Genomic DNA, 72,089 nt, shown 5'->3' with positions numbered 1-72,089 from the left:
GCTGAATCACTGTGTGGGTTGCAGTGGATTTAAGACTGGATTTCCTGCAAGGGAGGACTTGTGTGTCTCAGCTCAGTACAGACAAACCTATGTTACAGGTAATGTAAATAGAATTTTTAAGAAGTATCATTTTGTGTGGATTTTGGATGTTCAGTGATACTTGGATGCCTCTATTTGTAAGAAATAAACTTCTCAGTTGAATTTTGTTCTTCTATTTCTCTAGAAAATGGAAGAACATTTTGATAAAGCTAAGCAGACATCTTAATTCAGTTTGCTTTAAGTGTCTGCTTAATATAAGAATTTAACAAAAGCATACTTCTACTATAGAATTTTGCACATTTTATACATTCAATTAAATATCTTTATTGATAGTATTTTATTCATTATCTTTTCCTTATTAGCCAGCACCATATATCAATTTTGCCTCTACATTGGATGAACTTATTCTTTTCTCCAACCTGTTGGTAGTTTGCTTTATTCATGCTTCCAAATAATGTCTTGTGCCCTGTTCTCTGAATGTAATATTTAAGCCACAGGTACAGTAGGGTTAACTTACTGGAAAGATAGAACTGGTTAAATTACCATTGCCTACAATACATAGAAACAATCAAATTTGAAAGATCATAATAAAACCCAAATATTTTTTGTTTCTTAGTGAGCTGGGCAGTATCCTGACCCAAAGTTCGTAGTGAGATCTGTTCATGCAGTGAAACAGGACCATTGAATTGCAGAGCTGAAAAGGCCCAACTGAGTCTAATCCATCCCTTTTAGTTCAGACAGACCAAAGTAGGCTTCACTGGTGGGATGTCTTGAACAAGAGTGTACAGCATTGTTCTAAACTCTGCTTTTTACTTTGCTTTTTCCAAGCTGTGTCCCTACAAGGCAATTCAACTATTTTATTATCCAACATGCTATGTAAGATTTTTGGGACCCATATTTCTTCAGACACAGTGACAAATCATCTTTGTTCTTGAAGACATGGTCTATGTTCCTTCTTGCATTTCAGTCAGTGTATTGCTATGGGAAAACATTCCTGAAAGGTGGGAGTAAGTCCTGCCTGTTGGAGGGATGTGAAAACCCAAGCATGGCTGCACTGACAGAGAGGCAGCAAAGTCCATTAACAGCAGGTTGGGCAGTGATAGGTCCCCCACTGACAGCAACAGAGCCATGGATGGCAAATATTGTTTGGAGCTCACTACAGCAAGGCATGGGCATTCCTCTCTTCAGGTAAACCATGGATGTCAATTTTGCTCTGCAAAAGATGGATTGCCAGAACAAATTTAGAAATTATTAACAGACACCTGTCTTTTATGTTAAACCATTCCTCAGAAGACTCCAGCACACTTTGTAGAGGCATCCAATGACATTTTTAGGTTGTGCATTAGGAATCCTTTCCATGTGGAGATTTGACTTTTAACCAGGTCTAGAAAACAGAACAACAAGATGACTGTAAATATCAACACTTAAGTAACTAATATTTGGGAAATTAAATCTGTGAACCTAGTTTCTGAAATGTTGAAAATACTGCATCCCTTTTGCTAGTCAGGATTTGACCTTTCTTGTAACAGAAGCAAAATTCTGTTTTTACAACAGGAAGCAACTAATATCACTGGTACTCAAGAGAAATCAGAAATTGATGTTACACTATTAGTTTAAGAATTATATTGGTAATAAATGAATATTGTCCCTCAGATAACTATTTTCTCTCTGCTATGGTAGACAGTTCCACTTGCTCTAACTGTTTATTCCAACAAATGAGTTCTCAGGTACTTGGTAATAACCTGTTTTCTCTGGAAGATGCTTGTGGTTCTGTGGGAAGATTTGTGCATAACAAAGCGGTGATCTGCGCGTAACAAAGAATTCCCATAAAATAGCTGTATTTTAATGAGCTGTATTTGCTTTCAGTAAATGCTACTGAACAGTATGTCTCCTACTACTACAAGAGCATTAGATATGGAAAGATTCTTTAGGCTTTGGCTGATGTACCAGCGCTGTTTATCAGGAAGAAAAAATATGTAGTGACTTTTGCACATTAAAATCTGGAGTTTGTATCTAGTTATTTTCAGAAGCAAGAATATTTTTATCAAGAATATCAGGTTAGGCATGAGGATTAATTAGAGCAGAATAGGATGTGACAGGCTCAACAAGAGACCTTATGGGAGTGCAAGGTTTTACTTAGTTTAAAACCAATGGATTTCACTCCCAAAGATGTTCTGTTATGTTTCAATCAGAGAGACTCCCAAGAACCAAGACACATCTGTCCAGCTGGGCTGATCGGAACCACTTGTAAGGGACACAGACCATAAAAGACACCAGTCACCAAGTCTTCTTTACCTTCTGATCAGCAACAACAAACTGGTTTTAGATAAGGTCTCATACTCTTCAGGAGTCAACTCTTGTCATAGGGTGACCTACCACCTCTGAGTCTTTCTTACTTCACACGGACATCTTGATCTTCTACTCTTTTTGTTCCCTAGTTTTGGGTATATTTATGGCTGCCTGGGTACTTCTTGGGACAGCAGGAAGAGAAATGGCAAAGATGAAAGGCTGTAACCTCAAGTCCTCTTTTCTTGCATCCCTACATAGATTTTCTGCTGTAAACACGTGGCAAGCCCAACCTAGGCTCAAGAATCACAGATTTATGTTGATTATTTAAGTAACAAATGAAATTGCACCAGAATTTTTTTATTACATCAGTGTCTAGTAAGCTTCTGTTTTACAGGAGGAGAAAAGGGATTGAATCAATGGCCTTACTGTCTCTGTAGTGTCTGAAGCTGAAGGCACAGCCTCTGTGCTTGTACACACAAATAATATGTTCAGTACAGCAGTTATGGTGTGGGAATGTCATTTGACATTCAATTGAATACAGCAAATAAATTGTGATGGTGATATACCAAGTACAATATACCTTCATATTGGTGCAAACCCTAGTGAAATTAATTCCCCCATTTTGTTCTGTTTCATCAAATCAGTCCCAGTGAGTGGTCCCTTTGTGATCAGTGACATTGATGGAATTGGTGCTTGGAGCTGCTGCTCCTGAAAACCATCTGACTCACAGGAAAAGTGCAGAACCTGGCTCTGGGTCTTCTGCCTCAGTTTGTGTTCACAGGACTTGTCGGTTTTCTTCTATGCCTTTATTTGTCATACAGAGGAATAGACAAAAATGATTCTGAAACTATGTTTGGACACTCACAGAAAATGTTCTCCATGGCCTACCAAGCCATGTTAAAGACCTAGTGTTGCAAGTTAATCAGTGGCTTGAGGTTTCACTTCTTATTAGTGGAAAAAGTTTGTATTGACTGTGGTTCCATCACCCAAATGCATTTGAGTCTCCTAAGAAGGGAAAAATCCTTGTTCCTACAACAGAATTTGGCAAATGGAGATGGAGGGCAGGTATACAGAAAATGTGAATGAAAGTGAGACCACAAATGATGAATGAAGTCTGAAGGCTTAGACTGTCACAGGTTACATCTGAAATGAGTTCTGTTAGATCACTGCATCAGTTTACATCATATGTTATTTTCCTTTTGCTTCCCTTTGATGTGCAGCCCTTGGCTATGATGCTAATTCTACCAGCACAAAATGAAAAGAAAATTGTCCACCTGACACTGACTGGGGTATATTTCTAACTGTAAAGTGAAGTAAATCAAAGCCAAGACTCAGAAGCAGTTGCTGTCCTGAAAAGCCAAGTATTTTATTTGACATTGTGCACAGGACTATGTTCCTCTGTCACTAACTGAAAAGGAAAAGCAGTGTTTTGTAACCATGACATACCCTGTTATCTTCCTCAAGTAATGAGCTCATCCAGATTACTCCAAGGGGATGCTTACATTTTATCAGTGGCGCCTTGTTGCACAATTTCCAGTTTCTTTCTTGAAGATACAGTAAGAGATTTATGTCTGAAGGACTATGATGTGGTTTTCATCTAAGAGCAAAACAATTCTTTCTAAAAAAATACCGTATCCCCAAATGATTTCATAATTGCAAACAGCGTTGATGAGCTCTGTGGCTTAAATGAGTTTATAACATATTTGCTGTGTTTTCTAGTGAATATTTTTGGATGCACTTAGTAAAATCCCCCTGCTTTTTTAAACTGACACAAAATAAGTTCCATTAGTTGATGTCTACTGCAATAAGTAATTATTTTAATTTCATTTCTTTTTTTCCCAAATATTTCTCATTCCCTCTTTGTGTGTGTATGCAGGCGTGTGTGTTCAATAGTTTCAAATCTGAATGTCAGCCATGTTCCTCATTATCAGACATCAGAAAGGCTTTTTTCTCTTTGTGTTTTCATGCCACTGGAGGATAAGCAAGTTTCAGAATACTGCATGTTTTTGATGTATGGGTAAAATTCACATCTTCTGTTCTCAGTGCAGAAAGCTTATCTGCACTGCAGATCTCAATTGGATATTCTGTTCTCATCCCCTGCGCTGGGCTTAGGTTGTTATCACCATGATTTCCACATGCAGATAATTCACAATTCCTGCAGTGTGGACAGGAGAATTGGCCTGTATCAGTAATGTCAACATGCAGAAAAATATTTTATAATACACCTTGAATGAAAAGTATTTCTGAATCTGAGCTGCTATCAAGGAAAAAACATGAGACATTGATTTAAAAGACCAGTGACATGATTTTTGTTAACACTGTCTAGCTGGTTAGAATTCGTTTATCACACTGAATTATGAACTACTTTGGTTATTCTATTTCTATTTACACTAGCAGCATTTGATGTTAGAAATGTGTTGTGTTTTAGTCTGTGGTAAAGTCTGTTGATTTTACTTGAAAGACTTTCTGAGTGCTTTTTGGAAATAATTTAGAGTGTATTAATTCTGATTTGAGTTATGGACTTCCCTTATTCTTACTGCTATGTCCGGTAGAAATAATGTCTTTATTTTTAGATGCATCTCAGCTGTCTTGGATCAAATTGGTGTTCCTCTTTATTCAGGGTATCTATCATCTAAGAGTGGGTATTCTGAGGACTAAACGAAGGCAAAGCATGTACATTGATGTTCTCAATATTGCCATGAAGTGGGGAATTCTGTAGCCTAGTAAGAAAGGGCATTTCATCTGCAAATGTTGTGTCACAACATTAATATTCTCAGGATTAGTTTCAACCTTTGCATCCCCATGTTACACACAAGAGATACAAATTATTCTAGATCTGGATTGGAGTCTAGGTTTTGCAGAAGTTTATGAACTTTTTCATTTTTCATTTTTCATTTTTCATTTTTCATTTTTCATTTTTCATTTTTCATTTTTCATNTTTTTCATTTTTCATTTTTCATTTTTCATTTTTCATTTTTCATTTTTCATTTTTCATTTTTCATCAAGGACTTGTCCAAGTTGCCTTTATTTCCCCATTGTTAAATTTGTGTTGGCATTAAGTCCTAGATATTAAATCAGAATATCACCATTATGACAAAATGGGTAAAAAAGCATGGTTCTAATTTCGAAAGGGAAGAATTTAACAGATAAGGCATGGACTCTGTCCATTCAAGTGATTACCTGTGAGCAGTTAGTGCAGCACCTTGTGGAGCCCAGGTTCACAAGGAAATGACCTCTCTGGGACACATCAGTTCCAGGTGAGGCCCTTAGGATGGCTGTGTGATGTTTTCATCTGGTACCATCTCTCTGACAGTTCAGATCTGAAGGGTGCTCTGTAGCTTGCACAAAGACCCAGGAAAGCTGTGGCCAAGGATAGAGTGGGAAAAGAACAGTGAATCAGGCTATAGGCTTTGGAAAGGACATCAAAGCATTTCAGCTTCTTATAAGTCCCAGAATACTGCATGCCTTTGCATTCAGATTCCTCATTCATTTAACCAGGATTGCAATGGGAATGGAAACAACAGAACATGAATCCATGGAAACAAAGGCGTTTGTATTATTCTGTGTGGCCCTCAGAAGCTGCAGTTTGGATGTAATTATGACTCAAATGAAAGGACATTAACAAAGCAAATGAAATATTTTGTCTCTAATCTCTTCCAAAGAAAGCTTTTATGACTGCAGATTTCATAGATAGTTTTGGCTACTCTTGTTCAGAGCACTATTTAAAACAGGTTATTTACCCTTTCAAATGTATCTGTCTTTATTGGCATCTGAAAAATTTGCTTAAATATATTTGTTATACAGACAATCTGTCAAATTCAAGCAGAAGAAAACCAAATTAACATTAGTTCTTTAAGGATAAAGCTGTGGTGTGGGGAAAATCAGGAAAATGTACCATGAAGAGTTGCTTTATGGATTTATTTTGCTCTTTCAAAAATTTTTGAGGACAATAAGGCAGAAGAACTTGTAAGCAAGACTTTTAAGGGAATCTCTGCTTTTAGGAGTTCATATAAGCATCTTTGACTCATTCAGCTTAGTCTTAGGTATTTAACTAGCCTATTTGCTTACTACCTACTCACTTCTGCTTCCTGTGACTCTCATTGCCATCATGTCCCACGGTAGCACATGGAGAGAGACCCAGGTACCTGAACAATGTTATTCAGAGCTCAGAAGTGAATGTGTGGTCAAGAAACTGATTCTAGGTTAAGTAATCTTTACGAGGGAATACATTTTACTGACTTCTTTTTTACACCTAGTGTACCTTAATTGACATTGTGGTCAATGCAGAGTAGCATCTTCAGTTCTAAGACTCCTTTCCTTGTTACAGAGCACCTATAATGTAAAGCTTGGGTGCTGAGGGATAGTTCCTCTCTGGAAGAATCTGTAAATCATCATCTAGACTGGGTGTTAAACTGAACAACCAGAAAGAAAAACTAACTTGAAAACTGAAAACTTAACTTCAAAGTATTGAAAGTATATGTCAATAAAGAGATGAACAATACAAGGAGAATCTTCCATTGTCGTAGGGCTCAGGTCCCAGCTGTAGCACATACATGCTGTAACACTTCTTAAACATGCATGACACACTTCCTAACTGGTCACAGTCTGCTTGCTCAGCTAAATCCTGTATTTGAGTAACATTTTCAGTACCAGTTTTGCCCTCCAGAATATTGAATTCTGAAATGCCCTTGCTAAATCTGCATTGAGATTGACAGACGTGTGGTGCTTAGCAAGGGACATGTCTGCTTGGTCCTTTGCAGACACATCTGTGCCCATCCCCCTCCACACACAGCAGGGTGAATGCCAGCCATCCCCTGCCTGTAAGGCAGTCACAGTAAATTCTGCAGAGAAACAGCCCAAAACTAATGAAGCTTTGCAGTTTTTGGACCCTCACTTGCAACCATCCCGCTTGAGGCAGGCATAGGTCTCAAAAAGTTGTATGATGTACCAAACCCTGCAGGCAGGCAGTTCAAAACCTTTTCCCACTCTGGTGCTAGTTTGGAGGGCAGCCTTGGAAACTTCACTGTTATTCAGGTGCTACAGTAATTTGCTGCACACAGCAAAATGTTCTGTCTAGGGATATATAGGATCTCTTATCATCCTAGCACTGATTTTCTGAGGAAATGCAAACAAGGTGTTTAACTTCCTTCTGCTGCAGTTTCTGCTCCACAATGATAGCAGGGACCTGCCCCTTATAAAACTCCCTGAGAGCAACCAGTGGGAAGGATCACAAAGGTGGATAAAGGGAAGTTTAATAAGGTTTTATCTATAAAGTGTTTTGACATCCTGTGATAAAGGATATTGACTTCAAGTTATTATTAAAATATTATTAATTTATATTTAAAATTAAATGCATTAAATATTAATTATTATTTTAATTAAAATTATAATTTTCTAGTATTTAACACTCAGTGTTAGTCTCTTTTCCAATACTCATACCAGCCAACCTCTAAAGTGTGAAAGTTTTCCTCTCCAGAAGCTGCCCCAGTGTTACTGGGTGGAGAAGTGGAGGCTCCATGGCATGCCAGATTACATAAAGCGGTGTCAGAGTTGGACTGCTGTCATCCATGCTGATTTCAAACACAGATCTGCCACTGGCACATTTGCAGTTTGTGCCAGGAGACCAGTCTGAGTTAGTAATCACTATTTGTCTTGTGCTTCAGACTAGATGTCAAAATGTTTCAGTCCATACATCATCAGGGTGACAGAGTATTTGAGGTGACTGGCCAGAGGACCTTGCTGTCCTGTAGAACCACAGTTCCCAATTCTTTATCTTACACAGGTCTGTGTAACTCCTCTAGGAGCCTTTGTCCAGTGGGACTCCAGACACTGACATTCAGCAGTGCAGAGTGCTGTCTGCTGGATAACAGCCACCTCTGGATGAGGCTTCAGAAGGAAAAGCTGCAGGAATGCCATTTCTCATCAGCTGGTGTCACTGCTTGGAGCCAGATGTTCGCAGCTGGGTGTGGTAGTACAAAATGGTCTAGGAAAGAAAGAAGAAAATGTTTAATAGGAAACATTAACATTCTGGCTAAGCTATGGGCAAATGCAGCAACCCCTTGTTTACAACAATAACTACTGGAAGCTGCAGAAATAGACCTCTGACATTTAAAATAGTATGTTGACTCTTTTTGATCAGACAGGAGATAATGTCATGTGCTTATTTTACCATAAACACTCCTAATAAAGACTCAGCATTTCAGCTATTGGCAAGAAATAGAAGAACATGAAGTATTTTTTGAATATTCAGGCACCAGGGTGTTTGGAAATATGTAGTTGCCTGTAATTGTACTTTGTATTTCTTAAACATTCTTTGCAGTTGATTTATGAATATGCAATAACCTGATTACTGGAAATCTCAGAAGTAAGACAATTTACCTGCTCAGTTTCTTTCTAAAATAACCCAGTTTCTGGGAGTGGGGAATGTTTATGGTGAACAACAAGGTTTATATTAAAATATAAAAATATAAATAAGGAAGTGCTTAATAGCTTTTGGAAGCCCAGCACATAATGCACACACAGTTCTCCCGTGTTTTAGGAGGATAGACATTCCCTTTTTCTGTGGATATCTTACCATCTTAAAGTGACTAGTGAGTCACACTATGTGTAGCAGGATAATTCTGGTAGGACCAGTTTGGAGAATGAGAAAGAAGTCACAGAGAGTTAAGCACCTAAATATGCACCAGGCCAGGAGATGAAAGCAGCCACAAGAGGAATGCAGGCTGCTGCGTTCTATCCCCTGCACCTGCTTGTTAAGTGAACATGCAGCTCCCAATTAGAGACCTAAACTGACTGTATAAATGAAAGAGAGTTGGGGCTTCAGAGCTGGATCCCAAACAGCCACAGAGCCATTTTCCTAGCTGGCACAAAAGGCTGAGGCCAGCTGAATATCGTGAGTCTTGGCTTTGGGCTAGGAACATTTTAACTCTGACACAGTCTTTAGATTTCTGGAGTGAGGAGCCTAAGAATACATATGCTTTGAAAAACAGAGCAAAGATCTTTCTCCCTTTTAGAAGAGAGTTGCTGTGGGACAGTGCTCCTTTTCATTATTATTTATTATTTAGCTCAGTGGTTAGTACACTCATTCAGGATGTGGGTGACCCAAGTTCATTCCTTCCTCTGCCTGAGGGGCTGTAAACTCACATCTCATACTTCCTTGGAGAGTGCCATAACCACCAGCCTATGGACTATTCTTAGGGTGGAGGACATTAAGTCCATGCTCTTGAAGTGGTTCATATTTGCATCTACCCTTTGTCTCAAGAAATGGGTAAATACATCATGTGAAAAGGAGCAGCTTCAGCAGGAAGGCTTCACAGAGCCCTTCTCTTGTTCATTCAAATTTAGGCCACAGCCCAGAGTTGAGACCAATTTCCTGAAAAGTGGAAGCTTTGAGTTTGATTCCTCTAGGGCTGAGGGGTAAAATATATTTTCCATGTTCTGTGCCAGTGCCCTGACACTTAGCCATAAAATGGATGTACAAACAACAACCCTCCTGGGGGATCGATCTCAAAATGACTTTCCAGTTAGGGCAATTTGTGGTCGGAGCCCCAGTGGTAAAACTGTCCAAGTATAAAGGTACAAATGTATTTCAAGTGGCAGTTGACCATCTGTAAAGGTACATATTTTAGCTTTTCCATACAGGAAGTTCTTACTTGAAGACTAGAATTTTATAGATCAAAAATCACTATAGTGGCTTAAACCAGAAACACACATTTTATTCTGCCTACTGCTCTGCTATATGGATGGCAAGTGCTGTATGGTGACTTCTTTGAAAATCATCCCCTATGTGACACTGATCCTACACTAAGGAAGGAGCATTTCTAAGTGCCAAGTATGAGACTTGAAATGTAATGGCAGACTGATTCCAAGTACAATTAAGGTAGCCTAGATAAGAGAATTTCTTTGAGGATAATCCACAATTTCTTTGTGGATTATCTGGCTAAAACAGTTAGTTTTCTCCTGTCAGACATATCTGACAGAAGAATGATTGCCTATTAGAAGAAACAAAAATCAAAAGGATTTTAAGAAAAAGTACTTACTGGCTGGGAGCAGTGCAGGGCCCACACTGGTGTTGACTCAGATTCAGCAGTGATTTGAGGAAGAGGAAACACAACTTTTCCCAGGTCTGTGATAACACTGCTGCTCCTCAGGAATCAGAGCACAGCCCATCAGGGGCAAGTGGGGACAAGAGCCAAGAGCCCCAGTCTCTTTTGGCTGCTGTGTAGAGGCCAGGAAGACACTGCCCATGGGAGCACCAGGAAGCAGCCTGCTGCAGTCCTAATGGCATCTTGCTGGAGCTTGGTCCAGAGCTTGGGAAACTGAGGACCCCAATCTGCACTTTATCTGCAGCCTGCACTCAGTGTGAATGAATCCTGTGCCCAGGGAGTGCTGTGCTGCTGCATGAAAGCGTCACTGTGTCTGGGAAGCCATGCGTGGATCAGACACAGTCCACTTGAAAGTCAGATAACTTTTATTACAACCCTGAGCAATTACATTGAATTACTCTATCTCAAGCATATCTGCTGCTCTTAAACTACCCAGTGACAAGGCTTGGAGGAGATGGACTTTTAATCATGTAAACAAGTGGAGCAGACAGCATTATGTGTCAGAGAGACCAGGCTGCTTCATTGTTTTTAAATACTATTTTCTTAGACGGCTTGCAGAGTTATCTGCAGACTTTCCCTAAAATAAGGGACACATCTAATTGATAGCTGATGCCCAGCATAGTTAGTGTTGGTTGAACTGATGTTCTAATGAACAGGTGTGCAGCTGATAAGCTACTGGACAACTTCCCTAGCTTGTTAAAACAGTGTAATAAACAGTGTATCACTTGTCGAAGCCAGAGAGAGTGACTTAGGGTAGCTGAGACAAAGCCAAATGCAATTTAATCCATGCCCTTATCTATATCTTATTTGAAGATCTCTGATTGTCATTGTTTGATAAGGGTACACATACATAACAGAATTTATAGGTCTGTTTTTCCCACCATATTTATAACCTCATCAAGGTAGGGTTATTTTTTTACTTTTTCTCGCTTCATGAAGAAGTCTCTGGGGGATCATTTCCAAGCAATTGAATTTAGTTACTTCATACAATGGCAGGTGAAATTAGTGCAAAGTAACAGGAGCTAGATTAATGTGATTTCAGGAAATAATCCATAAAAATCTTATGAGGCCTTTAGCAGGTTGTAAATTGGATTTTAGGCAGAGAAAGAGAGAAAAAGAAAACTTAAAATCCTGAGGAAAATAATCAGTCAGTAATGAGAAGTGCTAACATTTTAACACTTTATGCTGAAATAAAATGCTGGAGAAAAAACCATAAAAATGACTAATAGTGACTTTTTAAATGAGATGAATTATTAAAATTGTGATTATAAATGTAAATACATGCCTCCTGCTTTTCTTACCAAACAATTGATTCATTTATCATCAAAGAGCTGAAAATCAATAAGAAAAAATTGAGATGGAAAGAAAAGAAAAATGTGTATCAAATAGTTGCCCATCCCATACCTGCAATGGGGAACTGATTTTTTCTTAGCCTAGTCATTAATTAATTTTCATCATGTATTAATAAAGGTTTGTGAGTGGGGAGCAACAGGTCTGATGTTTGAGGACTGACCAGCTTGTCTTCTTTAAAAGGATTTATTTTCAAGCATTTTCCACATTCTCTGTAAACCCGTTAGTCCTTCTTTCACTGGAAATGGGAAATAAAGTTTTGAAAAATTGTGTGCAATCCTGTTTTAGTTGCTTTAAATCTAGGCCGTGACAGAATAAGAAATGTCTGGATAAGCTTGGGATTTTGATCAAGACACAGTTTTTGTGATATACTCCAGACAGCTTTCTTATCTACAAAAATCCTCAGTATTGAAGTGAAAGTATCTCACCAGAGAAGTTAGAGAATGGATAGCTGAATTTCTCCCTCTCAGTACAGGCATTTAGGAAAGGAAGGGTCCTGCTTTAAAATGTGTGTTGGTTCTCCAAGCAGGGGCAGGGCAGATCCCTGTCCCACAGCCACAGCACACACAGGAAAACGGCCAAGGAGCTCTTCATTAGCAAATTAGATGGGCTGCTGGCCAGTTTTTGTGTCATGCGTGCAACCATATGCCTAAATTATCTTTCTTCTTCTCCCTAAAAAGCCTGACCTTATCCCTATTGTTTTTTGGGGTTGATGACTGACCTGTGCTCTCTCCTAGCAATGTGCTGGTGTTGATGGTGTAGTGGTAGCTGGTACAGGTCAGAACTGTGCCAGGGTACACGTGGACAGTGGTGGTGGCCTTGAACCAGAGCTCTGGGGTCTTTTATTTTGCTGCCATACACAGCTGATGTAACTACTCTGTCCTGATTGTAGAATGTGAGCTGCCTAAGGCTTAGCACTTCACTGTAGAGCCCTTTTTATACAAAACTGCCTATTTGCAGATGGTGATGAATTTCTTCCATAGATGGGTAAGTGAAGAAGATGAAAAGGACTATCCTTTCTCTCCTTTCACTATACAGAAGTTTAATATGCCTGACTTCATTTAGACATCTAACTTTATCTGCCTTGCAATGCAGGAGACGAACCCCACTATATCTATCCTGGAACGTAATTTCTTGGAATTTCATGGGCCATGAAAATGAGCTGAAACACAAGGTTCTTTGTGATTTGTGAAAATCAAAGGTTTTGTCATTGTCCTTGATCCAAGAAGGTTGGTCATTAGAAGGGATAGTCTCTCACAGGGGCCCTGAGGTGCTTTTTTTCAGCCATGTAGGATTAGAGCTGGAACACAGAGAATAAGCTTTTATTTGATGTAGAAGTCACACCAAGCAAAATCAGGGAAGAAGAGCTGGTGGCATAGACCTCAGGGCTCAGGGAAGCCTGCTGAGCCCCTGCCCAGGGGAGGTTCACTGCAGGGCTGTGCTTAGAATGAGGACCAGAATGCACATGAATCCCACCCACTCCTGAGAGCAGATCCACCTGCAGCAAACAGCAAACATCTGGGCTCAGTGGTGACACAGACTGTCAGGGAGACTTACTTATTTCTCATTTGGCCTCTTTTTCCCACCAGGGCTTTACTGGTACATGTTTTGTCTGGGAAGGATGATTTTATTATATGGAGAGTCATACTGTAAACACCTTGGGGAGAATTAGATTGTAAGAGTATAAAATTGATTTCCCTTCCCACAGAGAAATAACTTCATGAGTATAAAAAGATATTAGAGGTACACTTTTTGTCAAAATAAGTATAGCCATGCCAGCGGAGGGAGGAAGAGGTTAAGCAGTTCATTTTCTAGGTTAGTATATCCTAAACTAAATTTCCCTTAATCTCCAGGTGTTTATGGATTTACCATTTACAAAGAATGATATTAATATTTGAATGTCTTTTGGAGATGAAAGAGGATGAGCAGAGCAGGTGTGAAAGGGAAGGGCTGAGCCCTTGTGGGACCTGCATAATGCAGGAGTGACATTCTGCTTGTCATGGGGTAGCTTTACCTTTAAGGCAGCTGAGGAAAGAGGGGAAGTTGAAGGTAGTGATGGCTGATGGGAGTTCTTTCTTCTGACCAATGAGGGAAAAGTGCTCAGTGCATCACTGAAAGTTTTTAGTAACCAAAAGCATCCCAGTACAGGAAGGTAAATAAACTAGGTGAGGATTACAGTAAGGGACATAAATGCTAGCTGGTTCGAGTTCTATGAAATTATTAGAATAATCCTTTCCTTTCTTCCCTCTGTATTGGAGGAGATCAGGATTTAGCTAAAAGCTAGGAAACTGATTTTCCAAGCCCTCTACTGCTCTCCAGATTTCTGAATAAGGAATAGGTTTTTTTGAGGCTCAAGGACACAGAAAACATCACTGGGCCAGAGCTGAGCCACAAAATCAAAGCCTTCTTGTCAAAATCCATATCCCTGCCAGCCAGGTGGAGCATTGCACTGGGGACCATCTCCTGGAGGTGAGTCCCTGATTGCAAGGGCCCTGTTGAAGACCAAAAAGGGGATTTGGATGCACGTAAGAAAGGAAGGAGAGATGAGCAGGATGTGATCTGACTAAAATGAGCCTTTGTAGGAGACACAAGTGAAGATGTCAAATAAAATGACTGCTGTGAAAAGGTAACAAAATTTCATCCCAGCAGATTAAGGAAGGAAGACTATGGCATGCTTCACTAAAAACAAGAACAGCAGACACATTTTTCTGAGTCACGAGGATCTGGGATACAAAGCTGAAAACATTAAGACTAGCACCATACCCTCAGCTGACTCTTACATTTCTGATTTTATTTCAGAGCTAACTGTTCATGTAACTTATTTTCTTGAGAGGTAGGAGTTTAGCTTTCAAAAAAGCTGTTTAACTGCAAAATGTAGGAGACCAGATAATTGAATTTTCCAGTTTAGATTTGATCTAATTGTCTCAGTTGGTTATATGTAAAATGGAAGAAATTTCCAGAAGACAAAGAGAAGTTTTTGTGCTAAAAGCAAACTCTGAAGACTTTTGTGGGCATTGTTATTCTGTGGAAAGAATAAAAAAAAATAATCTACAAGAAATGTTTTTTTAGAATAAAAAGGTAGAGACAGTTTGCAAATAAAAGAAAGTATGCAAGAACACTGGAGCCATAAGTCCATGAGTTATTGTATCTGGCATATTTTGTGATGCCCTTATTTTCCAAGGCGAGAAAGAGTAGCAGAGCTCTTCCTTTCATTTGTACCTCTCCAGTGAGGAACCTTAGGCTGTGGACATTTTCAGAGAAACACACATTTTCTATTGAGCAGACAGATTGCATGGGCAGAACACTTCTGTCCATGTAGTTTATATGAGACTGGAATTTATTAGCGCAGTGTTTTTAAAGTGCAATAAAATGCAGCACTCACATCTCTCTGGGGATCTGTATTATGTAGAGTGTTGTGACTTAAAAAGAAGAAGAGCTGTCATATTGTGCTCTACCACCCAACTTGCAGGAGCAACCATGGTTAGGTATTTAAAGGAAATACATTGGTGTTTTCAGCAGCGCTGAAAAAGAGTTCTTCCACAGCAGGGCAGTGATCCATCTGCCTGAAAAGCTTGACATTCCCCAGCCAAGTGGCAAAAGTTCTCTTCTCTAAAAGTACAGGGGAGAAGGAAATAACACAGCCAACTCCTCTCTGCTAGCAGCACTTCAGCTCCCAAAGGTAGATGTGTGCAGTGCTGAATGAGAACTGTCTCGAACTTTCCTTCCCACCTCAGGGGTTTATTATCTGGATGGCTTGCCCTGGTCAGCTGCTAGGTGTGCTGCTAGGAGCCATATCACACTCCTGGCTTCTCAGTCAATCCCTGGGGCTCTGTGACAAACATTCCTTCTCTCCCCCACATCAGAAAAAAAATCTCCTTGGATATAATCCCCATGTGCAAAAACGTAGCTGAGGTTTAGGAACCACTTTGGACTTCAGCGGTGTTGTGTGTACTGGAATGACATTCACGTGCTGGAGAATTCTTTAGGACATGCACTATTTATCTGCCCTGGATGACTCAGTATTGGACTCAGGGCTGGGCTTTCAAAGTGTTTCGGTGCCTTTGCCTTCAGTTCCACCTTTCTGGTTTTAGCTTTACCTGAATAGAAGTAAGCTATTATTAGGAAAGGGAAAATTGTGTTTAGAGAACTCTAGTCTAAAGAATTTCAACAAGTATAAAATATAGGGATGCTATTTGGAGAAAATCTATTTGTGAGCTAGTTCTTCCACTGTAATTGCCCTTAAATAAGTAGAACTTACTACTGTTGCAGGTTCTGTTTGGAAATGGAAAATTATTTTTGGTCAGAAGCAGAACAGTTTCTCCCTTCATTTTTCCTTTATAATTATTGAGATAGTTCAACTGTTTCTCTTTCTGAAGACTTAATAGTTTAATTTTTTACAGTTTTACTACTGTGACATTCTAATATAAGCGCACACACACATATATGTATAGAAATATGTATAGATATATATACACACTTATATGTATTAGTGGCTGACCTTAATGAAATAAAGTTGAAGCCATGAGATTTTTCAGGTTTTCTTTGCTTCAGCTGTGTCTACTTTGGTAGTTTTGGCTTTAGTTTTTGATGAAGATGCTAAAGAAATAAGACAATGACTTATTTTGTTATTAAAGTCGTAGTAGAAGGAATGAACTTTCTACTCATTTACCTCCTTCCTGAGAAAGTGAATAGTCCTATATAAACTTCTCAACAGGAAAGCATTTAGAAAACTCTGTCCTGGACCCTTGCTTTTATTTGTTAAGGAGCCCTGAAGATTTAATTTAATTTCATCTCTGTCTAAATTCTTAACCTTCTCTCCCTCACCTGTTTCACCAAGTTGTGCAAGTAGAGAATATCTGCCAGAATGTAGGGTATATCCAGCATATGTTTTTGTCCCAATTAGTGTATTCTTGCTTTTTCCTTCAGCAAATATCTGTCAGAAAAAAGGCACAAGTTTTCTTTCACTAGTGAATCCATGACTGTTATATCACTACAGACTGTGATTCAAGATTCCTGGCAGATTTAGCTGTGGCAATTGAAAAAAAGGTGCTCATATGTGCCTACATCAGTTTGTCCTCTCCACCTGTTGAGCTCTAACAGCTGAGGTCATGGGAGATCAAGAAATGCAATGCTTTTAATGGTGACCTAAGTTAGTGTACATCCACTGTAGGGGAATCCCAGAAATCCTTCTTTTGCAGGGATTTGTATTAGGATTCTAGTTCTGTTGCACACAATCATGATGGAGACGGTTGTTTTCCTGTGCTTACATCCCTGTGTGTCTCGGAGAGCACACAGCACCAAAGCAAACAAAGTGTTTTATATGAATTCCTTCTGTCTCTGTCAGCTCCAGAAGCTGAATGAGGACATTTTACCCACTACACTGCAAGCCCAACCATTCAGTCAAGCCATTGTCAGTTTTCAATCTCCTATGAAGTGTCAAGTGCTGGGCATCATAAGACACTGTCGAAGAGGGACAATGGCTGTATACATTTTATCTTAAATCATCTTAGTTATCCCTACTGAGGTAGAGTAGCCAAATATACAAATAACATTATAGTGTCAGCACACCAAGATTTTTGTGCTCAGTTGAACTCAGTTAGATCTTTTAATTGTCATCAACATGGTATATATATAATAACACCTGTTCAAGGTATCAATAGTTTCAATGTTCTATTAATATATTAGGCTATTAATATTATATATTCAGAACACATACACACAACACCCAAACCTATAACCTTAAAGACTATACAGTTAAGATGTAAGCATGTCAGGAAGCAAAAATAAAGATAAGAATTCAGCTGCAGTGCAAAGTTGTCCATAAGGAAGTGAAATCTTAATACATGAAGCATCAGACAACCTTAATAATATGTGGCTTCACCAGCTGTTCCTTTAATTACAACCTGGAATTTAACATACATTAATTGTAAGGTTTTAATCATCTAACCAGAGAAATAGAAAACACTATGGACATGACTATATTTATACAGAATCAAAAATGAAATTGTCTCAAACTTATTTAACCTTCCCTTCTCTGCCAACAGCAACAATAACAGAAAATCATCTGTGTCCTGAGGTTAAATACTCAGTCTTTCAGCCTGAAATGTGAATGTTTTGGCAGTGCTGAAACTCTATTAAAGGAGAAGTTTTGTTTGAGATTGTTTTGGAACCAAAGCTATTTGGAGCTCTATTAGACCCCATTATAATGAAGGAGAGCGTGGGCAGATGTTCAAAAGCAACAAGGTTGCCACATCTTACCAGGGCATTGCTCATCAGCTGAGCAATGGTAACTGGCTAGTTGCACAAACTTACCCTCCCTGGTTGTAAAGTAAAACCTAATAGCTTAACTAATGAGTCATTAAACCAATGTAACTCAGTGCTTTTTGCTTGTATGCCCACAATCAGAGACTGCATTGGAGATAAAGTTTTAGTGCCAAGCACTATGAGTAAGTTTTGAAGTGATTTTGGAGTGATTTAGCACCTGAAGTCACATCTTCAAAGGTGGCACGGGGGGTTTCACAAGCTCAGAGGCTTAGCTCCCCTGTGTCTCAGTGCCCACACCATGTCTGAAGAGAGTCTTTCTGAAGAGGGAGCTCAAGTCACTCAGGCCAGGAGGAAAGTGATGAGAAAAAGCCCCGAGGGTTCTTGCAGGGAAGGGAAGAAGTGGAGGAAATGACGCAGAGGATCCTGACCAGATTGTGTGGCTGGTGAACTTTGTGGAAAGACCTGGGGAGTCTCCAGTTTCTTATTCAAGGAAGAAATTCACCCAAAATTTTCCCTGCTTTGTTATACCACAGCTTGGTTTCTAAATCATTCAGACACTTTGGAAAATGCTGTCCTAAATGTCCACTCCTAGTCATTAAAATCAGTGGGTATCAAAGATTTTTGGTGGGAATAGCAGAGAGGGCCCTTACGAAGTTGCACTCCCCTTGCTTGTGACATGAACAGAGCCTGTTATGTGAATGTGGTGTTGTGTTCATTCCAAGGCCATCTATTATTCTCTGGGTAACAGAAAATACCATTTATTTCCATTTATGCAGACTATAAATCAACATGATATTAGCAGCATGTGATCTAATGTTGCACAGTGTGCATCAGCATGAGAAGAACAAATCTGTTCAAAGTTCTGGAACACTTAAATGTCCCTTTTTCACTCCCTTTTTCTCCTTCCCATTGTTTTAAAACCATTTAAATAAGACCTTCTACAATCATTACAGGGTGGGCTTTTTCTCTCTGGGGAAGAAGAAGCATTGCTGGAAACTGTTCTCTTCTAGTTTGCAGGGGAGGAAGCTTTTTAACATCTTTCTGGTTTTCTATTATCAGGAGAACAAGCATGTTGCAAATCAACCTCCCAGATGTGGCAAAGAAGAGGATGACATTTAATAACAAATCACTGCATCCAGATTGGGAGGTTTTCAGTTATATCCTGGTTTTAATACTGTGAATCCATCTGTTACAAAACAGGAGAGAATAATATCATTGGCGTCATTCATAGATTACTAGCTGCTGTTGCTTAAAGAGACACATATTTGGATGCCAAAGAGATAAAGGAGCTAAAATGACCTTGTGAGGTGATATTATGCCTGCTTCAGGTTGTACCTACCCAATGGCTCCTGTGAGCTAGACTGCTACTGCCATCCCAAAATTAGCAGGCTTGGTGGAGGTGCAGGATGATTTGAAAGTTCACTAACTGGAAATGGGCATGAGCTTAGATGCAGCATATCCTAGCAGACAAAGACCAGTCAATGTTCAGGACAGAGCTTCTCCTTCCCTTACTGTTCCTGGAACCACACATGCCTGCCCGGCTTCATGGCTTTCAACCTGGGTAGAGAGTTCTGAAAGGAAGAAAAACTCCCATTTTGACTTAATGCTGGAAATCTCATTAAGAGTTTTGAAGGAAACCCACTTAAAACATTAATTGAAGTATAAGGAGGTGGGGACGCCCGTAGATGGAGGATTGTACAGTAGGTGGGCAATGGGGAGGAAAGAACAATGAATCTTGTAGGTGTCTGCACAGGCAGAGTATCATAGTGCATGTAATTGTCTTTCCATGGCATGGAGAGGCAGAACAGTGCTATCAGTTTGCAAATTGCCCTACACAGTGGAAGTGTTGTGACACACTTAAGGGTTAAAAAAAAAGACTCCCTCAGAAGGACTGAACTGGAAGCTCCTCAATTCTCTCAGGACAGCTTATCACTTGATTGCTCTCCATTTCTAGATGACATGGGTAATGCTAGACTCTTTTCTTGCAGCATCCATGTACCTGACAGCATCATTTTGTCAAATGAGGTTAAAAAATGTTTGACTGCTTTCAGGTGGATGATGATATTGAAGAGGATATGGAGTCTCCCTCGCTGAGGATATTAAAAAACTGTCTGAAAGGTGTCATGGTTTAGGAATGGTATTCTCCAATTTAGTCTTCCCACTGAAACTGTGCAGAAACTGTGCACTGCTTGCTTATTCCTTCCTTTCACTTCTTCTTCCCTGCAGTGGGATGAAAAGGAGAATTGGAGGCACAGAGGGTAAAGACCATGGGCTGAAATAAGAGCAATTTATTGGAAACAGCAATGGGAAAAGAAAAACAGTAAGAGTAGCAATAATGAGAGAGGGTGCAAGAAAATAAAAGTCACTGCTCATTGTGGAAACCCCCAGCAACAGAAAATACCCGACTGCTCCCTCTGCCATGCTATCCCCCTGGTCCCAGCTCAGATGCAGCATTATCCACCCACTCCCTCTGGCTCAGAGCTGGTGTTACCGAGCAGGTCTATCCAGCTGGGAGCCAGGGCCACCTCACCACTCCCTCTGCCATGCTTACTTGACTGGAAGGAGCCCTTTCTCCTCAGAAGAGACTGCCTTCAACACATCCCTGTGAAATGACATGAGGTGGTATAGAGTAACATCTGAGTTCTGGCTGTGCCCTGTGCAGTAGCCAGGACTCAGATGAGTAACATCTGAGTCCTGGCTACTGCAAAAGTTGACCCTGTCCTTTCTGGAGTCAGGATAAATGCAAACCTGCACAGTGTGCTCCCTGGCTGAGCAGGGAGATTGGACCAGATGACTCACTATGGTCCCTTAAATATTGTGTGATTGTGTGATAGTTAAGTATTTCATCATGGATAAAAGTGGTTTTATTACTTAGGATCTTTATGTGAACTTGAGAGTGCCAGTTAATAAAAAGTCCTGATGTACCAGGAGCTGTACCCATGATGAGGTATCTTACCAAATACACAAATTCATAAATTTTCTGCAGTCCCTAAATACACTTCCTGAATCTCCCCGAAATGCAGTTTATCAAGACAAACTAAAAATAATTCTATTGTCCTCTAATTCTGTCTAATAAATCCACTTTATTTCTCTGGTAGTGCTCACTATTTCAACCCCTAGCATTCTTTAATATTCACAGCAGGATGAGGGGTTTGTATCGTTGTTTCAGCTAATTGGTACTGCAATAAAAGAATATGAAACATAAAAAGATCCTGGAGGAGAATGTTATAAAAAGCATCAGGGCAAAGTGTCTAAATGGGCATGTCTGGTATAGAACACCTGTAGCCTTTAATTTAGAACCTCTCCAGTTCCTCTGGGGTGCTCCTAGGAGAGATTTAAACATCTTCATCACACTTGGCTGTGGGCAGCTTTTCCTCCTTGTGCTTGGTGCACATCAAATGCAGCTAAACAGATATTCAATGATTTTATGAGATACTTGGTGAAGGAGGAGGTCCTTAGTTTGCACCTTGCTCTTCTTTCCTGATTAGAAAAGATTTTCTCAAACAATCTCACAGAAGAAAAAGCACTGAAAATCCTGGTTTTGAATCTGGTTGCTCTGTGTTTCTGACGGGCACTGAAGAGGCTGCAACAATAAGAGGGCTGACAAAAACCAATCAGTCCTTCATGATTCTTTATCCTTTCTGATGTTTGGCTTCCAAATAGCCATTAGCCTTTTCCTGATATTTCCAAGCCCAGAAATCTTGTCTGGAAAGAGTTTGAGATTTCTGGAAATTGATCTGTAATTTTCTTGGGTACTGTTTGTCCATGCAAGTCATGCATGGTGAGTCTGACACGCACTGATTCCATGGCACATGGTCACATACTTTTGCCTAGAAATTTTGTACCTAACAAGACCGGGGACAACACCAGATCATGACTTTTTTATCTTCTTCCAGTGATCTCCCCACAGTGACCTGAAGTACACTGGGAGCTGAGCTAATCATGGTAGGACTCTGAGCCACAGTGGCTGCATGGCGCAGTTGAGATCCACAGGCAGTCGTGAACTGTCAAAAAACATCTAATCTAGATGTTCACTATTACTGCTATAAACTGTGAAAATATTGAAAACATAGAGAGAAGAGCAGTTTCACCTTCCTCTGTTGAAAAATTAAAATCTTGTCTCTCAGTTCTGTTGGCTTTTTTGTTATTTTTCTGTGGTTTTGTTTGTTTGTTTGTTTTGATTTTCTTTAAGTAATTTGATCTTCCAGTTGGAAAAATTGGTGTTTTCTAATAGTAAACTTACTTGTTGCTTTTGAGAATTTCTAAATGAAAATGATACCAGCAAGATTAGCTACAGGTGATGCAACTGTCTTTGCCTACTCATTTGCATCATCTTCCTCTTTTACTAAAAAGCAGATATGTGTTGTCTGCACTGACAGGGAGAATAGTTAAAAAAAACCCAAAAAACAAATTTACTCTGGATTCCTGAGATCTGTTTTCAGATAAAACTTTGAGGAATACCCAACCTGAAATACATATCAGTTTGCTAATTGGTTCTCTTATAGTTTGGATATTAACATATATGTCTCATTTTCTTATCAGAAAAATGTGAATTAGAATATTTGAAGTATGTATTACACAGCTGCAGGGTGTTTTGATCTGCGTTTGTAATGGGGGAATAGGAAGAGCTAATGGCAGCTGAATAATCACCTCAGACTCTTGAACACTGCTGCTTCTCTGCAGCTCTTGCTGCTCTCCTCCCCAAAGGACAGGAATGAATCAGCTCTGGGAAGATGTGAACCATGTTTTCTGTGGCAAAGCCTGCATTTCCCATTGTGCTCCCACACTGAAGGAAAATGCCCTCTCAAAAGCTGCCTCAAACACATTCTCACTGCTGACAGGTGCCAGCATGGCGATAGGACCTTTTTAGGAAATGGTGAGGGAAATGAGGTTGCTTGGGTTGGTGGTAAGCAAGGACAAGTAGCAATACTTGTGGAGTTGAACTGTGCAAATTTCTTTCCTGGGATATTTTTCAGGCTAAAGATTGAGCAAACTCAGGAAAAACTGGAAATTTATGTGGATGAGAAGGTCATCCTGAGCTACAGTAGAACCAGCATGAAAACAACACAGGCTGGAGGTAATTCACCAGATAAAGCAATTTATAATGGTATTAAGGTTTTAAACTTTGTGGGAATTGAGTTTTCTGTGTTTGTGCCAGGGATTTTCTCACATCTTCTTGCAAAACAGAGTATTGACTTCTGTTTCGCATCATTGCACTAGTCTGACAGTTGCTTCTATGGTTTCATACCTTTAAATTTTGAGTGTTGAAGAAAGTAGTTTTACAGACATCCAAAAGAGCTCAGATACTAAAAAGCTTTTTTTTGTAGACATGGCAAATCTGTGACTTAAATCAAGTGGTTGAAATTTGCAATAGGCATCAGATATCTGTTGTGATCTGGCACACGGTTGTGGGAAAGTGGGCAGGAGGAGGTGTGGAGCAGCAGTTGTGAACAAAGAGGTTATCCCTGTGAGCAGTTTAACAGCTTTTCTGCTAAAGAAAATTGCTGATGTTAAAATCAAATGGGAAATATTACAAAATGGTAACACTATGACATTCTGTTGTCCATAAAAAATGCACACATTGCTGTTATTAGGGACTTATCCTTTGTGATTTTGAAATCTCACACAAGTGAATACTCCAATAACTTCTGATACAAGTTGCATGAAAATAGTAACATCTTTTCTTGAAATAAGCAGAACATAGGAATGAACATGGTAGCTGGAACAAAACTCTGATTTTTACAGAATGATGAAAGAAAAACACTGCTTGAATAACGCAATCATTTGTGCTCTGTGAAGGCATACCTCTCAAAATTTAGGAATTAATTTGTTAAATATTTTGCTAAACATTGCTACTCAACAGAGTTTAAACAGGCAAAGAAACTGATATAGTGTAGATTCTGAGAATATTATAATGAGTGGGGTGGAGGTCTGGGAAGGGAAGGGAGTGGAAATGAGGTGTTGGTGCTCCTTGTCTTCAGAAAAGGGATGAAGTTGAGGGTGAGGCAGCCCTTGGGCTAGAAGTGTGTCTAATGTATGTTTGTGCCTAGAGATAGAAGAGGGAGGCAGGTTTAACTCTGAAGAGCTGAAGGCTTGAACTTCAAGGAAGTGCAGTCTTAAAGGAAGTTTTAACAATCAACCAGCCCCAAGGCACTGAGTTAGGTAGAACTGGAGAGGCTTTCAGCATGTAGAAAAGAGGGACACCCACATCTTAACCTCTCATTGGGGTGTGCAAGTACCAAATGTAATGATCAGCACATGCTTCATACTGCTTGTTGCTACAGCTTCTCCAGATTCTCTGAAACTAATTTGTACACCTAAACTTCACACAATCTCCAGACTCTCAGCTTTCCATATCTGTCACACAAATTGAGCTGTATCTTTACCCCTATGGCTTGCCTTGCTGCACTGGGCCCAGCATGAAACAGCTGTACATGGTTCCTACCTGCCATGTGTTTGCCAGTAATAAACTTTCTCTTGAAGCCCAGGGTTCTCATTCATGTCCCAATAATCAGTAACTTCTGGGGAGTAGGAGGAAAAGATGTTTGGGATGGGTTAGCGACTGCCATAAAACTACCTGTGAATTGCACTGGGACCATTAAAGACCTTTTGTCCAGAATTCCTAAAGATATTCCCAGAGCTGAAGAAGTACAAATGTGTGTTAAAGCCTTTTTTGTATTCTGTGGTACAAGTTTCTCTGCATGCAAGTGAGATTCCATTTCTTAGTATAACCTATGAAAAGGTGGTTTTAAAAGGCAAGGAAATACAATAACACAGGAAACACCACAAGCTGTGATCATAATCTAGTTTCATTTTGCCTTTATGCACAACTGTTTTTCCTCCAGCTTAAAATTTTGTCATTTCCTAGTCGTGGACTTTGGAGCCAAACTTTGTTAGTGTGAACCTATCTCTAGGTTGAGATATTTATGGTGATGTTGAAATCCTACTGTACCAGTGAATGAACGGTAGCGTATTTTGCAGGAATAATGAAATCTCAGCAACATGAGACCTCAATAAAGCACATTGTTGCTAAATCTTTGCTGACTGCTGTTTTTACGTGTGAATTATAAGGTGTGCGGATAAGCAAAGTGCGAATTAATGAGGTTTTGCTGTGCTGAAATGAAACTGTGGTGGGACATGAACTAAGAAATATGGTGTTACTTAGTATTTTGCATTCATGAAATTATGTTTTTTGACCAGTTGCCAGTCAGAACATGGGTGGCTGCACTGCGCTGCATCTTTACTACCATATTGTGTATTTTTGTATGCATATTCCTGGGGGAGATTTTTATCCATCAGTTTTATTTCCATTAACCAAAGAGAAGGTTGAACAAACTAAATATCTATTAAGGCCTAAGAGGAACAGACCCATGAGCAGGAAGTTTTCAAGCAACGCTTATCTGTTTACAAGAAGCCCTTATTTGTGTACTCAACTAAAGAGATTGTAGAGAGGACCTACTCCCTTTTCCACTTTCCTCCTGTGGTTTGTCATGGAGTGTCACCTCTGTTCCTCTCATTGCTCAGCCTACTGCTGGCCAGTGGTGCTGCTGGGTGGGCAGGAACACCTCGTGTGAGACAATCTGATCTGTTCGCTCAGCACCTCCTGAGCATCACTGGGATGCACCGTGTTAGTTGGGCTCATGGGGGGTGGAAAAGCTGATGACCACAGAGGTACAGAGTTCCTGTCTCTGTGAGAGGTTGTGTGCAGGGCTCAGTCTCTGGAGGGAAAGCTCTTTTCCAGGTGAACACAGAGGTTTAGTAAGAAGTCATGGATGCTGCTGCATTCTTGTACAACTTGGAAGTGGATTTGCAGGATAGCTGTTTCCCTGTCTTCTCTTCCAGACTGTTAGTGATGCTGACTGATGTGTCTGATAGCTGCTTTGGTCACAGCTATCATCACATCAACTTGCTCCTGTGGGTAGAGAATTCAGAGGAAATTCAGGGCCAGCCAGAACAGCTTTCTCACCCTACCTCCATCCATCCTGTCCACTGTTTTGCCTGTCTCAGCCTCTCTATCTGTGGCAAAGCTACACATCATGTTACTCTGCCAATCCTCCATTGCTGTCCTTAGCACTTCAGCACCTGGAGACATCTGCCTGAGCTGGTGTGGAAGCTTGTAGATTCATTTGGCTCAGAACACTTTACATCCTACAAGCAATCTGCAGCTCCTTTCTTCCAGACTGTGTATGTGGAGTGAAACAGAGCCAGGACCAGAGCAGCTGAAGTGCATCAGTGCTTGCTTAAATATGCTGGCTTAACTTTTATTTACTTATTTGCTTCTTTACAGTGGGACAACCTACCACAGTTGGAATTTTAGGTGAAGTGGGGCTTGAAGCATGGGAGATGACATGAATGCTTCTGTAGAAGAACATGGGCTGAAGGAACATTCCTTCCCCAGGAGATATTATGGAGGAACTGCTTTCCAGTTAAAAGTTTTCTGTCACCACATTTTGCATCATTTCTCACATATAGTGAGCCCTTGTGCAGAACTGTATGGGTCAGGCTTTAAAGGAGTTGTGTGATATTTTACATATGTATTTCTTTGGTTTGGACATGAGCTGAGGGACAGTGTGGCAAATGGCTGAGGAAGTGCTGACAACACATCCATCTGTACATGCTGTACAAGCATCCCTGGGAAAATTGGTGATCATCAGCCATACAATTGCCATTTTGTGCTCTTCTTCCCTTCCCACAAAATGCACATGCATGAACATGTTCTTCCATGATAAATCCTACAAATGTCATTTGGAAAGTAATTTCTCTGAGTATTTCTTTCTGAGGGTTGTTTTCTGTGGAAACAAAAGGCTGGAGGAACCTTGGTTCTAGAGAGGGAATGGGACAGTGTGAATGCCCTGGCATCTGCATTGGTGTCGATGCGTAGCCACACAGTTCAGCTGGCATATGTCTTTGCTGGAGTAAGCTTGCAAGAAGATCAGCTTTTGCATAAGCTTTTACTGGAATAAATGCCATTTTTAAATAAATGCTTTGGTTTTTTTCTTTTTTTTTTTTCTTTCTTTTTTTTTTCCCCTTGTTTGTTTATATGATCTTTTGTTTCCTCAGCTGACAGTGGAGAACCAGTCCTTGGTTTCCTGTGCAGTTTTCTGTTCTCCTGTATAGACATGGTAATACTTTCTAGGCAAGGCTGCCTAGCCTTCAGATAAACATAGAAGACAAGAAGCTTTTAGGACTTAGCTATGTCCTATGTCCCAGTTTGTTGGTTGCGTTTGTCACAGCTTTTGAAGTTCAGCTGATTCTAGACAACATCCAAAACAATTCTTTACTTCAAAATTGAACTACATCTACTTCTATCAGAGTGTGGCCTTTTCTCACTGCTCTGCTCTGTTGCTACATTAGTGAGTCCCACTTAGTCTGCCGTTGGATTTTGGGTGAAGCAGTGTTGCTTGTAAGCAGTTTCACAGTGAGTGTGACTGGGTCAAAGTGAGCTCTGCTGAAAGCCTATTTTCCTACCCTTCTTCCACACCACATTCCCATCCCATCCCATCCTGTTTCACTATGTGAGCACTCTTTTTTCCCCAAGCTTCTTCTGTGCACTAGATACTGACAGAGCATTTCACACACGCTTTGGCTGCCATCAGTCTGTACCCTCAGAAAACTGGCCAGATGCTGTAGCAGATTGAGCCCAAGACCATTCCTATACATTTCAGATTGGAACACCAAGCTAGTGCTTGAAGTACCAGAAGCTTCTCAGGAAAGAATATTACTATTTTCCTCCTTAAAATTTCCTTCCCCAGACTATGAAGGAGTTGGTACACAGCACATCACCCTTTTTGCTATCCCTAGACAGGCCTTTTTCTTCAATGGTACAGATGCCCGTGTCACAGTTCTCATCATGGTACACTCGCCCTGTAGTAGGTAGCACCCAAACAGGCAAAGATAAATTTGACAGATGTTGCAGGATGGAACAGACGTGGTCTCACAACATCCCAAAGCAATGAAGCTGCTGCAAAGTTTGCCAGTCGGCCAGCACTAAATTACTTCAAATTAATTGCACAGAACTACAGCAGAAACAGTGAGCTCCTCATATACACTTTTCCTTCTCAAAAACCTCAGCTGATTGCCTTAGACAATGCTAATCAGGCATCAAAAGGCATGAGCTAAAGCCATAGAGCTTTACCAGGACCAATGCTTTCAAACAAGTATGAGTCACTTGTCAAGCATGGCTCTCAGCCTGTGGAAAATCCTTCTGAGGGAAGCAGAAGCAACACTGCTTAGGAGACATTTAAAGTGTTCCCCAGAGACATTTAAAACTAGACTGGACAAAGCAGTAGAAAGTGTACTGCAGAGAACAATCCTGCACTGGCATGGGGTTTTGGTCTAAATGACCTAATAGGTCTTTTCTTCCTCTAGTTTCTATGATTTTATGGCTGGAAATAACTTCTAACTTAAGAGGATTTAGATGGCAGGCATGGGTATGCATTATTTACAGCTGAACCTAAAGTAACTGCTATATTATGGAGTGTGTGAGCAGTAGTGGTGAGTGAGGGTTGAGCAGGTAAATGTTGAGAGGAATGCATGGGATTAGGTAGCAGTGGTAGAGTTGGGATAATGAGAATGGATTTCTTTGCAAAAGGGGTACTTCTAATTGGAAAATGTGTAAGAGTCCTGACTACAACAGGTACCTTTCAATATATTCTGCAGTAATATGCTAACTTGTTGGATTTTTAAATCCTCTTGCACACTGGCAGTGGTTGTTTTGAAGGCATATAGAAAAACATCTTCAATTTTACTTGATTTGAGAGAATGTTGCAGGGCTTCCTCTGATAGAGGCTGAGCTCTTATAGCTCATAAACTGATTTTGCAAATTTGGGAGGAACTTCTAGCTAAATAGAAACTGTTGTGCCGAATTGTGACCTACTGATCATGCTGTGGTCAAACCAGCTTGCAAAGGCACACAGAGAATGATTTTCTCCTCTGTGCTTGCCTTCTCAGTTATTATCAGCCATTCTTGACATTTACAAGTAATTTTCTCCCAGACACACTCATGGAGCAGGGTTATTTATGAATGTTTCTTCCCTTTGTGCTCAGGAGTTGAGGACAGGGGGACTGCCACAATGAGGAAAATCTGCATGTGGCATGGATGCACGCATGGTCTGAGCTAAAGGATGTGCCCTGACTTTGTGATTATGGGGCCATAGCAATTACCTAGCTTATTTAATCAAGTAGCATACACTCTGGTGTATTAAGTTTCTTTATTAAGAAAGAAAAAGTACATCTCTAATTATCAGTTGGACATGTGGAGCTAATTACTGTGACTTTGATGTTCTGTTTTTTACTTCCTGACTTTCATGTTATCCCTTTAAATGTTTCTGCTCAAAATGCACTTTTTATATATGTGTGGAAACTGGGAAACTTTGTAATAGTTAATTGAAAAGGGAAGTATTTTGATTTCCTGTCTATTTTGGTGCACATCCACTGAGACACTCCAGCACAAGGATCTTGAAAATGTAGCAGGATTAACTTGAAGTAATCTTCCTCAACTTCCCCCTTTTTCTTTGCAAGGGGAGGGAGTGTAGGATCAGGATTTCATGCATGGGACTAGAACTCCAGGAATGTAGAGTATAGCTTGGACTCTACCGCAATCTTGGGTAAGTCATTTAACATCTATCTGCCTTAGTTTCTCTTTTTGGAAAAAAAAATAAATTGTAATCTCTTCTTCAGGCAACTGATGTGATGCCTAATTTGTGTGTGTAGAAGTTCTTGTAAATCCTTAAATTAGGAAAGGAACAGGAGAATAACTAGCCATTAATACTAGTCTCACCTATAACTAGCCATTAATACTAGTCTCACCTGAATAGGTGTGTTAGTTTGCTCCTAGAATTCTCTGAAATGTTGGATTTTCCATATATTGCAGTTTTATTGAATGGCCAATCCTCTTCTCCTTTCCTTTAGCTTCATTAACCTGTTCTGAAAGAGAACAAAGAATCAATTGAAATCAGTAAGACTGGAAAGTTTAACATACTACAGCACTTAACTACAGTCTGCAGAATATTTAAAGTGTGGTTCCACTCTGAAGTTGGCAAGCTGAAGCAATACCTATGTGAAGCATTAAAGCCATTGGATGCTGCATTTATTCTGTAGAAACAGAATTTGCAATGCTTGATATTTATTGCCTCTCCGTGATTTTTATATGAAATTTGCTCTGCTGATAAATAAAAGGAGGTAAGTGCCCAAATGTCAGCTATGTCAGCCTGTCCTGAGATTCCAAGCATGAGCTGAGTCTATTCTGTGTGTTGACAGCAGGGGTGGAAGTTCTGATATTTGTGTTAATTCCTTTCCCAGAGATTCTCTACCTACCGTCTTCAAATGCAGTTCCTCCTCTGACTGCCTTCACTGGGTCTGTGCAAGGGTAAATGAACACAGCATAGCAAGCAGTTGTGTGGACAGACATGAGTGGAAGTTGTGCTAAAAATGCCCATTTCTGCTCAGAACAAACAGAGACCGTGCCTTACCTATTACAAGAGAATTATGTCATTCTTATTGTTACTTGCTTCACCCTGGAAGTTTAATGAAATTGTTGTGCTTCTGCTTTTTTCTACTAAGCTCAATTTTACCTGAATTTTGTCCCATTCATCTGCAGGGCTGTTGCCTTTGTTTTTTTACTGCTTGCAATTCATAATCCCTCCCAGAGGTTTTGCCTGCAAAGAAAGGACCAGACATACCTGCACTGGGGAAATACTGAATTTCAGTCAGTCTTCCAATGTGTTTTCATTGTTCAGCTACTGTTAGCTGTAGGCAACAACAGTGGAAGGGGCACATTCATAAAAGCTATTAGAATAATTCTCTCATTGCCTTTCCTTTCTTTTCTTCTTAGTTTGTACAGTTTGGAAATCATTATAAGCCACTCTACATGTTTATATACCTATGCATTCACATTTTTTATTGGATACATAAAACCTTTCTCCCCTATGTGCATAAATCCATAAAAGCAGCATAAGGAGTGGAAAACACGATGGGTCTGGAGAATTTATGCATGTAAGGATTCTGCAGCCTGAGAAAGGGAAAGAATATACAAATGGTTCTTTCTCAATACATTCCATCTATTCAGTGATCTTGATTATAGCACACACAAGAATTGTGTGACAGCTGCTTGTCCCCCATCATTCTTCAAATAGTCCACCCCATCCTCTGCCACATGGTGTGTTTATCTTGGCCACCTACCCACCTCTTCAGTATTATTAGCAGTGTGATAATTTATACAGTAATCTGAAAACACTTCAATCAAAGGCAGGATCCAGTGCTATTGAAACATGTTTCGACAACCATAGCCAGGTCAGGCCAAAAGATATATTTTATTTTTCCTTAAAAATAATCTGGAACACTTTTTTTTTTTTTTTTCTGATTGACAATAACTTACAAGACACAGTTGTCTGTGGTTTAGTAGTGTTGCATTTCACAGAAAATCTGACAATTTACTGCCAAACCTGGGATTTTCAGCAGATCGCAAATATTTTTAAATTAAAAACTCATTTCTTCAGTGATAAAAAAAAAAAAATAGAACATCTGTCTTGCTCATGATTTTTTGAACCTTAATATAGGCAGTAATGTTTCTATAGGTTACAGTAATTGAGAGAGGTACTGTTTAGTACTGAATAACTTCAAAATTATGTACTGTAGAAGACACCAATACCACTTAGGATTTTGTTTACAGTGGTGGAAGAAATTGTGTTTATAATCTCAGAAAAAGAAGGAGATGTGTTGGGAAGTTAGATGTCCATAATTTCAGGTTCCAGCTCTTGCCACTGAGGAGTTCTCTGGAAATAATTGTTCTTTGGAAATGCTGGATGAATCACTTTGCCTATCACTGGGCTGCCTCATGGCTGTTCAGCAGTATCGAAAAATGGTACTTTGTGGGCTTGAAGAAGAGGTAAATGTTAATTTTCAGAACATGACAGTAGCCTAAAACCAGGTTTGGATGTTTTACAGTTTCCTCCTGTGGTCTTATTGAGTATCCTTTAGTCTGTAGTCTTAAAAAATTAACCAGTCAGCCTTACTGCTTTGAAATTTCTTTTTCCAGTGACAAAATAAGAACAGCAACTCTTACCTAAATGTCTTTGAAATGGTCCTGCAGTCCTTTCAAGGAGATAGTCACATTCAACATTGTATTATTGCTGCTGTAAATTCTGTGCAAATATGCCTCAATGTTCAAGAATAAACATCCTTGACAGATTTACATATAGTTATCATGATTGACAAAGTGAAACAAGATCCACATAGATGTGAAAATGCTGTGACTATACTACAGGGTCCTGTGGGGTAAATCCCTTCCTTAAAATGCTAATTGTTCTTCTGGTGTGAGACTAACCAAAGAACAATAGCTTATCCTCTGATGCAAAAAGCAGCTTTTATATCAAATAACGTCCCAGAAGCTGAATACAGAACCCAGGACAAACCCTTTGGCTAGAACTCACATGTTCTTGTATTCTTCCTTAAGGAAGTCAGGTTTTCTGGTTTCAATACTTTCTGTTTCCAAATTTCCAGACTCAATACATTTATGGTTCTGAATATTCCAGATCATCTGGAATGGGTTTAATGAGCAGATTGGGGAATGGAGCAGACTAAGACAAGCAATCTTTTATCCCATAGAACAAACTCTCAGCATTCTCTGCTTCTGAACCCATTTAACACACAAAGAATTGCATCAGTTGAACTGTTTTCAGCCTAACACAGTTGAAAAAGTTGTGATGTTGTGAAGTCCTTGGCAGGCAGGTTCCAGGAGTTCCAAGAATGGTTCATATTAATATAAGTAATATGAATAAAGTCTGGTTGGTTTTGCTTACCTATTAAAAAAATAAATTAAGCACACAATGTGTGTGTGTGTGTTTTGAAATTATTAATGCTTTTGTGAAATTATCTAAAATAAAGTAGCTTGATGGGTTTAGATGCTACATAAATAAAATTTTTAGGTAGAAAAGTTTTAAAATAAGACACTTAAAGGAGTGCCCAAACGATTTAAAACTTTTTTGCTTCCTCCATGTTGCTTTTCTAGGTCTCTGCTTCTTACAGGATCTTAAATGTGAAAGGAACTTTTTTTGCAGTAATCTTTGCTGAATAAAGACATTATCTTCTTGGAAGATTTTAATTGAAAGATGGGTTAATCATAAGTTTTTCAAATGATTCATTCAAGCTTTGTTCTATTGTCAGATGTGGTTTGGAAAATTCCCACCTTTGCTTATGATATATTTCTGAACCAGAGGCAACCAACCAAACAACATAGGAAATTCAACTTAACTACGGTATTCATTTCATGCTTCTGAGAGACGGCTGGAGATTGGAAAGAAGAAAATTTTCTTTTAGTGTTGCATCTGTTATTGTTCTATCAAGTATTTTGGTTTTAAAGGGAGGAATGGAAAGAGGAACACATTTCTTTGCACTTGAGCTCCCTTAATAATATTAGTAATATTTGAGCTGCCTTTCATTACATACCAGCGAAGGTGGAATTAAAGAGACAAGTATAAACACTGTGCTGTATGTATCTGATGCAGATTTGCTGAGAGAACTGCTGAGTAGTCACTCCCTTGCTGGCATTGGCCAGGGTGGTACTGGCTGCAGGAGTGTGGAACATGATTTGAGCCATAGAAGCCCCATGTCTCCCTTCTACACCATTTCTGAGCTTCTCATTTTGTCTGGGATGGCTCTGCCTCAGCTCATCACTCATTCTGTGAGAAGCTGCCTTGCATCCCAGACCCCTACTCTGTATTTGGATTTTCATTGTGTGAGAGAACAGAGAGGAAAAAAATACATGTACATGTTCAGCCCATGTTGATTGATTGTTCCTTAGCTATGAAACAATTTTCTGTACCAATTATGTCTTTGCAGATGACAGAAGCCATTTAGTCTAATGACCATAATAATTAATTTTCATTATAAATCAGATTAGTTAATGATGCTGAAGTCTACATTCTTTGCAGAACTAAAGCACAGTATCTTACATGAGCTCTCTGGACAAAATTTTCTATATAAGGCACTACTTTAGAGATTTTTGAGTCAATAGGAGTAGCACTGACTGTATTTGACCTCCAGGATTCAGAGGGATGTCCCATTGTCCTACTGTTCCATGGTCAGGTCCTTGGTAATGGCTTTCCTTCTGCAGTCACAAAGGGCACAAAGCACCTAAGGCTGAGGATTCACTGGTTTTATAGCATGTTTGTGGGAAAAATTACTTAAGCCATTGGGTTTTTTCCTTCACCGTAAAAAGTTACGACAAAGCAAACAGTATTCTGGGAACAAGGTGGTGTTTTTTTATTTTATTTCCAGAATAATATTCTTGCTGAATTTTTCTAAACTTTTGGTCCTCTGGTCACTTTAATACACATAAAGACCACCTGTAAAATATCTAAGTGGGTAGTGAGCAAACAATCAAAACTTAGTATAAGTTATATTTGTATTTTTACCATTTAGTCTTCTGAAGTAGACAACCTGTGAAGTTTATTCAGAAAATTCACAGGCTTCTTGAATGAAAGGTGAGAAATGTTCTCTACAACAATTATGCAGAAAAGCTCTATTTATTATTTCAGGCCATAAAACTACCAAAACTAGTCAAATACCTCACCAATTTGTTTAATTTTCCCCATTCTTAAAGTCTGTGTGTTGAGTTGAATTGACTGTTTTTATTAATTGTAAGTATGCAATGAAGAATGTGGATAATCACTGTGCAGCTTGTGTCTTTTGATGATTTTAATTTAGGATATTAAACCACCCATTATTTTTGGTGTGAAATGGGCCATCATCTCATGTGGTGCTGCTCTCTAACTGAATGTTTCTAGTCATGCAAAGCACTGTCAAAGCATAGATTAACAAACTACAATTGGTGACTAATATACAGTGAATTATCTGGTTTGCACATACCAAAGCCTTGCACATGCAGCCAAAGCCAGTGTGCCAGCCTTACCTTTCAATAAACACGCTTTGGGGCGCCAATCTGTTCACTGGCTTCACCAAAAGAATTGTCTTGGGCCAAAATAAAACAAAATAAAGCAAACACAGAAGAGTCAGAAAGGAGACAGAGGAAACAGAAAGTGAAAATCTGAAAGAAAGTTAACATCACTTAAAATCAATGGATTTACTCACATTTTTGATTACATGCTACCAGAAAGGTAAAAAAAGAGGAAGATGTAGATACCCAAACTGGAAAACTAGACAAGGAAGAACCTGAAGGCAGAGTAGGGATTGCATAGCCAATATTAAGAGGAGTTAAGAATAATTTTCACTAGGGAGGATACAGCTATTCAGTGTATAGGGATTACCTGGTAAATCTGTGTCTGACCAAGGAAAGCTGGAAAGTATTATTTCATTAAATTGTGTCTCATTTATATTCTTGTCATTAGCACATAACTGATGAAAATAATGTTATATGAGCTGGCATGGCCTTGTCAGTTCCTTTGTACAATATTGTTAAATGTGGTGCTCTTCTCTAGCAATAACCTAGTCACATCCAGCTCCTAGGTTAATTTATAGACTTAATTTTTAATCCGTGTATTCCATTAAAATAGAATTTGTTAAAAGAACATCACTGTCAGGATGGTGGTATATTTCCTATGTTATAGCACTGCATTTAGACTGAAAATATTGGACTACTTTAGTGTCCTATTGCCTCAGATATCTTCAAAAAGGGAGAAGAGTTAAAGCAATACCACCCTGCCGATCTGTAAAGGTTGATGGTACTGTGTCATGAGAGCACTGCAGGGAATGCAAACATTTTCCAGCCTGGGCACAACGTGACTGCAGCACTGCTGGCTCGGTTCTGCAGAGCTCTTGTGTCTCCTGGGGCAGCAGGAGCAGGACTTGCTGCAGTGGGAAGGGAGCAGAGACTCCCGCAGGTGCAGCCAGCCCTGGGGAATGGCAGGTATGCGTCTGCTCGGGCAATCTGGAAAACCTGCTCTTACATTTTAACTAAATGCGTTTTTTATATTAAAAAAAATTGGTTTTAAGTTGTTAATTTTAACCCCTGAATGTTTTGCTGGCCTGCAGTTGGGAAGTGGTTTCTTAATTAAAATTAAAAAAAAAAAATAAAGTGAGGAATGTAAAGACATAAAGTGAACTTGATTGATTTTACCAGTGTTTAGTTTCTAATATAATAAAGGCCCTGCCATAACTACAAAAGAAGATACAGCTTTTGAGAGATCTACTTTTAAATTTGTGTCTGAAGGAACTTTAAGTTTATTTGATAATATCTCTCTATGTTCTAAATAAAAGACTTCTGGAGGCGATGGGGCTGAATAGCTGAATGCAGAGTGCACATTTTCACTGTAGGGGACAAGAAAAAACAGTAAAGCCCACTTTAATTTCTACCATTTCAAAACTTTGGATCTCATTTCTGTGCCTATTTGCTTCAAATACAAACTAAGGATTTTTCGGTTTCCTTTCCCTTTCTTCAGTAAGAAGTCAAATGTATTTTTTCTTTTTATTTTAAGAGAAAATTGCAGTTGTTCATAAAGAAAATCTACACGGTGTTTGCAAACAGGAAGAAGGTTCTTAATTCTGAGCACCATAAAATCAAAGGGAGGCTGAAGCTCATGTCAGTGCATTCAGTATTTTGGGTTTATTTCAACAGTGGCCATCGAAGGAGTGGAATACTCCCTTTTCCCCTAGGATCTCCCCCTCTCTGCTGCACTCCTTGAGGAATGCTGTAGCCACTCAAACATCCTTTGCTGTGTTCTGGAAATGAGGCATACAGAAAAAGGATGTTTTAGCTGAGAAGATTCTACAGGACCAAGTGACAGCTTGATCTGTCTGTAGCTTAGTTACCTCATCTGTAACTTTTATATTAACTTTATACCACAGCCATTGCCACTGGAACTGCCAACCGTACATTAAGTTATATGACTATGCATCATTGAAATTATTCGGTTCTTTCATCCTTTTCTTATAGGAGAACATATGCATTCAGTGGGAGTTTTGGGGTTGCCATTTGCCAGTTTCCAGTTGACCAGTCTGATCTCAGTCTTGCCATTGCTATTAGCACCAGCAGGCCTGCTCAGATGGATCTGCAACACAAAACACCCACTGTTTGTTCAGAGATGGCACCACTGCCTGGATTTAATCAGGTTTTTATGATTTTTTGAGATATATCTCTTTATATTTATGGGATAGAAGGCAGAACAAAGACCTGAAGCTTGCATTTGAAACAGGAGGTAGTTAGATTTGTCATGGTCTTTATTTTATTGGAAGATTTAATTCTTTTCCAATTTAACTTAAAAGTATTAATTTTTTCTTTTTTTTTTTTTTCTAATGGTGGGCCATTTCTGTTTCCAGAAAGTCCTTGCTTGGTGAAAGAGTTGTACTGTCCTTTAGGAAAAGAACTGCATTGCTCCAGGGAGCGGGGAGTAATGAACTTGACCATGTTTCACATCTTTAAGGTTTGGACAGTAATTCTGAGCTGCTGGGCTCAGAATTGCATACCCAGAGCCACCTCAAGGCAATGCTGCATTGATAACATCAATTAGTGAACTGTAGGAGGTCCAGACACAGAAGAAAATGTCTAAGATGGACAGACACATTTTTATTTGAAGGGAGTCTCCAAACACAAGCAACTTGTGATCAAACCATGCAAGACAAGTTTGATGAAGTACCAGGAGACAGAGGTGAATTAGGAGTGAGGTGACAGCCAGAATAGCTTTGCTTTTACTCATATGTGTTTCAACATTAATGTTATTTTAACAGACACACACAGACAGACAGACACACACACACACACATGCACACGCACGCACACACTCTAACTTGCTCTTCCTGAATAAAAATCTCTGGGCATTGCTCCAAACCGTTACACCACAGTCTACTCTCAGGCAAAAGTGCCAATTTCTGCAACGGGTGCTTTTATGGAGCTGAATTTTGAGACTGAGCTGCTACACAGTATCTCTTTTTTGGTTTTTCTTCTGTAACGGAACATCCTTATTTGCCTATCTGGCATAGCTATTGTGAGTTATATTTACTGACTGGAAACTTGGCAAGTTCAATATTTTTTCTTGGTAACAAGATACTACCCACAGTTTTTACTTACTGGGCTCTGCAGCAGCCAGGTGGAACATACATCATTAGTTTACTGAATAACGAATATACTTTAAATCATAATTCAGAAATGCTCAGTTACAGTATATTAAATTAGTAAAAAAAAATAAAATTAAATTAACGTAAAACTGGCTTTCCACAGTAGAATTAGCAAAATCAAAATAGGCTTTTTATCAACTTTATTGAAACTAATTCAACTTTCCAAGAACTAAAAATTGGTTTCCTGTCTTGACTGTTTTGGAATTACTTACTGTCATCTGTTTCAGACGTTAAAGGATATGATTTAATATCAGCAATAAGGCCTCTGTTCCTGCTTTGGCAGGTGTTAATTATTTAAACACTACTCATTTAAATTTGTTTCCAATCACTCTTCTGAGTGATTTGCTTTATATGTTTCTTCATGTATATTTTCTGCACACACAAATAAAATAGGGGGGAAAGTCCCCCAATCAGTAGCTCCATTTCTTCTCTTTTCAGCCTTTCTTTAGATAGGGAGGTAGAAACAGAGGGATATTTCATGGGTGATGGTTTTCAATGACGGAACATAATATATAATATATCATTTTTATCTCCTTTGAAATAATAAAAATTTATTCTCTTAGGGAGAGTGCTGTGGTTTCTGCATGCTAATAGCTGTACTCTGAGTGAATGAATTGTGAAATGGGTCACAGTTCCTGAAGCATTCGTGGAGGCTGGAACAATATAGACAGACTTCTTTGTGAAAAACATGGGGTAAGAAACCTCTAAAACAACTGCAGTCATTCCTCTACACCTACAATTCCAGTAGTCTACTTGCAGTGACAAAACCCCACAGTTGTAAGAATATTGTCTGGTTCTATACAGCTACTTATGCATAACATGAGAAATGTCTCCCTTGCTGTATGTGCCTGAATTATCATCTAGGATCATGCTAGAGTCATCCTATTTTTTTTTTGCTTTTGTTTTCTAACTTTACCTTTGCCTTGCTTTGCAGCAGTGCAGCAGAGAAAAAGGAACTCAGCTCTGTACAACAGACCTCTGTCTGGTGTGAAGTGAAATTCTCATTCTGTGACAGATAACTTGTAATTTAATACCTAATTCTTGTCAGTAGAATAACATAAGGGAAAGCTAGACCAGAGGGAAAGGCAACCATAAGAGAGGGAATTTTATGCACCACTGGGAAATGAGAAACTGACAACTATAGGTATTTCAGTTCTACGAGGCAAGTCATTTCATCCTGGTAATAAATGGAAAAGGTGGGTGTTTGTTTAGATTTAGGCCACTTGGTAATGATTTTAACACTCAGCTAAGCCCCTTGCCAAGACAAGCACTCCAAAGCCAAAATCTATAATGAACTCTCATCTTCTCAATTATAGATTCAGCCCTGACCAAAGTGATATCCAATATTCCTCTCCCCACTCCACAAGTGCAGAGACGTGCTGATGGACGTGCGAGCAGCCAGGTTCTGCATGGCTCCTGCAGTTCCCCAGGACCCCCCAGCCCACCCAGCTGCCACGCTGGGGCACCAGCACCATCCACCTCCCCTCTTCCTTCTCCTTACCCCCGCCCCTGCCGTCTGCTTCATGGAAAGAGTGAGCGCAGAGAGAGAGAAATAGTGCCAGTGATGCTGGGAGGAGTAGAAGGAGAGGATGAAGGGACTGTCCTCCCTCCACCTCCAGGATCCTCCCAGCCCCTTCCTATGGGTGGGAGACTGAATCAGTGGAACCAGCCTGTGATTGTGTTGGCAGGTCTCTGCGGGGTGGCTGAGCACGTCATGGCTTCTGAAGCACTGGGACAGTGGGCAAGGGACACATGGCTCTGCAGCACCCTGCTGCTCTTAGTCCGTGTCCATCTCCTTCTTGCTGCTACTTCAAGTGGTCTCTAGTATCTCCTTCTCACTTGCTCTTGTCACCAAGCTCACTCTTTCTGATGCTTGTCCAGCAAAAAAACACAGAAGGTAATTTTTATTCCAAAAATTTGTATTTTGTAATTTATCCTCCTGGCCTTATTCCCTAGCTTGTTTTTTTTCTGCCTTTTCCCATTCCTTTCCTTGTTTTTCCTTGTATGTTTTCATACAAAATAGTACATTTGTTTTTTTATCCATATTGAAATGAAGGCATCTTGATCCCACCTGCCTACTGTCTGGCAAGCCTCTGTCTTTGTTCTCTTATAATTCCACAAACAATCACCTGTCTCATGCCAGCTCCCACTAACCCTACACTCACCAAAGACTTGGTAAAACTTTCATAAAATGGGACACGTTTAAAAGGTGGAGACAATAATTCAAAAGGATTTTTTGTTTGGAGGAATGTATATGTATCTACATTGGGGATAAAAATATGCCTGTAACTGTGGGGTTTAAAGAACAGAAGAAACTGATGCATTTTTTGCAGGATGATCTGCTTTCTGCAGAGACACAGCCAGGGGCTCTATACTGCTGCTGTGGATGCTTGCTTTTTCCAGCAACTTGTGGTCTGCTGCTGAGTTAAATGGATCACTAACTGCTTTTCTGTAGACTTTTCAGCTCATTGTCCACCTTCTTGACAGAAGCAGAGGAGTAAAGAGAAGGATTACAAGATAGGTAGGAAAGAACAAATTATTTGCCATGCAAAAGGAGCAAAAGAATGTCTTTCCACCATGGAGGCAGAGACTGCGATTAATTCAGAAAATAACAGTGGAAAATAATAAATAAATGAGGAAATAAAAGCCAAAAAACCACAACCCCAGACTAGGTCTGTGTTATTCAGAAGTTCTGACTTTTGCTTAGAACAATGAGTCTGTTTCATCAAGAAAGCCTTTCTTAGTCCTTTGTGCTTCCTTAAATAGTAAAACCTCCCTTTATATGGTTTTGTGTGCTTCATTTATACTGTGCTACATTTTTTTAAATTTTTTTTTCCTGTTCAGCAGCTGGCAGGGGGTGACAGAATTTTAGAGTGTAAGATTTACACACAATACATAACCCAGTCAGTCTAGTCTTCCAGTTGTCAATTATGGGTACTCTGCTCATGAGTTCAGTGTGATTTCTGAGCAACTAAGAACCAGAAGTTTGGTCTCCTGTTCATTAAAAAAATGTAAAATATGTTGGACAAAAGCCTAGATGAAAAATTAAAAGAATTATTATGATAACTGTTATTAATATTCTCAGATTAAATCTGGGTTTAGTTCTTTTTTCTTCCAGTGTCTTGCTTGTGTACAGCAATCTTGGCAGAAGGCATTAAATCGTATGTAGGTTAATCACTTAATGTTTCTGAATTGCTTTGAACATGAAGTGTGTGCCAAGTACTACTAATATTATGTGAGACATTACGATAAGCTAATGTTCATCTTCAGTCTTTTTTCTCAATCAGTAATACTTAAGCTTTGTTTGGTGCTATATACACCTTATAAATAAAATTATACTGCATGAATTCCTTTCCCTCCCTTCACTGTAAAAGAAGAGAGGCATAATATGTAAAGAGAACAACATTCAAAGAGAAGAACTTTCTTATTCTGACCCACGACTGAAAGGGATGTACTAGGATTCCTAAGCCGAGGGAAAACGAGTGCAGTCATCTAAGCAGAAAATAAATTAATATTTTTTTAGGAAAAAAAATTAATTATAATAAATTATAATATGTTTTATTGTTCTAGAAATATCAAGTTCTTCACCTAGTGAGGTGATCAACAATTTGTTTATTTTCATTGCTTGGCAGTTGTGTTTTCGTTTTGTATAAACTCGAGTTCTTAAGGTCATGTTTTCAGAAGTTAAGTTTACTTTGTTACCTGCCTTGTCTAATTAATTCTGTGTATTACTTAAATAACCCTTTTAAGACTCCTAGATGTGAATCACCCTTTTGGGGAAAAAAAAAAATTCTAGGCAATCAAGTATCCTCAGTAATACAGACAGCAATTTTCCCTTCCAAAGCAATACATGACATTGACATGATTTACAACTTAATTACAGATGGAACCTGTTAAAATTATTTACCTTTTCCACATAATTTACAGATTAATCAACTACTAGCAGTAGATCTGTATGTGCCTGTGGATTTTCAGGTCCTAATGTCTTGGGTGAGTTTAGGAACTTTGATGGATCTTTGGAGATGCATAGGATACTTTTATAGTGGCAGTGGTCAGACTGCTATAATGATATGCCCCATTTGTTTAGTAGTAGGAAATAGAAGTGGTCATTCTAATTCCATTGAAACTCCTTTGAGGCTTGGATAGGTTCCATTTCAGTAGTGTACATTTTATAATCTAAATAAATATTTTTTCTCTTTTTACTCCCAGATCTTGCACCTTTCATGTAACAAACCTGTCTAACGTATCTGCAGACTACATAGTGAGGGCATTTCCTGGTAGGCTGGAATTCAGGGTACACATACTCTGTCCAAAGGTATTGGTTGCATATTCTGATGGTCTGCTTCATGAAATAAAATTGGTTTGGGTTTTTTCCAAGCAAACCATATTTTTAATCAGTCATGTTTTCTTTCCATGAAAACACTGAATTTTTGTCAGAATTAAGGAAAATAACTCTCTGAAAAACCTTTTGAAAACCTATTAATTTTTTTCAAAATATTTTCATAGGCACGGTCCTTTTTTTTTGATCAATATTAAGGTTAATGTCTAGTTTCAGCAGACCAAAAGCTAGAGCATGTGTCTAGCAGACTAATAGTGTCTGTGCAAGTATAATTGCTTCCCTAATCAAGCTCTGAAAATGAAGGCCTATGTGTTTTCTGCATCTCACACAAGAAGGAACTTAAGGACTTAAATCAAACCATACAGTAGGTTGATCAAGTGTATTGAAACAAAAATATAAATGTGAAACACCAACATATCATAAATAAAATGAAATATATCCAAAACCAATTAAAACGCAAATCATGAATTAAAAAAACTACACAACAAAACAAAAACACAACCCCCCCACATTTATCTTATTAACTTAAAACCCAGCTTGGGCAAAGTTGTTTCTATTCCTTTGGTTTCCATGAACACAAGATTTTATGAGTACTGATATTGAATTACTACATATTATCTGAAAGTGCAACATAAGACCTGTCTGGGCAGTCAGCAAGATGTCATTCATTATTGTTTCACCTTGGGGACTGGATATTGAATCTGAAAAAATAAACACTCCATGTATGTTTCATTCATGTGACAGGGCCTTCTGTCACAGCTTCCTTTCTGATATACAGCTTCTACCTGATACCACATAATGGAAAGCCTATCAGATTCACCTATGTTGTAACTTACTCCTTAAATACCCAAAATATTTAGTCCCCTTGAGCTGCTCATTAAAAAAGAAAAAGGTTAAAAGCATGTTTTTCTGTTAAGTATTGTTATGTGAAATGCTGCTCCTATTTTGAAAGCTCAGTAAATGTTTAATGTCAGTTTTGTCTGATCTTGTGTATTTATAAATTGAATTCTGTTGATTCATTTCCTCTGGCAGCACTGCAAAGTTTTGCTACCAATGGGATGAAAGAGGTCAAATTTTAGCTCCTTGGCAATTTCCCTTCTTGCCTATCACTTTCACAGTTTTTTACAATGTCACGAATTGCCCATGTTTTAACTGACTTCCTGCTTATGTATGAAGAGATTCAGCCTGCTCTCAAAGCTTTACTGATTGGTTCATGTTAGGAAGGTGTTTCCAGAATAGCAGCTACAGCTGAAAACGTCACATCACCTTTCTTCTTATCCCTGCTCTTGGAGAGCTGGTAGTCTAGGCCAAAAGAAATATTTTTCCCTCACTTGTTTGCGAACTCTGCCTGTTGGCCTCCTGTGGGCACCACAGAGTGCTGGGGAAGGGGAATGTTTACCTAAGGAGAACAAAGCCATACACCTGGTCTTCACTTCCAGCCCTATGAAAGAGTGCTCTGGTCCATGGAAAAGTAGTGGAGATGCAGCCCTGCCCTTCCCATGCCAGAAAGGACAAATCAGGCCATTCTCTCACCTGAATGGAACTGGTGTCCTGAAACCAAACAACGTGAAGCATGACAAAGATCTCATCCAGAAAACCCTGCCTTGCATATACAGTCATTTAGCCAAAAAATGCCCTTAATATTTATGGGAGCATTTGCATATACTTTAAACAAACTGGTGGTGTTAGCTTGGACTCACACCCAAAGAGGTATTTAGGTTCTGAACTTCTTGGGAGATTCTTTGCCTGGTCATGTCAATCCTCCCTCCCATACCTTTCTTCTCCACTCAGGTACCACCAACATGGATAAATACTGTGCCCAGAAAAGAGACTTCATAAAGGAAAAGGTTAAGATTCCAGGGCTATTTGAGACAAATAGAAAAGAACTTAAACCAGTGTGATTGGCTAAACATTAATGGAATTTAGAGAGACTTTTTAGATAAGCTAATTAATTTTTAAAAAATACAAGTGGCAGCACCCTTAAAAAACATTTAAACATTTTTATTTATTTTTACTAGACATACTAACGTGCCAAATTATTGAGGCAAATAAAGTAAGTGATCTAAACATAACAGAAAAATGCTTATTATTTCCCCAATCAGATATGGCTTCACACTACCAAGGCAATTAAGGTTAGAAGTCCTCACAAAGAGTCAGTTATCAGTGTATTTGGGAGTGTGAAAAATGGTAATAAACTAAACTTTAAATCTAGCAAAAAATGCAGAGATTTTCCATGAGGTTTTTTAAAATTGAGCAGAGAATGTCCACAAAAACCAGGTCTCTATTTCAGGGTGAGAATCACCATGTTTATGCACAAACCTCGGTGTGATTTGTAGTGCAAGTGAAAAACTCCACATGAAAATGCCTTGCATTGCAATTCCTATTAAATTAATTATTAATTTAATACAGCAAATTAAAAGCCATTATAAGCAGGTAGAAAACCCCAATGGCATTGCATCTGTGCATGATTTACTTCAGCCTAATACACTGTCTGAAAAATTTAGACTGAGTTACTAGCAACAAATTTCTGAGATCTTGTAGCAGTTGCAGCCAGTTGTCTGACACCAGGAGAAGACAGAGACAGGAGTAGAAGGGTTTTTGAAAAATAAAGTCAGAAAGGAGGCTAATAAAGTGATTGTAAATGGTCTGTTTAGTGACGTGAGCAAAACCAGGGATGGAGTGAGAGAAAGAAAAGCACATCTTGTTCTTGCTTTTTTTTCCTCTCATGACTGAAAAAGACATAAACCTATCTATCAAAATAAGGGGAGACAGCTCATTAAGATAAATTAACCAAAAGTTCAAAATATAGCCTTGGCCATTTTTCTTTGAAATATGTTAAATATTATCAAATACTTAATATTTGATCTTGGACTTATATTTCAGGTGAGGGCAGCATAAGTATGAATTTAAATTAACATCTTCTCCTGACATGCTCTGACAGTAGGCTTACCTCCCTTCCAACCAGTGCTTTGAAAGGCACCTTTCTGTAACAGGAGAAAAAAAAGTGGTGCAGGAGCATTAAATTCCAAATGTAATTTATCTTATTTACATATACACAGTAGTTCTGGGAGAGGAGAAGCTACACTGTAAGGGGGCAAATGCCTCTTCCAGAGCAACCTGCTAATGTAAGCACAAGGTATCTTGAGAGCCAAGACTTTGCCAGAATATCCCACATTACTTTCATTGCTATCCCCACAAATATCACCAAGGACTGATATTTTAAATTGAAAAGCATAACTATAATACAGAATATTTGCTTGTACTCCTAGGTGATCATGCCATTTGGTGATATTATTGATAAGTACCTTCGTGCAGCACTTCAGTTCACAACACTCTTCTGAATTTCCAGGAAATGTTTTCACCAAAATATAGAAAGAAAAAAAAGGAAAAAAAGAGAGACAAAAATACCTTGTGTAAAGTTTTGCATTTTTTTTTTTTCCCAGTTAGATTTCAGGTGCTTTATGAGAAGAAATAAGCAGTAAAGAAATGTTTGGTGAAAAGAAGTTGCAGTGTATTAGAAGGAAGGATGTGGTTAAAACAAATGCCTAGAAGGCAGCAGATAACAGTTCTGTTCCCAGATCTGGCACAAATGCTCTTTTTGACCTTTCACCAAAATATTTCTGTGCTTTGGAACCAGTTTCTCTGTAAAATGGGGATGATAACAGTGCTCAACTATTCTTTCTGACAGAGAAACTGGGAAGTTTTTATTTATGCTTGTTTCAAGATATGACAACCTGAGAACAATTAAAACAGGATCAGTTTAGGCATGAAGGTTTAAGTCCTTCCTTCAAATAAAACATTTAATTTATAATATTAGGTTCATTTTATGCTAATTAGGTGCATTATAAAAAAAATAAATCATCATCTGATGAGGATTTGCTCAGTCCTGCAAATAATTAGCTAGAAACATTACTTGAAAATTCAAGTTTCTTTTCCTACAGTCAACCAAAAATAAAAAAAGGAGGCAAGGAAAAAGAGTAATAATTCTTGTATCTTGTATATGACCAAGAAGTTTAATTTCTGGTAGAAGATTTTAGCACTAGTAGCGTGATCTTGATTTGCTATTAGAGAGAATTAGAGGAAAAACAAAGTATCTTTTTGCACCTTCTAAAATAACTTAGAGGAATGCTTTGATTGTTTTTCAGAATTAAATACACATAAAAAGTGGCATTTCCCTATTTCTTTTCCAATGAGTTCTGGAGCTGAGAAATCCCCTGGGCAAGACTTTCAACTTGCTTTCCTTCTATTGTGGAGCAGAGAAGCGTTGCTGAGGCCTGCAGAGTCTTCCCGCTTGTTTGAAGAAGGAGGAGACTATTTTCTACTGAGATTCAATGCCCAAGCACCCAAACTACCTCACCTCTTTCTGGCTTTTTAATATGGAAGGGTCTTAGCCCTTATCCTTGAAACCTCGTCCCAGACAGAGCACAGCTTAAGAGTCTGGCCCAGCAATACCCACCCTTAACTGAAGCAATGCTTACACATAATAATGTTTAAATTATGAAATGCTGATTGTGAAAACAATAGACATATTGAACCACCACATCCCAGAACAAATGAGAGAAATATTCCAGAGCTCCTATCAGAGTTTAATAGGTATAATTTTGCTTGCGATATGGTAATACACAGCAGCTTTCCCTGGACGGCTGTGTAAAACAAAGAACTGGTTGTCAGCCTTTCAGAATCAGATGTTAATGATATTTCATGTCTTTGTTGAGTCTGTGGAAAGCAGCTACTGCACCTAAAAGGGAAATGACTTCCATACCAACCTCCCCCAGCCAAAGTCGTTCAGATTGGGAAAACTGGATGAAGTCCATATTTATACTTCGGAAAGAGGTGTAAAAGAAGATTTCAAGACAGTATTGACTGAGCTGTCCCCCAGTCTCTTTACCCAAAGTTATATCTTATCACTGTGATGAAAGTTTTTAGTTCAATGTATAACAGTCTCTTTCCCCCCTCCCTCCCTTTTTTTTTTTTTTCCAAACATATACGAGGAAAGAATGTAATGTAAGCAAAACTCCAATGTGTTTCTGGCAAATGAGGAGTGTTTTCTACATCTCATATATTTTTGGAAGCATTTGAATCCAGAAGTAATACATCTTCCAAATTGGGAAGAAGGCTTTTTATTAGACTGATGCCTGCACACAGCAGCGAAGGGCAGTCTGCCCCAGCACCACAGCAAGCAGGGACTGATGCTTTGTCTGAGCTAGGCTGGAGGATTGGAGCCAGTCAAAAGAAGGGTTTCTGTAGCTTTATTGCTGCAACTTCGTTGTGCTCTACTACTGTATGTCTTCGCTTCTGCAAACTTTCTTTCATTTGTTTTAAGAAGAGGTCTTAATTCCAGTGCAAAATCCATCCAGAAAGGAGGGCCCCTCAGCACTGTATTCCAGCTGGTGGGGATTAGCTCAGTCCTTTTACCGGATACGTATCATTTTAATCTTAAGCCTTTAGACACTGTACAACATACTATTAAGTCTGTTACCAAATAAAACACTAAAAGGCTGATTCACTAAGGGTTACACACCCTTTGCAGGGAAAAAGCTAACATTTACAAAGGGATAACTGCCAAAAATCACTTAAATTTCATGTCTTTCCTATTTATTAAATCCCACATATACCATGTGTACTGTAACTTGCTTGGGATATGCCCCTGGGAGAAATAGAAGTCAAAATAAAGGAGCGAATGCTCCCCTAAAACATGTCTCTGGATCTAAAGAGAAATTTACATTGGTTCACATTAGAAAATCTGAAAAATTAAAGTTATGTTATTCAAGAATAAAATGAAACCTTCCAGAAAGTGTGAATCATGTACTCAACTATGATAACGAGTAATACATTTCCTACAGGAATTAGTGGTTAGGGTATGAACCCAGGGCATTAGCAGACTAAGGGAGTCATTTGCTAATGATCTTGTGCCAGCAACTTTGACTGCAGTTTGTGACTCGGGTACTTAAACTGCAGCAACATTGCAGAGCTTATTTAGGTTATTTAGGGAAATGTGGGGGCAGAGTCATTGGACCTTGAACCACTCACTTGTATTGTTAATAACAAATGCAGATGCCTGACTTTGCTCCCTGTGGAGCTTCTTAAACCATGCTTTATCTGTCTGTCCGGGGTGAGACAAAAAAATCTCTGATATTTATAATGTGCTCTGGATAAAGGGAGTGATCTAAATGCAAACCGTGATAGCCAGTGTTTATTGGCTAGCCTGTTGCTCTGACACAGGCTCAGAAGCATCTCACCACGTTATTTCAGCCATTCATTTGAAGTTAATCACTATAGTTCCTCATACTAAATTAATGCCTATGCTTATGGTACCATCTCAGGGCATGGAGATCATCTCAGGAGGTCATTAGGTGTGGCTGTGGCAGCAGCACTGTGAATGAAACTGCACTGATAGTCTGTGTCCTGCTGATCGGGTAATACAAATGATTTAGGTTTTCTTCCAGGGGATTGGGTTGTTATTGTTGTTTTCAGTAAGAAATAACTCATCTGTTTTGGAAAACATTGTTTAATGTATAATGGAATATTCCACTAGCACTGACAGGCAGAGCTGTGCCATGCCAGCCAGCCAGCCCTGGGAGTGACTGCAAATCAGGGAGCAGGCACCCCACTGAGGCTGGATTCTGTCCCCACCCCCCCTGTTATTTTCCACAGAAAGAACCCTGTTCTAAGGCTTGTTGGTTAGAAAAATTAAAAACCTGAATGTATGCTATGACCGAGTTTTTTTGTTAGGGGATAAACCAGCATAGAATAATGCTATATAGAATTTGCAAAGGTTTTTTGCATTCAAGATATTTGAGGAAGATAAATGGTAAAATCACCATATTCATTAAGCCCTGGGATAAAGTACTATTAGTCCTGCTGTGCAGATGTAGAAGTTGAACTAGAGGCAAAGATTTTTTGTCTGGGAACTGAGGTAAAGATTTTTGTCTGGGAATTGAGGTAAAGATTTTTGTCTCAGACAGGTTTATAATTCAAAGTTTCTATTCAGTTGCCCTGTGTTCAGACCATGCAATTCTCTCTAGCTCCATTTTATTGCAAGGATCTTGGTGTCTTCATTAAAGACCTAGTTTGAGGGTTCATATGATTTTTGTTAAAATGTCAGTGTTCATATATCAAAGAAAAATGTTTCAAGGCTATATATTGTGGGAAAAGTCTGGAAATAAAAAGTATCACTCATATGTAGCCTGAAGGCTGAAAGGACCACTAGACAATGTAAAAAACAATCAAAACCAAAATGTGCTTGTTTATGTAACAGTCATGATTTTAAAGAGAATTTTGTGATTTTTAAGGGATTCAGCTCATGATTTTTCAGTACTTGGCTAGCCTGAAGTGGAGGATTTACATCTGATGACCAAGTTCCCCTGTCGCTTCACATACAGTCAGTTTATTTTGGAGGATCATCAGACACAAACTCTGTTACATGTTAACAGCATTGCCAAGCTCAAGGATTCAAAAAATCATGAGCTAGTTTATTCTACATAGCAAAGCGATTAGTGAGAGAAAATGCAACAACAACAACAGCCCAACAAATGATCTTAGTATTTGCTCCATTGTCTCCTCTCTATGAGGCCTTCAGCAGTGCCATGGTTCAGTACCATCACCAGAACCGGCCTATTTATCTTTAGGGATGAGAGGGATTTCTGATGTTTAATGACAAAAGTATGGGTCTTGCGTGGTATTATCCGTGAGCTGTTTTCAGGGAGAATGCTGTGAGAGACTTCTCCAGACCGAGCTGGGCTGAACAGCCTTTACTGCTGCAGAAATTGGAGAGGCAGCCCCTGGGACCCCCGTCCGTGCATTTTCATTTGCAGAGCACCATCATGGGGAGCTCGGTCACAGACAGCGCCGGTGCTCCGCCGCTGCCTCACCTGGAAAAACAGCACCTCCACCTCTTCCCACCAGCAGTACACAAATGTATCGAGTGCATTCGTCTTTAGGGTACTTCCGCTGTCTTAATCTCACTGTCATCGAGGCTGGCAGCCAGAGTAGAAGTGAAAATTTCCATAAAGACCAAAGAGGAACAGAATGGCCAGTTCAAAGTAAATAGGGTCAATCGTGGAGTCTCAGATAGAAGTTGCTGTGATTACTTGTGTGGTTCTGCTGCCTTCTTTGATAGTCCCATTCAATTGCAGAGCCTTGCTGTAAGTTTTTGTGACTCTTAATGAGGTACCTTTATCAACAAAATGTTTCTATAGAGGGACTGCTGTGACTTTCTCAAGGAGCCATTCATTCAGCTGAAGCCCCTCTACTCTGAAATGTCATCTCTTGAATCCTATTATATGAAAGAGAGTGGGCCAAGGAATTGCACTGAATGTGTGCGTGATAGATCATGTGATCCACTATGCAATATGGTACAGCAGCCACAGAGACAGCAGTCAGATGCTTTCTTTTTTTTCATATAAGAAAGGAATGCTCTTATTTTTGGAAAGTTAAAGTGTTTTATTTTTTTAATTCTGTGAAGTACAGAACTTAGAGATTGTGACTTGAGCTCTCCGTGACCTGATAATCTTCAATAAAGACTGAGGACCCATATTGTCTTTCTTTAGTAAGATGCAATGATAGGTAACAATAAAATAGAGGATTAGGATGATCTCCATTTCATCTATATGCCGGAATAAATGCCACATAGATGCTATGAGTAATGGAAAATGTTGAGGTTTTTCTGAAGGATAACTAAGAAATAATTAGTTAAGGAAAAGAAAACTTTACCCTAAAATCCAAGCAACTGTTTGGCACAATAAACCCAGGTTTGTTGCTAAGATTAATTCTGTTTACGCTAAAAATTTCTTTCATTTTTAATTGGCCTATCATTCTTATGGCTGAGAATTTGTGAGAACCTAGGAATTAACTATACATTTTTTCATGCCGATTATGGCACTTAAGTACTTTTAAAAATTTGCAGAAAATTTCCTCCATTACTCAAATTATGCTGTGAGTGAACCTTGATGAATTCATTCCCAAAGAAATAGATTCAAGTCACTGCTGTACTATTGCCAGCATCTGTAAAACTGCCTGGAAAAAAGCATGGAAACTGTTAATGCAACATTGCTCTGGCCATTTGTACAACAATGCCCACATTTAAAATAGTAACCTTATTCTCCTTTGTAATGGGGCAAAGTAGAAGGAATAAAGTTACAATCATGTGAATATTGCCAGAACACCTTCTGAGAAACATATTTTTACCATGGTGATGCTTTAATGGTTTGGACGGCCTCTGCTCTATTGATCCTAGAACATCAAGGTCCCACGTAAGAAATGAGTTTCCATGAGACTTTACAAGAAGATGGTTACTAGAACCTTTCATTTCTGTCATTCCCAAAATGTAAAAGGCAGCATAAGCATTCTTTTTGCTGGGATGTGAACTTATTCCCAGTGCATAACTGCTTCATTTTGTTGATGTCTCTTTGTCTTTCTCTCCAGCCCATCACTACCTTCAGCAGAGTTTTTGAAAGACTAGATCATGAGGTCCTTGTGGCAGGAAATCTCTTTCCTACATTTGTATTTTAGCTGCTAAGAGAGCCCATGATGACACACAAAAGTGGTAATGAACATAACAAGACTACTAAATTACTTTTTGCATTGTGAAGGGAATGACATTTGCCTGCTTCTAATAAATCTTGAATCATTTATGGCAGCATTAAATATGTTGCATCCCACCTACAGGAGAACTGCTGCAGGAAGTATCTCCAACCCAGCAGAAGTCCTGGTATTTCTCTCTTGAACTTTCTCTTTGCCTCATGCAGACAATAGTGTACAATAAAACTGTTGCAAAACTGTGAAATCACAATAAACCAACCCAAACTACCAGAGCAAACAGACTTCTATTCCAGTGATGCCAGGACTCTCTTCAGCCTCAAGGATGGGACTGACTACATTGAATGGGGTAGGAATTGGATCCTGACTGCAGCTCTGATGCATATAATAACTTTCTTACATTAAATGTGCTGAAAACAGTAACTTCTTGGTACTTTGAACTGTCATGTTTCAAGACTTCACCATATAACTTTATTTCTTCTGGAGTAGAGGATACTGCCAGATCAAGAATTCCTTAGAATGTTAGCTGTGTTTGTCAACACAGAAATCCACAAGGCTAGGACATCTGAAATATTTGTTATTTGTAAGATTTCAGGGCAGGGGGCCTGGCAGTATGTTTAAAAGTATAGCAGAAAGCAGTGCCTTAATGCATCTTACCTATGTGGAGGAGTGTGTTGATTTATACAGAAAAATTTTAGTATGCAACTATTTGGTTTTGGGCAATGCAGATAATCCTGGAGAGGCAACATCCAGCCTGTTATGCATAACCTAGCATGCTCAAGACCTTACTTGCCTACTTTACTTTGAGGTTAAGGTAAATGTCAGAATAGATCAGATGTTCTGATTTCAAAAGTATATGGGACTGAAATGGAGCCAATCATGATTCTTCTTGAAAGGCATGAGGACCTCTTTGAAAACCATGGGAGCTTGAATTGAAGACTTGTCTGGAATGGTCTTGGAGTCCATTCCTCACCACAACTAAAATTACGAGGAAGGACAGCAAAATAGGTGAAGACATTGGACAGAATTTCCTTTCCAACTTTTGGAACCATGAACCATCAGAGGAGAAAGACAGAAAGAGTGACAGAGAGAGATAACTGATGCAGTGAGCAAGTCTTGGGACACATAGCCTTCCTATGTCACTAATACAGAGTGCTGAGGAGAAGCACAACAAAAAAGTATTAAACAGACAGTAGCTTACTTGCTGACCCAGAAACTAAAAGACATGAGGGAAGGATGTGATGATGGAAGCTTCAAGGGCTATAGTAAAGAGGTGAAAGTGAATCAAGCTGAATTAGGGTGTGCAGTAAGGGAGTTAAATACAGGAACCTCTCGAGAGCTCCATCACTGAACGATGTCAGTAAAGAATTTGTGGCCAGCAGAACTGGGAGGGCATTTTGGAAGGTGCATGATTGTCCTTCCAGATCCAGTCCCTCAAAAATTGACCTGAGGGGGTGTCTGCCTTAGATCTCACAAGGTAGGTATGACCATCTGTGAAAAGGTCTGTAACAAAATTCAGTAGCTATTAGTTACAACAAAAAAGTGAAAAAACTTCCGTGCTTTCCAGCTCTGTCCAAAATACACTTGAGAGTTTTGAATAACTTTTTCTATTCTGCTTCCACATTCTTCTAGGAGGACCTCTGAACTGCTTGATTAAAATTGATTTGTTCCTTATACACACTGTGGTAAAGGGTTTCATGACTAAATGGTCTCTAAGTTAATAGGAATCCCTGTTCCTCCAATTTTATCCCTGTTCCTTCAACTTCCTGCTGCTGTCTGTTGCCAATCAGAAGTCTTGAATCCATGTTGATTTAGCTCTGCTTATGAGAAAGAAATGGAATATTGTGAAGGTAAAATTTGAAAAAGATGAGCAGTGACATGGCAAGTGGAATCTCAGATTATTCATACTTTAATCACCAATACAACCTTGGCAGACAGAACTTCAGAAAAACACAGAATATGGATTCAGTCCTGAATTTAACCCAGCTGCTGGTACAGGGTAAATTGAAGCCAATGAAAAACATAAAAAGAGAATTCTGTAAGATTAGAAAATTATTAAGACAAACTTTCTTCTTTGAAAAATGAGAGATGAACAAATGCTACAAAAAATGTGTGATCAAGGTTGACCAAGAAGTGAAGTACTTATTTTTGGGGAAAGAAATTACATCAGCAGAATCTCTTTAATGGAAATTAAAATTGCTCTGATGTCAACACCACCCACCTTCCCCTGGGAGATTTCCACTCCACAGAATGGGCTGGAAGGTCCTTTTTTATGTGTCCTTGTACTGCATACAATGAATCTGGTTTCTGTTGTATTAAGAACACAATACTTATTTAAAAAATGAAACAGTCTTTGAGGTAGTTATGGGATCAATTCTGCAAAACTAATTCAGACGAGATATATTGATGCTGTTAGGAAAATCCTTTCACTAGGTTTTGAAAGTATGGTCAGTGTTTCTATGAACAGAAGCAATTAATTCATTGAAAGCAGTGGCTAAACATCTTTATTTTTGTGGAATTTGACATGGGATTTTTGTGGGATTCATAGCTAGTCTAAATCTCACTGCATGTAAATGGGTTTCTTTAGCATATGATTTGCAAGTGGCATAACTGCTATGTGCAGACATGCTTAAAAATTCACCAGTTCTAACATTCCTTCTATCAAGTAAAAATCCCAAACAATTCCAACCACAGTTGTCTAATCAGCGTTAGTTTAAAATTGAGGACTTTCTACAGACAGCAGAAAAACTGTTTCTAGGTATATTTTTGCAGACATAAATCTATAAACTTAAAATTCAAATCCTTTCATTAATTTAAAATATTTATTAAAAAATTGTCCATCAAATAATGTGGAACAATATTAGAGAAAATTTGAAGACTTTCAATGTGTTCCATGAATAACATTTATTTTAATCTTTCCTATTCAATTTTAAAGAATTAGAATTATCAGAAAATGCTTGCCAAGCTCTGAGTGTATTTTGCAGTTACAAATCTAATGAGTTGGAATCCAACAGTTGCTTGTTTTATTTAAGAAAGTTAAAATGTAGAACTTCATCATACTTCCACAGAACTGTTTCTTCTAATTTGTAAAATCACACTGTTCACTGATATGCTTTTAAAGATAATTACAGTTGTAATAAATATAACGAAACTTGCCAGCAACCTTCTGTTATGTCAGTAAAAATATATGTTCTTTGACTGAACCACCAGTTCCATTCATTTTTAACTTCAATGTCAAATTAAGAGTGTATTATGACCTGGGAATAGTATGTTTTTCATGTAAAGAATATTTTTATACCACAATGTTTATTGCTTGAATAAAATAATGAAAAAAACATTTCACAAAATACAATTTCAAAGTTTTGTCTTCTCTGTTCCTAGTGTGTGAAGCAAAAAAATCCTGCATGCTTTTCCATTCCACTGTGCCCTCATTAGGGGTAAATAAATCAAGAAAACTTTGAATGCCAGCAAACCTTTAGGGGACAGAGCTGTTGTATTCCATTTATTGGTAGGTGCAGGCAGGGGAATCCTAACTTTTAGAATTGTTTGACTTGTGATTTGTGTGTGTCTGTCCTCTGTCTTTCAGAGAGGAGAATTCCTTGTCAGGGAGAATAATTTGTCAGGTGAGAGAGATGTCAAACATGGCCTTCTGTATCATCATCATCAGGAAGGTCTGATGTGTTATTCATTGAATTTCTATGAGATTTACTGGGAAGTGAAGCTTTATTCACCTGCCAAAGGCACAACAGCAGATAATTTTGGGTCATGTAATTAATGATTGGCAGAAAATAACTTTCCTTAATTCTTGGACTTTGGCAGGCATGTTTCTAACTTGTGGTAAAAAAGCCATCTAGAGCCATGCAACACCAAGGACCCTGCTCATATTCAGACATGTTTCATGGAAAAACACTCTTAAAAATGCACTGGTATTAAATCTAAGACAAATGTCTGGTGGTAGATGGATGTAGGTATTGATAAAGGTAGACTGCTAGAAGCCAGGTCTGAAATGATTTTGACATTGTTTTAATTTCCTGCCCCGGCCTAAATAATCTCTCCTTTTCCTTTCTCTTCTACTTTTGTCCAAAATATCTCACGTACATGGATTTTACATCAATGTAATTGGCTTTGGTGGCCTAAGCTCTCTGGTGGCTGTAAATTTAGTTCAAGATTTATGAGGTTGCAACTAAGATTAGAAACTGGATTTGAGAACAGCATATATCATGCAGAGATATGAATGGATTAATTTCTCAAGAAAATTAGATGGGTGAATTGAAAATGTTTTCTTCTGCTAGAGTAATAGAGAAAGGGGGTTGGTATGCTCAGTCAAAATTATGGCCTCTGAATCAAATCTTTAATATATTTTTCAATACATGATAATTTTGTCTGTCATCACTATCAAATAGCTGTAATGTTGTTCACTTAACATCATTCTAGAAACAGCTTAACTAATGTCTCTGACAGAGAATTCATCTTCTGTTATTTCTCCAGCTGTATTTTCCTTCTTACAATCCCCAAAATGACTCTATCACTGACTCCTCCTCCTAAATTACAATATCCAAACAATTTAAATTAGTATGTCATGAGATTGGAGTCGTTTTGTGTTTGACCTAATTATTAAAATTACTTTCTGAGAACTAATGGCATAATTACTCTTATAATTAGTAAAATGAGGAACCTGTAACTGCTCAGACTGGGAGCAGCTGATATGATCAAGCTTTAAATTGAAAAAATCCAAAATTTTCTTGCCCGTCGTCTGTAGCTCAGTACATTTCAAAGGGAAGGCTGATACATGCCTGCACTGACTGTGTTTAAACAACTAAATCTTGTCTCCACCTTAGCATTTGATTCATTACTCACTGATGAACCTTTGTCCCTACTTGCCCGTTACTGGGAAAACACACAGCAGTGTCTACTACAGATACCAAAACATACTTGCCATGGCACTAGTGATACTGCCCTGTGATAAAACAGGAATGGGAGGCTGAGTGAATCTGAGAAAAGGGCTCGAGTTAGAGGCTGACCTTCCCAGAGTATAGCTCTGCTAATCTCATGGTTGCTCTGGGGCAACCATGTCAAGCATTGATTCCATCACCATTGCAATTTGCTATGGGCGGAAAGCTGGGACCAAGTGGATTAAGATTCTTTTCTGGCTATTATTTTTCTCTCTCCTTTTTCTTTTCACTTTATGTACCATCAGAGGGCTGCCTACCTTGCTGATGCTCCCTGGGACATTCTTGGATAAAGACACCCTAGGATACACTGTTTGGAATACAACCTACATATATTGAATGCACATTATGGCTTTTTGCACAATTTCCCTGCTGAGAAAATATATCCCTGGTATAATTTTTTTGGCTATTTTGACTGTAGATGACACAGGCATGTTTGTCTCTCAGATTAGACCTCCTAGGAAAAAGTACCTATCCATTTTATTTGTGTATGACACCCGTTCTAGAAAACCTTTAATGATTATTTGTAGTACAATGCCATACATGGACTTTTTTATTATTGGAAGAATGGTGGAACCCTCTTCTGCCTGGATTGCATTTCTAACCTTTTATTTTGTTAAGCAATCATACAGTGAGATGTTTATATCTCTCATTTTGATGCTAAAGATCCAGAGCGCTTCAGGTAGATAGTATCGTGTTTTACTGTGTTTACTGCGTTTTTTCTCTTGATTTACAGCCCCAAAATGCCAGAAATGCATTTTGGGTTCAGTTACATTTCAGCAGGAGAGAAGAACACCCAGACATTCCATCAGTGTTCAATTAGAGTAAACAGGATAATTGCTCATAAACATACTAGAGTGTTAATATTTTGGGCTCAATACTCACTTATCATGAAAGCTATGTGCATCTTTGCTTTGAACACATGACCAGACAAATACATAATGAATGTCATGGAATTATGTTGTGCCCTACAGAAGTATCCTGAGTATTTCAATTTTTTACATAAATGCAAAATGCAAAAAGGATATAAATTCATCAAACAAGAGAGGGAAAATTCTTTAAATACACTTTCTTTTCTGTTAATAATACAGAAAATATTTTCCAAAAGGGTGTGTGTAACTCAAAATGGGCTTAGATCCTTCTAAATCTACAATATAGCTTAGTCTCCTGTAGCTGATTTCATTCAAACATAAAATGACAGACAAATGAGATATTTTACCCACATTATCCTTTAAAGGAAGAATGAATAACAAATGTATGTGTTTTTTTTGCATTTTCTTTTCATGCTGACATCTTGAATAAGACATACAAGTCAAATATTTCTCAAAATTCAAACGATGAAGGAATTGTTACCCTAATTATTAATTACAATACTTTCTACATCCAAAATATGCAACTGAAGATGCTGAGGCCTGCACCATCAGAAACATGCATGAAATTCTCTTACACACAAAAGCTAAGATGGGCTGCCATGACTCTGAGCGAAGATGAGAGTCTCTATACTATACAAAGATACCTGTGTTTGACCAGACCAGACAGGGTAGGCTGGTTCTCCAGCACAGAACAAGGCAGTGATTGGAAGAGCAATGAGGACACAAGTTGCTTGCCTTCCAAGGTTCTGTGTAGCCATCACATGAGTAATGTGCCCTAAAGAAATATTTATGGTTAATGCTAATGGATCATCCCTTGCTACAAGGACTTGGATCTTGACCACGTGTGACTACTAAAATTTTCTCTTGGTGGTTTTTGTAAAGAAGGAAAACTACATGCACAAAGATAGCTCCCTGAACTGTACCATGGAATTCCATTAATTTTAGCCTTTTCTGTAAAATGGTACATCTCTGAAATGAGGACAGGCCATTCATACACTGGCCTGAATCCAGCCATTGTAAAGTTGATGTATCTGCTGCACTTTCATTAATTCAGTGGGTATATGACATGTTTTAAATAGAAAACTTTACTGAAATAGATGCTAAATTTCTACACAGAGTGAGAATTGTTTTTAGGAGCAAATTACAGTGGAGTAATACCTGGAAAGGAGAGCTTTGTCATATTTGCTGTTTCGTTTAACTCCTTAAGCACATTTGGTTTTGCTACATTAAGCTAAATTAAAATCCTACATAAATCCATAATCATATAATACAGTTGTAAACTTAAAAAGTACCAGTTTTATTTCATGTTGTTGCATACTGTTAAAAATGACCATTGTTATTAGGTGTTGGATTGTAACACATTACAGGGTCCAAGGAGAGTTCACTTGGGACTTCAGTACATCATTAACTTATCAGAGACATGTACAAATATTTTCACTAAGAAAGTAGCCCTTAAAGTCAGGCATGGAAATAGAACTTAATAAGCAAAATAAAACAATGCCTACAGCAGTCTCGTTTTTAAACAAAATCCAGGTAGCTTTTTCAAGTGGCCATCAAAGCTATAGGTACTCCTTTTTAAACTATCTTGAACTTTAGACTTTTAATTAAGATCAATCTCACTGATTGCAGTAATAAAGTGAAAGGAAGACAAACAGCACTTAAATAACAGTGCTTCCGACTTCCAACTGGAGCAGTAAATACATACAAGCAGCATATTAAAACTGCAGATACTAGACATGTACTGATGTCAGATAATGCTTAAGACCTATTCCTTCAAGAACTTGCTGTGAAGGTTAGGGAACATGCCATTGCCCATCCTCTTCCATGCCACCTCCACTCTCTGCTCCAGGCTACATGCTTCCAGGAATATGTACCTATGTGAATAAGATATATCAGCACTTTTCCCCAAAGACTTGTGGGTTTTAGCTTGAGACAAGATGTAAGCAATTGTTATACTGCAGGCATGTAGAAGCCATGTGTTTGAGGTTCACCAGCAATAAGGATTAAGTGAGATTTTAAAACTAGGACAATGATGTTTGTTTTACGTGGTCTTTTTACAGCATCTTTCCCTTGACAGCTGAACATTTCCAATGATTTAAAATGGATCTCATGCTTCTTTTCCTTCCTATCCTCTTTCATTTTCAACAAAGAAGTCCCTTGTTGTTTCTGTTGCCATTTCTCTCCACATGTAAGGGAGTGGAAATGTTGTGTGCCTCAAACCTGTCAGAAAAGTTCATGTCATCAAAAGGATTTTGACATTTTGATCCCAAAGAGACTGCATCTCCAGTTGTGTCTTGCAGAAAGGAGGCCCATTGTCTGTGACCAGCTCCTGCACATCTCCCCACTCAGGGTATTCCTTCTGTTCCTCTAAAGCAGAATTTAGAACAGCTCACCTGGGAAAATACAGTCACAAAAAGGCAAGCTACCCTGAGTGCCCCAAGCCATTAAAAGAGAACATTTCAGTATCTTCCTCAACAATGCTTCAAGCTTCCCATGCATGACTCTGCTATGTAAAAGAGAGATCTTATTGAGTAAAAGAGTAGTATTTTGACCTATGTGATGGCCAGATACAGCAGCACCGTTTGCTTCCAAGTGAGCCAAGGAGCCATGCAGAACTGCTGTTACTAGCCAAGGGTGGTCAGGATAGGTAGGCCAGAGAGAAGAGCCAGGGAGAGTTACTGACAGTTCTCTTTCGGATGTTATTAATGAGAAATTAATTGGTGGCTTCAGGTATAGAATAGCACACTTTTTTTCCCACCCAGTGAAATCCCTTGAGTAGACTACATTTTAAACTCAGTACCTTGAATCCTCTTCAGGGTATAGAATAGAATTTCAGAGGCTATTGAAACAATGTTTTCTGGTTTTAAAAATATTCTGTTTTCTAATCACTAGGGAAGAAATCAACTGTTTCCAAATGGAAAATATATGCAATTTTCCATTTGGAAAGTTAATTCAAATAATTTGGAATTATTCAGGGCATCATAAAGACAACAAAGAGTTAAAAATCCAGATTTATCCACAATGAAAGAGAATGGAAATGAAATAATATGAGCAGAGAGTAGGGCATAGTACTCCTTTCCCCATCCTGTGGACATAAAAGACCATAAGTAGAAAAGGCTGATGGTCTCACTGCCCTGCTTTCTTAATCAAATCAGAAAAAGTGTTTTGTACTATTTCTTTCCATCTCCATATTATTCTAAAAGCCACACAAGGAAGATTTTGTATGGGGGCTTGTTGGTAACTTAGAGCTTCTATAAGTCTTGGAGAAGTGAAAGCTTCCAAAAGTGGTAGAGGAGATAGGATGAGTTTAGTATCACTGTGAGCGCTTTCTAAGCATTCTTATCAAACACAGCCTGACAGGTCTCACAAGCTGCAGCATGCTGGACACCAGAATGGTTGTCATGTGGCTCTGAAACAGAGAGGAACCAAGCTCTCTTACTATACCTTTTCCCTTTTGAATTTCTCATTAGTTTTGCATGTAGAAATACATGTTAAAAAAGAGAATATATTTAATTGTAGATATATTTAACTGACAATTAATATTATTACATAGACAGATTAGATATTTTTGCATAGACAGGACACTTCCACCTCAGTCTAAAAGCTATCTTAAATCCAAAGTTCCCTTCCAGTACTTCAAAATCTGCTGACAACTGAGTGTTTAAAATGTATCTTTGTCACTCATACAGATGGAGTTTTGCATTAGCCATGATGTATTTAAAAATGCATAGGCAGCTCTGACTCTACACAAGTTTGCCAGGAACTGAAGGTTTGGACATATGAACTTTCCTCCCTATCCACGTGGAGAGCAAATCCCATCTTCCCAATGGAAGGATCAGGAAAAAATTCCATAAGCACAATCTCACGTATACCCTGTGCAGAAATAATCCACAGAGAGGGCTGTTTGGCTCTTGCTGCACTCTTAGCTGGTCAATCACAATAGCACCAAAGATTTCTTGCCAACTCTCACACACTTCTCTGACACAGTTTCTTTCACATTCTTGCTCATTTTCCTCTTATCTTCTATCTAAAAACCTTAAGGAAACTCACAGAGGGGAAAAATACTGTTCTATATTTATTTAAATAACATTAAAGCAAGGGTGTAAAATGCCAAGCCTGGACTGCAGCTTCAACAAGGCAAAGGACTATTTAAGACAGCTGGCAAAGCCTCAGCAGTTCTTCAGTTCCCGGCTGTCTTACAGTCTCCCTTCCACACTGACTGTGATTCACCCCTCCTTTTCTAGCTCTCCAGAAGTCCTCTGCCACACTACCACAGGATCATAGAGAGGTAAAAAAGCTGTATTTTAAACATATTTTCATAGACTTGTTCATTCATATTTAATTATTATTCAAAGTAGCGGCTAAATTATCCTTGACTACTTTCCATAACTCCATGCTTTGGAGACTGGCTGTAAGCTCAACATAAAAAGGGTTTCAAGTTCAAGAGGTTTCTCCTGTTGATTTGAGGACTGGATTCCCTTTATCTGGTTTCATATTACACCAGAAAGAGTTCTTTGAAATCTGTGGTGCAAACCTGGTTTAAGCTGGTGTGAGAACTCTTGGGAGACACCTCTGACGATCAGAACTCTTCCTGCTGCCCCTTGCAGGTGCCAGTGGTCTGATCACAGGAATTTGACTACCTTGGTCATCCTTCTCAGACTGAAAGCTCAGCTCAGGTGTGGTGTTTCATGTGGCTGTGGTGTGTCCACTGAGCTGCATTCCAGGGCAGTGGAGTGCTTCCATACAATGATGATGATGAGGATAGAAAGGGTGGGTCCCAAAGATCAGATCATCACAGTCTATAAACAAGGCACACAAGGCTCTCAACGCCCCAACCCATGCATAAACTCTTGCTTCTGGAACAAATGACCCCTTCAGGGAATGATGATGTGGAGGAGGGATATGAAATGTGCAGGGTCTGGGCTGGCCAGGACCTGGGCTTGTAATAAAGATGCTTTTGCAACATTAATATATGCCTGTTTTCTTGCCAGCTTTGCAGAGTGCCAAAATTTAGCCCTAAACATTTAATGAAACCATTGAGATTTAGAATCAGACAAAGCAGAAAAGAAAATAGGAAAGAGAGGAGGGAAGAGGAAGACAGAAAACTGTACAAAAGGCATCTGATTAAACCAGTGATAATTACTGATATTGTTCCTCTCTGAGCTAGGATCACACTTCAAAATAAAAAGTGGAAGATAATTTTGTTAATAATTTTAATCAGCTTCCTTTTCATGAAGGATCAGAGAACACTAATAGGCAGCTTTCCAAAAGACAGATGATTTGTAACACCATCAATTCAACAACTGAAACAAGACACCTATTCTCTCTTCCATTTGTCTGAAGTAACGGGTTCCTCCATTGGAGGAAAAATAGAGAGAGATTGAAAAGCCTTGATTTGACCTAAATGAAATATATTCTATTCTAGCAGATGTTTTCTCCTGTAGTTTATTTTTCTCTCTCCCCACAATGAGCACAACTGTGTTGTCCTGTTTGTTTTCAATCTTTGTTCCCTTTCCCAATACCAGGTTGAAGCCTGGCTGGCTTAAGCAGTTCAGGGTATTATCTGAGAGGAATTTCAAGTTTCCTTGGCAACAGGAGACCGAAAGAAGCTCAGTAAGGCACATTTTTGAGAGAGCACATTTTATTTTCCCTTTAACCATTCTTGGTGGGCATCAAGGAGAGAGGAGCTGGTTAGGTTCAGAATAATCAGGTAAATGGTAAATGGAAAGGAGTAATGTTTGGTTCAGTTTTGAATCTGGCAAACAAGGTGAAGCTGCCACTGCTGTTAGCATCCCTGCTTTTTGCCTAGCAGGTATCAATAATCTTTATACCTAACAAGATTTGAAATACAAGTGATTACAATAATTACATGATCTGTATGATTTGATTTAACTTTTATATGGGAACTAATGCCTCCTAGTTTTAAAGGCTACATGACTTACATTAGTGGGCCTTTCTATATAATTGCTTCCTGCCACTGTTTTCTGTTGTTGAGAAAAGTCATGTAATGCCATTGCAGATGTGCTACCAGCTTGTAGTAAACATGGTACTCTAAATCATGCATAGTAGAATAAATCATACTCCTGACATTATGTTAATGTTTTTCAAATCTTTGCATTTGTTTTTCTCTGGAGTTGGAGGAAACACAGTAGGAAGCGATGTTGTGAAATCCTGAAGAATTTCATTGTCAGTAGAGCTGCTGGAGAAATTGTGCTCCTCCTCTTTCAGTATGAAAGGAAACATTAATTTGTTTAAATTTTATTTTTTAAAAAGTTTTCACTGGAAACATAAATATCCCATTTTCTCATTGAAAGGTCCTATGTGGAAAAGAGTTTTTTCTTTCACTTCATTTTTCAGTCCAAACACCTTGGAAAAACCCTCAAACAAACTAAAATCCCATAACAATCAACCAATGGTAGCTTCTGTTTGTAAGAAGAGTTCCCTCTCTCTCTTTCCGCTACTGCCATCCTAGTAATTTCTCTGTTTTCTGCCACAGCGAATTTTGGAAAACAATGTTTTTCTAGTTGCTGAATGCAGTTTGGAATACTAGTTGTTATTCTCCTCTTTCAACCATATGTAAATCTGTTTTTCAGATTCCACAAGATAATCCTTTTTTTTTTTTGGCGGGGGAGCAGGGGGGGAAATGTTTGTAATTTAAAACTTTATGGAACAAAATCCTTTTGTGTAAACTTTCCATCACTAGTGTCAGACAGAGGCAGGGGTTCTTTTGTTTATCTTAAAGGCATGAGCAAAGTTTCATCCATCTTTCTAGAGGTTCTCATGGTTTATAAGCAGAAATAAAATAATGAACCACTCCAGATTTTCCTTTAAATTCTCATCAGAACTATTTTATTTGAAACTGAGGCAAAATTTTGGCTTTGCAGTCTGTGCTTTTCTATCTCGGAATGCGAGGGCTGGGAGACAAAATGCTTATTCCTTTTTGGCTCCCCAGTGAAATCTGATTGTTTTCACTGATTTTGAATTCTTTAGCATTTTAAGAATCTTACTAATATTATTGTATTATAAAACTGGGAACTTTGCTGAATGGGTTAACCATCTTGTGCCTTGCAGAGTGTCCCACCACTGAGTGTATTTCCCAGAACATGCTGCTTCCCAGTGTCCTTGCTTCTGCTGTGGATATGGGGAGATGAGCTTCATGATTATTAGCAGAGTCTGCACAATATATTTTGTATGTGTCTAATAATAGTAAGCAATTGCTGTTATATAATTTTAATTTTTCTATTTTTCTAGTCATCATTTATCCAAATACAAAATTTTTGGCATATTTTGTAGATGCTGAGACATAGTTCAGTTGTAGCTCATTCAGCAGTAGAGATCACTTAGATGATGCCCAGATGCCTATTTTTATAGCAAATGTTTTTTATTACATTTCAGATCCCTGTCGCAGGAGTTTTTGCTGGACTTAAAAACTGATCTGCCTCAGGTCAGAGCCTGATATATCCTATTAAGGACACCCAGCTAAAGAGAATACTTCTCGCTGACACAGAGGCTTAACAGATTAATGAATTAGTCTGTAATACCTTCTCCTTCTAAGGGCTGGTTCAAGTTCTGCTGCTGTTACTTTGATTAGCACTATCTCCTCTGGTGCTGAGCCAGGCAATTCTGTATATTGACTGTGCTGGCATTTCTTACTGCTTTGAGAGAAGCAGAGAAAGAATCCTGCCCTAAGAAGTTTACATTGATCCAAAAGTAAAATTGTAAACATAACCAAAAGAGCTGTATTCTGGAAGGAAAAAATGGGGTTGTTAGTAGCATGGAACAACTGATGTTGTATCCAGCCTATCCTTCTTCCTTTAAATATATAACATTGCTAGTATAAGTTGTTGAATATACTTTTATATCAGCAGTAATCCTTCGAAAGTTGGTCATTTCATGGCATTATTGATATTACAATCCACAGTGGTTTATGTTATTAACTGCCCTCTGTTTACCTCAGGTTGTTAATCAGAGAGCCAGCCATTAAGTCCTGGCAACACACGATTTCTCTAGGATTATTGCTAACATTTCTGCTGCAGTCAGGAGGCTTTTTCTGGCTTACCTCAGCAATGAGGAAGTCTGTAGCTGATCAAATGTGCTCTTGCATGCAACTGTCACTGCAACTGATGTGAATTAATATGGAAGGTAAAATCTAATAAAGAAAATGTTACTTTAAACCCATTCTTCAATCCAATACTAAATATTGAAAAAACCCCACCCCAGGATTCTAGAGTACACTGCTCTGATTATGACTGACCTTCTCAAAATTATAAATGGCAAGCTGGGCAATATAATATCCCACTCTGCCTCACTTGAATTGTCATCTTTAATTAAGGAATTTCTATGTCCCACATGACATTTCTCAGCAAAATTTCTCTCGTAGTTTTGGGAGGGGAGGGAGAGGAAGACTGGGAGCAATAAGCCCCAAAATAGGGCTGTCTATTTGCTGTTTTCCCCATTCAGATTTAAGTAATCAGTGCTGCAGCATTTAGAGACTGGTCCAAGCAATTCTCTTGTGTATTAGCTGATCTTAGCTCCAATGCCAGGATTTTGTGAATGTTTTAAGCAGACTTCCACTAAGGAGGCAGTCTGTGCCCTGTTCTTTCATTCTGAAAAACAGTCATTCTGGCCCTGAAAGCAGGATGTTATTGAGAGATTTTGTATTTAGTTCCTGGGATATAACCTACTCTTATCCCAATTCTGGAGATTAATTTTGAGCCATAATAGCCACCACTCAATAAAATATTTCAGAATCTGAATATGCGTAGCTAGAAGGAACCAAAGGATCCTCAAGTCCACCTCCTGCCCTGCACAGGATCATCCCTAAGAGTCACACAATGTGCCTGAGAGCATTGTTCAAACACTTCTTGAGCTCTGTCAGGGTGGTGCTGTGACCACTTCCCTTGTCTAGTGCCCGAACACCCTCGGGCTGAGGAGACTTTTCCCAGTATCCAACCTATGCCTCCCTGACACAATTTCAGGCCATTCCCTCAGGTCCTGTCACTGGTCACCGGACAGAGATCAGTGCCTGCCTCTCCTCTTCCCCTCACAAGGAAGTCTCTGCATGCCTAGCGTTCTGTTAAGCAATGTATCAGGAGCCTTAAACCCAAGTAGTGTATTTTGGAAAACCCTGTCTAATGAGTGGAGACATCTCAAATGTCTTTGGCACATGCAATTTCAGGTGGAAATGCTTCAATGAAGTGTGAGTGTGCTCCTGGTGGTTGCTTACCTCCTGTCAGAGACTTTTTGAGGCTCAGAGTAGAAATATCTTTGCACTTTTGTCCTCTGTGGAGCTTGCAGTGCTGAATATACCCAGAGAGAGCCTTTCATACCTCATGTTGTGTAATACCATGGTGGTTCCTGCTGTCACACTCATGAATCAGTGGTTGGATGAGTCATCTACAACTTTGGTTCCCTGGAGTCTATTTGGCCTGAGAGTCTCTCCAGACACACCACTCATGACTCCATTTCCCACAGCAAGGTTGCCCTCAGTGCAGGTGAAGAGGAGTCTACCTCTTAGGCTGAACATCAGCCTCTATATAAGAATGCATTAAATATGAGCATTCATAAAACAAATCATAGAGATGTAATGAACATTCCCCAGGTGTCCACTTACCTTTGAATTCTTCTATTTCTTTACTATTAAGACAGTAAAAAAAAAAGTCAAAACTAAAAACCCCAATTTCATCTGCATGAAATATGGAAGAATCTCTTCCATTGCATCAGTCAATCCATGTCACTAAAATTTTCTCATAGAAATTAGTCAAGTCACAATCTGAAAGAAGATGATGAAAGACAGGAGGATATGACTGGTCTCTGATGTAAAACACTCCACTGAGAAGGACCTTGTTTTTTCCCAGAAATGGTGTGAGTGATGACAGTGTAAGGTCATACTCTTTGCTTGCTTGGAGGAAAACATGGCTGTATTTTAAAAGGAGGAGGCTTTTGTCTAACTTTGCTTCAGTAGAAGTCAAATCACACTTATATTTGTGATGCACAGGGGTGAGCAAGGGATGTGTCATATGAGGAGAGGCTGAAGGAGCTGAGACTGTACAGCACTGAAAAGAAGGCTCAGGGGATCTTAGCAATGTAAGACCTAACATGTAAGGGAATGGTGGTGGGCTGGAGATGGAGCCAAGCTCTTTCCAGTGATGCACAGTGACAGGACAAGAGGTAATTGGGCACAGCTGAAAAAAACAAGAAACTACATTTAAATGAAAGAAAAAGCTTTTTTCTGTGTGGATAATTGAACACAGGAAGAAGTGGTCCAGAGAGGTTGTAAAGGTATTCAGAAGCCATCTGGGGATGGTCCATGAGCACCCTGCTCTAGCTGACACTACTCTGAGCAGGGATGCTAAATTAAGTGGTCTCCTGAAGTACTTAACCAGACTCAAAGACTCTATAATTCTATCATCAAAAAATATTATTCTAGGATATAAGTTCATATTTTTAATTGTTTTACCCATTTATAAATTGCTATATTGCAGTAAACTGTCTACAGATAGACTTTTGCTTTCCAAGTATGACTCTCAATGTTTATATATTCATAGATACTTTATTTAAAGTTACTTTTTATTTAGTTATACTTGTTACATATTTTATATAGAGCTGCAATTTTTTAGACATATCTAAATGTCCAAAACCTCAGCATAAAAATTAGTCTTAGCAAATAAAAATGATCCCTAAAATTTTGATCTCTTTCTTTCACCACCCCTTTTAAACCAGTTTTTTAAGTAAACAAAACATTATGTTCCCTGCTAAGGAACCATTCTTTTATGCTTCACCTTCTTTTCAATTTCATCCTCTTCTTTCTTCACCTTGACATTCATCTTACTTCATTGAAGACCTTTAATTTTCATATCCTGCATTTTCCTGATACACCTTTAAGTTTTCCTTTTTTGACTGGGCTACTGCATTTATGCATTTGTAGACCATACTGAAGAACTGGAATTTTAGCAGACAATGTCTAATCTCAACTGAATTAGAGTAAAAAGTGAACACATTCTTTTTGGTTCCAGAACTAAATAGTGACAGGGGACCAAATTAATGTCCTGGCACACAATTTGAGAGGACAAAAGTGATCACCCTCCTCTCCTCTATATGAAAAGAGCAACTGCAATGCAGAGCCCATGTGGAAAAAGTCCCTATCTGTGCTTTGCCTTGGGCTGCTGCCAGTCCCAGGGGCTGTGTGGATCTCAAGGGTTTTGGCATTGCACTGCCTTCTTTACCTGGGAGCACGTACAGCTCGAGCAGCCAGTGCAGGGTGAGAAAGATTTGATAAGGTTGGGTTTTTCTCTTGTCCTTGATTTTTTTTTCCATCCTTTTATAGTCAGGGGAAGTAAAACCTTGAATAAAAAAACAACTCAGAAAGAGGCTCATCAAGTATTTATGATAAGTCTTTATTTTATCCATATTGTTAATCTTACCTGTTTTCATAGGGTGTTTTAGAACACAAAAAATACTGTTTCACAGCTGGATTATTTTCCCTCTGTATTGTAGGAGAAGCTCAACACTTTTACTCATTTCTATTTCTAGTTTCTGTGATGTAATTTCTGTTCATCTCACTCACCTGTTGTGGAGATAGCCATATTTGTTTTCTGCCTTATCACAGTCTACTTCCCCTGTGCTGCTTAATATAGTTCTCCAGCTTGTCATCGTATTTCCTCTCTTCTGCCATGAATATTTGAATATTTGAATGCTCTTTAGTTCTCATCGGTCTCAAAATCATCAACTAGAAATGGAAGGTGTTGACAACATTTTCATTTATCCTCTTAAAGAATATTAAATCTTTTCATAAGCTGATCTGCTTCAAAACAGGCTGTTGGAAAACAAGCTATTACACATCTAGAACTTGGCTTTAATTTTCTTTCCATCATTTTTCTGGTTAAGTCATTCTCTTCATTAATGCACTCAAATAAAATTAGAAATAAAATAAATTACATAGCAGATAGAATCTCTGCTATAGATTTCATCTCTTCTCCAAAATGATCATTCAGTAAATGGTGATATTTTTTTACTTTCCTGCTCATTTTAGAAAAAACATTTACTAAAAGTTTCTAAAACACTGTTGAAAAATATGCTCATTCACAACCCAAAATATCAGCAGATTTTATATTTGGTATTCATGTTTTGAATCTTCAATATATGTCTGAAAGACATAGGCTATTAAACAAAGACCCTTTGGAAATACAGATATTTTCAGTATAAATCTCCTTTTTAAGGACCTGTTCTGCCAAGCTCAGTTTGTCTCTGATATTTATCTGCTTTTACTCCTGCACATTTCTGTCCCATCCATTTCTGTAATTTCCAAGTTATGTATGTTTCAAATCTCTCACTGTCTTGATTTCAGAAAATCTTAAGGCCAAGATTAGTGTCCTTAGAGGTTGTTCAGACATGTTCAAAAGGTGTCTCTGCAAGTGTGTTTCAAAACAGAATTTTGTTAACAAACACTCTGCTGTTTGCTGCCTGATATAGAGTGTCACAAGTTTCTTACAATGCCAGGCCAGCTCCATGCATGTTCTTATCCTCCCAGAACCAGTACACCCAGCCATTGTCTTCTAAAATTTACCTCTGTTCCATCACAGTTCTCACAACTCATCTTTAAACTATGGAGTCATTCTTAGTAAGTTGAAGTACAGGCAAGTTGGGACAAATTATTTTTTTATCTTCTTTTTTGCTTCACTTTGTCTGGTGTTGGATGATAGATGTTCAGAACAGGGTGGTCTTTTTTTATATTCATTTACAGTTTCACTTTCTCAGAAAGCTGTGATCATTCATTTCCCTTTTGTACCTAATTTTGCTGTTCTAAAACTGGATGTGGGTATTGTTTGTTATTTTTCCATATGGGCTAAAGTTACATGAGAGTTCATATGCTGACCTTATTGGCAACCTGGAGACACAGTAGGATGTCTCCTGTGGTAGGAATGAAGGATGGAGGCTGTTTAGGAAGGCCAGGCAGGGGAGATAAGAAGGGGTGTCATCCTTTATGTCAATGACCATTTGGAATACAGGGAGCTCCATTTGGGAATAGATGAGGAGAATATATGGGTCAGGATTAAAGGAAAAGCAAGGACAGCTGATGTTATAGTGGGATGTGCTGCAGACCACACAACCAGGAACACCAAGTAGATGAGGCCCTACAGAGACAGATGGGAGCAGCCTGGCTTTCACAAGCCCAGAGCCCTACAGGGGACTTCAAACACCCAATATCTGTGGGAGGAACAATTCAGGAGGTTCCTGGAATGCATTGATGGTAAATTCCTTCTCCAAGGGATGGAACAGCCAGCAACAAGAGGTGCTATGCTAGACCTTGTTCTCACCAACAAGCAGGAACTGGGGGGTAATGTGAAGCTCAAGGGCAGCCTGGGATGTATAGACAGTGAAATGGTGGAGTTCAAGATCCATAGGGCAGCAAGAAGTATGCCCAACAAGCTCACAACCCTGGACTTCAGCAGAGCAGACTTTGGCCTCTTTGGTGATCTGCTTGGTGAAGTAGCATGGGATAGAGCCCTGGAGGGAAGAGGAGTCCTTAGAAGCCGGTAAATATTCAAGGATCTCCTCCTCCAAGCTCAGGAGTGGCACGATGCAACAAAAACAAAGTCAGGATGCCTGCATGGATCAACAAGGAATTTTTGGACAAATTCAAGACTACATAAGGTGGAAGCAAGGATCTGTATCTTGGGAGAAATACAGACCAGTTGTCCAAGCAGTCAGGAATCAGGTTAGGAAAGTTAGAGGTCTGATAGAATTATATCTGGCCAGGGACATCAAGGGTAACACTAAAGCTTCTATAAGTAAATCAGTGCTAGAAGAAAGACTAGCCCTTCTCCAGAAGGAAACAGGAGATGTGGTTACCTGGGATATGGAGAAGACTGAGGTACTCACTGACATTTTGTCTTGGTTTTCACCAGAAAGTGCTCCAGCCGCACTATCCAAGTTGCAGAAGCAGAGGGAGGGGCTGGTAGGATGGAGAACCTCTCCCACTGTAGGATACCAAGTTTGAGATCATCTAAGGAACTTGCAGCTTCATAAGTCTATGAGACATGGATTTGCCACAAACACCCTTCGGCAGCTATTTCCAATGCTTGGCTCTCTTCATGGGGAAAAAGCTTTTTCTTACATCCAGCCTGAACCTATTTAGCTGTAGTTCATGCCTGCTCTCTCATCCTCCAGCTGTTCAACTCTGTGAAAAGTTAGGTTTCACTTTCTTGGTAATGTCCCTGCGGGTGCTGGAGGATGCTCTTAAGCCTATCCCAAAGCCATGCCCTCTCCAGGCTGCAGC

This window comes from Parus major, chromosome 2, assembly GCF_001522545.3.
Source record: "Parus major isolate Abel chromosome 2, Parus_major1.1, whole genome shotgun sequence".
Classification (NCBI taxonomy): Eukaryota; Metazoa; Chordata; class Aves; order Passeriformes; family Paridae; genus Parus; species Parus major.
This window is presented reverse-complemented; position numbering follows the sequence as displayed.